This window comes from Solanum dulcamara, chromosome 10, assembly GCF_947179165.1.
Source record: "Solanum dulcamara chromosome 10, daSolDulc1.2, whole genome shotgun sequence".
Taxonomy (NCBI): Eukaryota; Viridiplantae; Streptophyta; class Magnoliopsida; order Solanales; family Solanaceae; genus Solanum; species Solanum dulcamara.
Genome location: NC_077246.1, coordinates 52,277,356 through 52,349,444, shown reverse-complemented (window position 1 = coordinate 52,349,444; position 72,089 = coordinate 52,277,356). Strand labels below are relative to the sequence as shown.

Here is a 72,089-nt window from a genome sequence, read left to right as displayed (position 1 = left end):
GAATAATCTCAAAACAAAACATTATCAAATATATATACAGATGGAAACCGAAATAGTACAAAACTTCAAGTGCTCACCTCCATCTCCGAATCAAACTGCTGCAAGGTCGAATCAATGCTGGCCGCTGGTGCTCAAACTTGCATCACAAAACTAGATGCAGAGTGTAGCATGAGTACCAAGACAACAGGTACCCAGTAGGAATCATAAGTTTATTGAGATTAAGAAGTAAAAGCAATATGGAAAGAAGGAATAGAATAGAACAAATAACAAGAGCGGAAGTATAAATTAGAGTAATGAAATACGTACAAGTGTAGAAAGACCCTAACTAAAGTAATGTACAAGCTAACTACACCTAACTGGAACCTAATAAGCCTGACAAGTACACATAATAACTATAACTACCAAGACTTGAACTTGAGAACCCAAGAACGGAGAATGTAAAACTAGATCCTCAAATCAAACTAGTAGAGTTAGACAGTACGGAGGGCAGACCTCTAATCGAATACTCACCAGAAGTATCAAGGTAACCGACCAGAAGTATCAATATAATCGAGGCTGAACCTCTAACCGAATGATTTTTATAATCATCAGAGTGGTCGAGGTCGGACCTCTAACCGTATTCTCTTTAAAAGTATCAATGTGGTCGAAGATAGAGCTTGAATTCAGATTCTTGACAAAGAATGATAATATACTTGTTGAAAGTTCTCCAAATGGTCTATAGTCAAAAATCTCCATGGAATTTTGTCCACACATAGTCAATCAATTAAACCATCTAAGCTGAACAAAAAATGTTACACCCTAGAAAATTCTGTGTTACTAAGGCTATAGTTGGTTTCATGTGAGCTGAGATGGAGACCACATGATGTGATTTTTATAAAAAGGACATATGATAGGTTATATGGATAGTATATATGAATTTAAACACAACTCAATAAGGACCCTTGGGCCAAATCCAAGTGTAAGCCCTCCAAAAAGATGTTTTTAAGTTATGTTATCGGGTGATCTGACTTGGGAAGACTATAACCCCATCATTGTTTGGGAATTTGGGAAAACTCCTAAACTAAAGTTTTCGATAATTTGATTATATTTCCAACCATAGGTCGTGGGAAGTTATTCGATATCGGGATCAAGAGATATGACTGTTTTACTGAACAAAGGCATTGTCCACAAGTAGAGAGCCGAACACGTGGTGGAGACGTGGAAGGACCACTCCACCACCCTTTATCACTATAAGTAGGCTCAAGACAAATCCTAAATAGTATGATAATTGTTATATTCTATAATTTTTCATATTGTACTAATCGTGAGCTAATGGACTGTTATATTCCATAATTTCATACGTCGAGTTAGTCGCAAGAGAATCGATTCAAGTTAAAGACGGGATCATTTTTGGATATGAAGTAGAAATCTTTAATTCCTAATTCTAATTAGAAGATATTAGTGAGATTATAAATTAATAAACCATCGTTGAATTATTAAGTGAGAATTTGAGATTTATTTAGATGAATTAAGCTAATAGTGGGATGAAAAGTGGTCCCCCACTGCCACATGGCCAATTCCTATTGGCCCACATTTTTGTAGAGGACAATTAGGCTCCTTGGGAAACATATTTGTGTGTATGTTGGTCAAAAATCTGCAGCAAACATTTGTCTCTAACTCTAGAAAGCTCTCCAAAGAAGAAAAAGACTTCCATCTTCATCAAGTGAAGATATAGAGAAGTAACGAGAGAGAGAGAAAGAGAGAGAGAGAGAGATGGCCAGCCATGGAAGCTCCACAAGCATGACCAGCTCCTCCATTTTCTATCACCATTAAATCCCTAAAGTGTTCTACATATTCATCATTAAGTTTTAATTAAAAAAGAAGCCACAAACATGCCAGGGAAGCTCTTGAAGATTCACGGCCATGACCATGGCAGCAACTCCAAGTTTGACATTTTTGTTCAAGGTCATGGTAGAAGGATGTTTAGGGCAATAAAAACATTGATGAACCAAGTCTCAAGTTCCAAGAAATTTATGTCACTATAACCTAAGGTAAGATTTCATATCTTTTTCCTCATCTTGGAGGCAATTTAAACTTTTATAAGTTGATGAACGTATGAAACTATGGGTGTTGATGTTGAGGTATTGTTGAGACATGTTAGGGGGATGTTTTTGTGTGAAAATGATGAATTGATTTTATTTAGTATTTCGTTTTTGTTATCATAGATTATGGGAGGAGGATGAAGGACTAAAATGGTTAAAGTTGAATGTTATGAATGTGGGCTGCCTTAACTTACCAATAATGTTATAATGAAGATATTCACTTCTATTAAATGGAATTGGAAGCAAGAAAACCCCATGATTAGTGTTGGTATTAAAATTAGAGTTTCTTGAATTAGATTGGGTTGATTGTTGTAGTTATTATTGTGGCCTAAAATATTAAGGGAGTTGCTGCCTAGACTTTTGTTTGGCAAACCCATTTTTGGGATGGGACTACTATTAGTAATTTTAGGATAACTCCTTGTGTAAAGCTCCATTTTGAGTGATTAAATATGTTCTGGAAATTTATTTCATAGATCTAAAACTTTCATTTAGTCTCTAACACCCAGTTTGTCTTTTATATACTCAAAAATGGTGATGAAGTTCAGGGGAGGTGCTGTCCAAATTTTCTGAAATAACCTATTAACGATAGAGTACATTTTATGCCTTTCCATAGCTTAACCATAGTGCTTAACATTTTGATATAGGTTGAGACAATATTGGAAAGCATACACGTATTGTGTGCAAGTAAACGCTAAAGGTACGTAAAGCCTATCCCTTCTTTCTTTTGGCATGATTCATATGAAATCAACGGACGACGAATGCATAAATTTCAAAGAACCTCGCATTCTTAGATACACTAGGATGGCTAATGTTCTTGATTTCCTAGAACTTATATCATTAGGACTTGATACATGTGTATGAATGCAACCATCCTAATTTGATATAATTCATATTTTGGTATACATCATGATTCTTATTAACTCCTCAATGTTAGAAATCTTACAATAATTGAGCTACTGCTTCTCATGTTTTTTTCTATACATTGGAAAGTAGTAAGCATGTAAAGCTAGCCCTTTCTTCTCCTTGGCATGATATTTATGAAATAAATATATGATTTTTATATGATTCCAAGGAAGTTCCTATTCTTAGAGCCACTTGGATGACCAATGTTCTAGATTTCCAGAAGTTCTCTTTTGATGCAATCCATAGTGACATTCAAAGGTACTTGATATGGCTATTGTCTTGATTTTTGAATGATAGCTCATTTTGATTATTCCATCGAGTCTCAATTATGATTTAACTTGCATATGGTTGCTCACTACTCTGCTCATTCATGCCTCAATATATCTTTCACCGAGTCTTGGGCCGGGTATATATTCGTACACAGTTTCACTGCATTGTTCACCGAGTCCCTCACTAGAGGGTCGGGTACGGTATATATATATATATATGATGATATGATATGATGACATGATGATGTAATGTTGGCGCCAGGACCCATGAAGGTCCAAATATGATACATGTATATAACAGATTCACCGAGTCCATAATGGGCCGAATATGATATATGATATAATCATGCATGATTTTATTTCATAAGGCACATGTACAGTGATTTCTTGAGTATCATACTTGTCTCATGAATCTCTACTTCAGGTGTGATCTCATTTATGATATGTTATGTTTTATATACTCAACACATATATCGTACGACCCTTTTTCTTTAGGGGGGAGAGAAAGGGGCTACATTTCATTCTCGCAGGTATAAATATTTATTTCGGGGATCCGCCAGCTTAGGATTTCCACTCAGCTATTTTGAAAGTGCTCCATTGTCCCAGAGCCTAGAATTTCACTAGAGATATTTTGATGTATATATTTATTTATCCATTGGTACGGCAGGGCCCTGTCTCATCGTATGTTACTATTGATATTCTTAGAGGTCTATAAACATGTGTGGGTTGTATATAGATATTGTCCGGTTGCACTAGTACGGCTTATACTTTGGGATGTTTTCATATGGAGTGGTAGCTTTGTCGGTTTGTGTATGTAAATATTTATTTTGGAATATGTTGTGGAAGCCTTGTCGGCTTGCGTTTATGTATATATATAGGGGGACGTTCCTACATGTAGTGACAGCCTTGTCAGCTCACATATTATGCTGTCCTATCTTTGAAAATTGTGACTTCCTAGGAGACAAGTGAATTCGATATATATATATATAAGTGATAGTTTTGAGATGAAGTGCTGTCCATATAAATCCCATATCATGTTTAGTTGCTGATTGATTATAGATAATAGGTGTGTATACGAGTGCCCAATTTAGATACTAGTCACATCCTACGGGGTTGAATCATGACAAAAGTGGTATCAGAGCAGTTGTTCCTCAGAATGTCTACAGACCGTGTCTAGTAAAGTCTAATTTATCGGTGTTTTATTTACCACATCTATAAATAGGAGGCTACAGAATATTTAGGATGCTACCTTTCTTTCATATCTAAGATCGTGTGATAGAGCTCAGCCATAGAAAATGAAATTCCTATTTTTCTAACCTTTGATTTCAGTTGAAGAATGACATCGACAGAAAAAAGCGACTGATGATATTGGAAGCTACACAGTATACAAATAAGTAATGGTATGAAAGAAGCATGCTGGATAAGGTAAGAATATTGAAATATGATTGAAATGTAAAGTTGAAAATTGAAAGGAAATGTAGACAGGAAAGTGTAACTGATGCAGTTCGAGTTGGACATACGAGGTAAGTCCATCATTTTCATACTGTTATTGATATTGGGCACCCTGTGTGGCTGTGATATGAATATATATATATATATATATATATATATATTAGCCTTGTGAGGCATTATTGGTATTTTCTGCATATAGGTTTTGAGATAGTAAGAAATATAGAGGAAACCCTGCCCAAATTTTCCCAGAAATAGAAAAAAAATAAAGAGAAAATGGGACACAAGTTTATAATATGTCTTGAAAGTTGATACCGATAGGGTAAATTTATTATGTTGGACTAAAGCTTTAAGAGATACCCTCCATATTATCCGTAAGGGGCACCATTCTTACTTGAAAAATGATATCTCAAAAAAAAAGCTTATATGAGCCATAAAGTTTAGAATTCATTTGAACGAACCAAGATATGTCCCAACCAAAAATTGCCTTAGAAAAAGTTCATGTTGAAGGGCAACATGTCTAGCGATTCATTTCACTTTTGTTGAAAAATACAAAGCATGCAGCAAACAATTGATGAATTAGATAATTCATTCATGACTCAGGAATAAACCTGGAGGTAAACCATGTGAATCAAGCACTAAGAAGTCCCGAGGTGCTTATCGAATTTTAGTTTCCTTCTGGTGGTGGTTGGAGAATGTCTTATGATAATATTTTATTAGTTCTTAACCAACTAATTGGAGATGAAATTTGTGAATGCAAAAGATAAACTTGTGGGCTATTCAGGATCATGTATTTCATATGTTGACCATGCAATTCTAGGATGATTCGGAAAAGCTTGTGATACTAAGGAATGATTTAGAAAAAGGTTAAGTACGCTTACTCCACCGAGTATAATTAACCCATAGTAAGAATCGTGAATAAGGTTAAAAAGTATTACACTATGAGATTGAATAAGAACAGGATATAATGTGAATATAATGAGAATCGTTATGAAAATAAGTAAAGTCTAGTGGGGAAGTGACTAAAGGATATGATGTGATTTGTGGGAAATAGAAAAACAAATAGAGAACAAATAAGAAAGACTTACAAAGTTTTATAGGGAAGGTTCAGAATAGAAATTCAAGTGGTAATGAAGGAGAAGGTGAGCAACAAGATAGAATGAATGCCAGAGATGACTGGTATGATAAGAACAAATAGAGATGAACAGAATATGTTTGTAGGCCAGAAAGGGGTTATGTAACATTAGTGGTTTTCGAAGCATATAAGGGTAGTATGAAATTCCTTGTGCACATAATAAAAGATGAACATAGACTAGAGAGATGAAAGGAATTCTGAAGAAAGCACTCAAGATAGACGTAATTTATTAAGTATGAGTATGGGAAAAAAGAGGAATAGATAGCTATGAACTGAGGGTGTAGTATGACGAAAAGGTGATAAGATAAAGCCACTATTAGAACAAATTTGATATGATTTTGAGTAAGATTATAAGTTAACATTGGATACATGACAAGGGTAAAAGTGCATGAAGCATAAAGGAAGAGTGTGTATACGTGACTTCACCTCAGAAAATAGTGAGATCCTTAAAGGACAAAGATTATAGATTTACGAAACAATAGATGCATTGTGAGTTTATTAAAGGAACAAGTTATATCTATTAGGATAAAGATAATGTTATGACAAAGCTTGACACACTTATCATTAGAATATAAGTGCTACCGAATGGAGAATTTAAAACAATTATAAGCATTAGCTAATTACTAATTGGAATGAATGGAATGTGGCTTTGAATGAATAGCTACATTAATTATATCATTCGAGTACCAATTATTAGATGAGATTTTGTACTATATATTGGGAATTCTCATAACCTTGTGATTTTGTTGAGGTTACATGGGTAATCTAAGTTATAGATGATATAAAGAAAGACATGGATTTGGTGCAGTATACCAAATATATTAGAAAAGAATCATATGAATTCGAAAATTAGAAATGGGGGCATAGAATAGAATATAAGTAGATAATGATATGGGTACACCCTAAAGGGAGGAAGCGGATGAGAGAAATACAAGTGTAAGCTGAAATCAACTGGCAATGCAACACTTTAAGGTGAACACCTAAACTTCATGTGAGATTCCATGCTGGAACAAGTTAGTAAAATTTGAAAGCCAGCAATAAATGGATAAAAGCCAAGATGATATTTGAGACGGTGCTGAGAATTATTTGTAAAGATCTTGAATAGTGTGACATCAGAAGATGGGTGCTGATAAAAAAGACGAATACGACAAGAGAATAGTAACAAGTGGCTTGAAGATATTATAAAGGATAGCAAGGCTATACTGGATTAGAGGTTGAGATATTGGCAACATAATTATCGACTAATAAGATTGGGATATATAAGTAGAAAAGGAGAGAAATCTCTCCTATGGTAGAATATGAGAAACTTTAGTAGTAAGTAAAGGAAGGGATGCAAGTATGACAAAATAGACAGCAAGTGAGTGTTAGTACAATAACAAATGTCGAGCAAAATAAGCCAAGAGAACGAAAGGCTATGATTAGAATTGAATGCACTTTGTACAAATTCTACAAGAATGGTTATGCAACCTATGAATATTGGCATGCTAAGGGTGAGAATAAGTGATTACTTGATAAGAAGAATAAGAATTTAGTAACAACAATGTGATTACAATATTTTGCATACATCAAAGAAAAGTATAAGATGGTTTGAGGCAAAACTACAGAGATATAATTAGTATTGAGGGAAAAAGTCATACTTGAGCCCTGATATCCACTAAAAGAGGTAAGAGAAAATATAGGGTCTGCATAAAGACTAATGTGGCGACGTTAAGGTATTTTTTGGGCTGATTTAAGCACCTACACATATTCATGTAAATATTGCAATAGTATTCGTGGTAAGTGAATTAAGAGCAAATTTGAGTAAAGGGGCAATAGAAAAGTTTGAGTTGAAAATAGAGAAATGACTCAAGATAATATGCCTAAAATATTACCGGTTAGGGTAAAGGAAATCACAAAATGACTTAATCGAGACAATTAGAACAAGAGGGTTACTGGTTACTGAAGGACGGTAAGGTCAGAATATGAAGGAACCCTAACATTAATTGATAACCAACCCAAAAGATCAAGATCAAGAGGAAAAAGTAAATGATAGTTAAAGACTTTTAGGTGAAAGTCATAAAGTTACACATGATGCCGAGGATTCTAGAATACGAACTATCACAGTAGAGTAAACAAAGAATATTAGAGTAAAAAATGTTACCCCTGGTGAAATTTCATTTTACTCGTAGAACCCAGAATGCGTTATAATGAACTAAAGCGAGTCGACAAATGGAGGAGATCTATGAAGGGCATAATTAACTAAGAAAACACTTGAGAAAATATTGGGAATTCAGAATCAATTCAATATTCGAGGATGAATGTTCAAAAGGGGGAAGGATGTTACACCCCAGAAAATTCTGTATTACTAAGGCTATAGTTGGTTTCATGTGAGCTGAGGTAGAGCCCACATGATATGATTTTTATAAAAAAAACATATGATAAGTTATATGGATAGTATATATGAATTTAAACACAACTCAACAAGGACCCTTGGGCCAAATCCAAGTGTAAGCCCTCCAAAAGGATGTTTTTAAGTTATGTTATCGAGTGATCTGACTTGGGGAGACTATAACCCCATCATTGTTTGGGAATTTGAAAAAACTTCTAAACTAAAGTTGTAGATAATTTGATTATCTTTCCAACCATAGGTTGTGAAAATTTATTTAATATCGGGATCAAGAGATATGACTGTTTTACTAAACAAAGGCATTAGCCGAAAATAGAGAGCTGGACACGTGGTGGAGACGTGGCAGGACCATTCCACCGCCCTTTATCACTAAAAGTAGGCTAAAAAATCATTAATAGTTTGATAATTGTGATATTCCATAATTTTGCACGTTGGACTATTCGTGAGCTAATGGACTGTTATATTCAGTAATTTCATACGTCGAGTTAGTCGCAAGAAAATTGACTCAAGTTAAAGACGGGATCATTTTTGAACATGAAGTAGAAATCTTTAATTCCTAATTCTAATTAGAAGATATTATTGAGATTAGGAATTAATTAACCATGGTTGAATTATTAAGTGGGAATTTAGGATTTATTTAGGTGAATTAAGCTAATAGTGGGATGAAAAGTGGTCCCCCCACTGCCACATGGCCAATTCCTATTGGTCCACATTTTTGTAGGGAACAATTAGGCTCCTTGGGCAACACATTTATCTATATTTTGGTCAAAAATCTGCAGCAAACATTTGTCTCTAATTCTAGAAAGTTCTCCAAAGAAGAAAAAGACTTTCATCTTCATCAAGTGAAGATAGAGAGAAGTAACGAGAGAGAGAGAGAGAAAGAGAGAGAGAGAGACATGGCTAGCCATGGAAGCTACACAATCAAGGCCAGTTCCTCCATTTTCTTACACCATTAAATCTCTAAAGTGTTCTACATATTCACCATTAAGTTTTAATTGAAAGAGAAGCCACAAACATGCCATGGAAGCTCTTGAAGGTTCACGGCCATGGTCATGGCAGCAACTCCAAGTGTGGCATTTTTCTTCAAGGTCATGGAAGCAAGATGAAGTCTTTAGGGCAACCAAAAAATTGATGAATCATGCCTCAAGTTCCACGAAAGTTGTGTCACTATAACCTAAGGTAAGATTTAATCTCTTTTTCCTCATCTTGGAGACAATTTAAACTTTTATTAGTTGATGAACGTATGAAACTATGGGTGTTGATGTTGAGGTGTTGTTGAGCCATGTTAGGGGGATGTTTTTGTGTGAAAATGATAAATTGATTTTATTTAGTATTTAGTTGTTGTTAACATAGATTATGGGAGGAGGATGAAGGACTCAAATGGTTAAAGTTGAATGTTATGAATGTGGGCTGCCTTAACTTACCAATAATGTTATAATAAAGATATTCACTTCTATTAAATGGAATTGGTAGCAAGAAAACCCCATGATTAGTGTTGGTATTAAAATTGGAGTTTCTTGAATTAGATTGGGTTGATTGTTGTAGTTATTATTGTGGCCTAAAATATTAAGGGAGTTGCTGCCTAGACCTTTGTTTGGCAAACCCATTTTTGGGATGGGACTACTGTTAGTAATTTTAGGATAACTCCTTGTGTAAAGATCTGTTTTGAGTGATTAAAGATGTTCTAAAAATCTATTTCATAGATGTAAAACTTTTATTTAGGCTCTAAAACCCAATTTTTCTTTTATATACTTGAAAAATGGCGATGAAGTTCAAGGGAGGTGCTGCCCAAATTTTCTGAAATAACCTATTAACGATAAAGTACATTTTATGCCTTTCCATATCTTAACCGTAGTGCTTACCATTTTAATATATTTTGAGACAATATTGGGAAGCATACACATATTGTGTGCAAGTAAATGCTAAAGGTATATAAATTCTATCCATTCTTTCTTTTGACATGATCCATATGAAATCAACGGACGACAAATGCATAAATTCCAAAGAACCTCATATTCTTAGATATACTAGGATGACTAATGTTCTTGATTTCCTAGAACTTATATCATTATTACTTGATACATGTGTATGACTCTAGCCATACTAATTTGGTATAATTCATATTTTGGTATACATCATGATTCTTATTAACTCCTTAATGTTAGAACTCTTACAATAATTAAGCTATTGCTTCTCAAGTTTTTTTCTATACATTGAGAAGTAGTAAGCATGTAAAGCTAGCCCTTTCTTCTCCTTGGAATGATCTTTATGAAATAAATATATGATTTTTGTATGATTCCAAGTAAGTTTCTATTCTTATAGCCACTTAGATGGTCAATGTTCTAGATTTCCAGAAGTTCTATTTTGATGTAATCCATAGTGACATTCAAAGGTACTTGATATGGCTATTGTCTTGATTTTTGAATGATAGCTCATTTTGATTAGTCAATCGAGTCTCAAATATGATTTAACTTGCATATGGTTTCTCACTACTCTGCTCGTTCATGCCTCAATATATCTTTCACTGAGTCCCAGGCCAGGTATGTATTCGTGCACAATTTCACTGCATTATTCACCGAGTCGCTCACTAGAGGGTCGAATACGGTATTTATATATATATATGATGACATGATGATGTGATTATGGCACCGGGTCCCATGATGGGCCAAATATGATACATGTATATGACAGATTCACCGAGTCTATAATGGGCCAGATATGATATATGATATAATCATGCATGATTTTATTTCATAAGGCATATGTACAGTGATTTCTTGAGTATCATACTTGTCTCCTGAATCTCTACTTCAGATGTGATCTCATTTATGATATGTTATGTTTTATATACTCAGTACATATATCGTACTGACCCCCTTTCTTCAAGAGGGGCTGCGTTTTATGCCCACAGGTTCAAATATGCATTTCGGGGATCCGCCAACTTACGATTTCTACTCAGCTATTTTGAAAGTGCTCCATTGTAATGGAGCCTAGAATTTCGGTAGAGATGTTTTGATGTATATATTTATTTATCCATGGGTATGGCGGGGTCCTGTCCCTTCGTATGTTACTATTGATATTTTTAGAGGTCTATAAATATGTGTGGGTTGTATATAGATGTTGTTCGGTCGCACTAGTATGGCTTATGCTTTGGAACATTTTCATATGGAGTGGCAGCCTTGTCGATTTGCGTATGTAAAGGTTTATTTTGGAATGTGTTGTGGCAGCCTCATCGGCTTGCGTTTATGTATATATATAGGAGGACGTTCCTACATGTAGTGATAGTCTTATCGGCTCACATATTCTGTTGTCCTATCTTTGAAAATTGTGACTCCCTAGGAGATAGGTGAATTCGGTATATATATAAGTGATAGTTTTGAGATGAAGTGCTGTCCATATAAATTCCATATCATGTTTAGTTGCCGACTGATTATAGATAATAGGTGTATATAAGAGTTCCCCATTCGGACACTAGTCATGGCCCACAGGGTTGGGTCGTGACAAAAAACCAATCTTAAATCGCAGAACCAAACTCAGCATCATTGTTGAAACTCGCAAAACTACAAAAATCGAGGAAGTAAGGATAGAATATCATCAAAGTAAGAGTGTCGCCTCGATAAGGCTCAACTACCAGACTCAAGTATGGATCACCAGTCTAAAGGGATCTAAGTTGGCTGAAGCAGTGTCAGTGCAAGATTAAGGCCCATCGGGTCTGAATCATGCATTTATATGGCAAGCACTAGTCAACCTAGACTAAGGAAAAACATGCTCCAAATAAACAAGAAGCCAAGTACTCAAATATACCAGAAAACATGGATGATCAATAATGGAAAATAACATGCTCACAAGTACCCAATAATTCCAAGAATAGGCCTAAAACATGATTTCTAAGAGCCTAAGCATGATTCAATATCTACTCAACCCAAATTCTAAATAATCAAAAAGCATTCACATTCTCGAGCTCTATCTAAAGAGAGAAAAATCGTAGCCTACCTGTAGGTCGATCACACTTTCTCCAAAATAAAAGAATCTGAGCTTTCCCCTTTTGAACGACATCCGAACAATACCATACTATCAAAAATAGGTAAACAACATCAATACGGTCATTTTAACCCTAAAATCATCAAAATCAGAGATGGATCAATTTTGAAGTAAAATAGGAAATGCGGGATCCGCTCCGATAAATCTAAAATTGAATTTTTTTTAAAAGGTCCCAAATACCTCCCAAAATTCATGCTTCAAAATGGAACACATATCAGGGCTTAGAACAACCCAAACATGTAATGAAAACCCAATTTTTATCTTAATCATCAACAATGGCAGCAACTAATATTGGGAATTTAACTCCAACAATGCTTTCCAACACTTTTTGAAGCTTCCCACACGTTCTCCTAGCAGTTCCTCACAATCCAGGCTTTGAATCACCCCAATCAGACTTAAATCGAAGGAGTTATGAACTTTTGAACTTTGGGAAATGATCTGATATTCGTCTTTAGTCTTTATACTAGGGATTTAACCTGCGTGAAAGCGGTTACAGTAGCCTACGAATGGGGAGGAGAAGATCCCAAGCCTTCTCAAATGTGAATGATCCTCAGCAAACACAGAAGGAAAGGCGACAGACCTTTGTGAACGTGAAGAGCTTCCTACAAAAGCGGAGACCAAATGGGCAAGCCACCGTGAATGCAGCTCAGGTCCCACGAACGTGGAGAGTAAGGTCATTAACTTTCATGATGGAAGCTTGAGGTCCACGAACACGAAGGCCAAATAGGCCCTGCACTAGCACTACTGCAACATGGGATTTTTGGCATAGCCCAAGTCTCCAATGGGTTGCTCGGGATTCATTCAAAATCCCATGCGCACAAATGAGATATGCTACATCACAAAATTTGATGTTTTGGACTCAATGGAGCATTTAAAATTTTTATACAAGGTCATTTTAATGAAAAGTGGGTCCCACTTCCAAATGTCATTTTTAGCCAAATTCCACAACGGGCCTCATGATTAGACCAGAAGCCCAGAGAAGCACACAAAAGGTTGTTCTAGATAAAACTCGACATTCAACAACTAAACGACCAGGTGGAAATTTTATCTAAGCACGTTTTCAAAAAGTGTTAGCCAAAGTTAACCTTAGGCCAAATTTCAAAGGCTAAAATGTCAATTGGCCACAAACTCATACTGAATGCTTTGATACTCATGCCAATCATGCTACCCACCTAATTTTGCTAATTTAGAGCTGATAGGATCGTTAGAATTCCATTTTAAGGCCATTTACCTATGTTATGACCAAAATCAACTTTTTAAGGTTTAAATGCTCCAAAATAAGGAAACATGCCTAAACCCTAAACGAACGACAAGGAAACTAGATAGTCAGTGCTAGCAAGTCATAAATGACTTAGGATTGCTATAGGAATGCTCTAAACAACAAAAAGAAGGCATTAAGGAAAAAATGACCTGTAGGGTCATTATAACATCCAATACTAAAAAGGTCTTTTATCTGCGAAAGTAAGAGTCAAGAAGTACCTGAAGGCTAAAATAAGTCGGGGAACTACTCTCCATCTCCTTTTTGGTCTCCTAGGTAGCCTCCTAGATTAGACGGTACCTCTAATGGACCTCAACAATAAGAATGGCTCTCAATCACAACTTTCTGACATCTCAGGCTAGAATGGCAACTGGCTCCTCTACAAGGGTCAGGCGATCATCCAACTCAACTAAATCATACTGGACAACATGAGCCTCCTTTGGAATATACCAACGCAACATCGATACATGAAAAACTTAGTTGATAGCTTATAGTATTGGAGGTAGGGATAACTCATAGGCAACATCTCCAACTATCCTCAAAATTTCAAATGGCCTTATGTACCTAGGGCTAAGCTTGTACTGCCTCCCAAATATCATAATGCCCTTCATGAGCGATACTTAAAGATATACCCGGTCACCGACTGAAAACATCAATGGTTGACTCCTATGATCCACATAACTCTGATGTCTACTCTAGGCTGTCCGGAGCCTATCCTTAATCACCCTCACCTAATCTAAGGGCTCCTAAAGCAACTCTGTACCATGTAGCCTAGGCCCTATAGACCCAAACCAACCAACTAGAGAGAGACAACGCCTACCATACAATGCCTCAAACTAGGCCATTTGAATATTAGAGTAGTAGTTGTTATTGTACGCAAACTCTACCAAAGGCAAGAGCTAGTCCTACTGACCTCTAAAATCCATAACAAAGACTCGCAACATGTTCTTAAAGACCTGAATAGTATGCTCTAAATGGCAATCAGTCTATGAGTGAAATATTGTGCTAAGGTGGACATGGACTCCTCCTGAAAAGCCTTTAAAAGATGGAGGTAAATTGTGAACCCTGGTCTAAAATGATACATACAGGCACACCATAAAGTCGAATCACCTCTCGGATGTAGATACAAGCAAATCTCTCAGCACTTAAGGAAGTATGAATAGAAAAGAAGTTTGTTGACTTGGTCAATCAATCCACGATAACCCAAATATTGTGAACACGTCTAGAATTCTGAGGAAAACCCATAAAGAAGTCAGAAATTTGCTTCCACTTCTACTCCAGAATGGGTAATCTCTAAAACTCACCACTAGGCCTCAAATGATTAGCCTTCACCTGCTGGCAATACAAATAACAAGACATATAGTTTGAGATGTCTCTCCTCATATCACTTTACTAGTAGTGTTGCCTCAAATCACAATACATCTTAGATGTGCCTGAGTGGATGGAATATTTGGAATCATGGGTGTCACTAATGATCAACCAAATCAAACCCTCAACTCTCAGAATATACAATCAATTGGCAAATCTAAAAACCCCATCTAAATTAAAGTAGTTTTCCCAGCATAACTTGCCAAAACCCTATCTTTTAGTGTCACTGTAGAATTATCCTCGAACTGATAACCATGGATCGATCTAGTAAAGATGATTGAATTCCCATATAGGCTAAAACATATTTGGAGTCTGAAATATCAAGTCAAATAATATGATTGGCTGAGAAATAGATGTCCAAAGCCAAAGGTCACTCTAAAAAGGAAAGAAAGGCTAGACTACCCATATTCACCACATTTCGGATCAAGGCATCTACTATTATATTTGCCTTGCCCAAATGGTAGAGAATCGAGAGGTCCTAGTCCTTCAGGAGCTCAATCTATATATGCTGGCTCAAATTAAGGTCCACATGGCTTATAATGTACTAAAGGCTCTTGTGATCAGTGTATATCTCACAACGAACTCCATATAGATAGTTCCTCCAAATCATAAGTGTAGAAACTACTGTAGCCAACTCCAAGTCATGGGTAGGATAGTTTTGCTCATGCAGCTTAAGCTACCTCAAAGTATAAGTTATTAACTACCCTCACTGCATCATTACACAACCCAAACCAACTCTGGATAAGTCACAATATATGGTGAAGCCCTTACCATCAACTGGAAGAGTCAAAATATGAGTGGGGGTAAGCAACTCCTTGAGCCTCCAAAAGCTCATCTCACACTCCAACCACATAAAAGAATTATCCTGGTGAGTCAATTGAGTTAATAGGGCTTTAATAGTATAAAATCCCTCCATATATCGGTTAAAGTTCATATCCTACACCAAGGTAAGGAAGAGGTATAAAGTTCTCATGATGATATTTTGATGCATTGACCAATTATTATGAAGTTTTAAGATTTACATGGTTTTACTCAGGTATTAAGATATAGGTCTTGCATCTCATAATTCATATTGATTATGTACTATATTTATTATTCCTGCATATTTCTCACAAAGTTAGTGCATTACATATACTAACACATACTTTTTACCTACATTGTATCATAATGTAGGATCCGATGATTAAGCTCATCCTCTCATTCGTGGCTAGAGCTTATTATGTTTGTACTTGTGATGAGTCCTCATATTTTAGGACAAGACATTCTATTTTGTTTACGTCATATGAATCTTCTCTATTATATTGGGTGAGCTAGGACTTTGTCCTAAGCCCTCGTCTAATTAGTAGAGGCATGTTGGATGTTATGGAGTATATGTTATCATTCATTTGAGTTAGAGACTTATGTCCTTTAATTGAGACTTTACTTCTGCTTCTATGTCTTAACTTGTTGCTTTATTTACCTTATGTATGCTCATGTTTGATATGCTAAAAGGCTTAATTAGGGTCCTTCTGGATTTTAATCACCGTGTCGCATGTAGGGTTTAGCCTGGTATCATGAAAAATGTGATATCAGAGCATAAGGTTTAAAGTGTCCTAGGGAATCTAACATATCGCATCAAGTAGTCTTATTCATTGGTGTGAAGTACACCACATCTATGAATAGGAGCCTATGAGGTATTTTAGGAAAAGCTTCACTTTTTTCATGATCCCAATATACTATTGAGTTTAACTCTAAGGTTTCCTCCACTAGCGCTTTCTCTTTACAATTTCAGAATCATGCCTCCACTAATATACCCCATCTGAATAAATGTTGAGGAGTAATAAAATCCAAATGACCCTTTGAATGAATAAGTGTCTTATGTGGAGTTTCGAGCCGCTTTTCAAGTTCTTGCTCAAGCCATGGCGCCTCAAGTAAATTGAGAGGTGGTAGCTCCCATGAACCCAAATATGGGTATGATAGCTAGCTGAGTTCGTGATTTCACCCGTATGAACCCTCTCGAGTTTTATAGTTCTAATATGGAGGAGGATCCATAGGATTTCATAGAGGGTATTGGCAAGATTGTTGACATCATGGGTATTAGATCGAGGGAGAAAGTGGACTTAGAAATGTATCAACTCAAAGAGGTTTCTTAAGTGTGCTATAATCAATGGAAATAGAAAAGAGGTAAAGATGATGGTCCCGTTGATTGGGAAGAATTCAAGGGTGCTTTTTTGATCGATTCTTTCCATTGGAGTTAAGGTTTACTAAGGTGGAAGAGTTTGATAATTTGCGCCAAGGTAACATGAGTGTGACGGAGTATGCCCTCAAGTTCACAAACTTGTCAAAATATTCGACTTGCATGGTCGTCGATCCAAGGGTTCGTATGATCAAGTTTATTTCAAGTGTGTCTAATTTGGTGGCCAAAGAATATAGAACTTCCATGCTTATCAAAGACATGTATATTTCAAGACTTATGAAACACTCCAAATAAATTAAGGAGAAAAAGTTGAAGGAGAGATCTAGAAAAGAGTCCAAGAGGGATCAAACCGATGGTGGAAATTTCTCTCATGGTAAGACTGAAAATGATGGTCGTCCTTAGATTCATCAAAAGAATTCCGGCCAAGTTTCATCAAACACTCTGTCTCCAAAATTTGATAAAAATAAGGTGCATAATCCTAAGTCATAAGGAGGAGCTCTGAGTGTTCAAGACATCCCTCCATGGAAGAAATATGGGAGAAACCACAAAGGATAATTCTTAGCAGGATCAGATGTGTTCTATAGATTTTGAAATCTTTGTCATCATGCGAAGTAGTGTAGGAGTGGTGATAGATCCCAAACTCAAACTCAGGCTACCGGTCGTCTGAATCAGTGTACTACTACTTCGGGTGGTGGGCAGCGCCAAAATAATTTTATGCCCTCCTGACTCATCAAGAGTTAGAGGATTCTCCTGATGTTGTAATAGGTATTTTGAAAATCTTTGACTTTGATACTTATGCATTGTAAGATCCGGATTCTACTCTATCATTTGTTACTCCTTACCTTACTATGAAATTTATTGTTAGTCCCAAGATCTTATTAGAGCCTTTGTCGGTCTATACTCCTGTTGGTGATTCAGTTGTGGCTAAAAGAGTCAACAGAAATTTCCAAGTTTCAGCTTTTCATAAAATCACCTTAGTTGATCTTGTAGAGCTTGATATGACTGATTTCGATGTTATTCTCGGTACGGATTGGATTCAAGCATGTTATGCTTCTATATGTTCTAGGACCCATGTGGTCAAGTTTTAATTTCCAAATGAGCCAGTCCTAGAATGGAAAGGTAGTAATTTCTTATTTAAGGGTCTATTCATCTTGTACCTTAAAGTTCGGACAATGATCTCCAAAGGTTGCATTTATCATCTAGTCCGGGTTAGAGATACAACTTCCGAAGCTCCTACCCTTGAGTTAGTTTCAGTTGTTAATGAGTTTTTGAAAGTTTTCCCCAATGATCTCCCTGGTGTTCCTCCCAAAAGGAAAATAGACTTTGGTATCTATCTCCTTCCTAATACCCAACCTATCTCTATTCCTTCTTATCGAATGGCCTCGGCAAAATTGAAAAAGTTAAAGGATCAGTTGAAGGATTTGTTGGATAAGGGTTTCATTAGACCGAGTATCTCTTCAAGGTCATAATTAAGAATAAGTATCATATTTCAATAATGAATGACTTATTTTATCAACTTCAAGTAGCAAGCTATTTTTTAAAGATTGATCTTCGATCAGGTTATCATCAACTCTAAGTAAGAGAATATGACATTTTGAAGAGAACCTTTAAAACTTGGTATGGTCACTTTGATTCTTGGTCATGTCTTTTGGACTAATGAATGCTCCTGCAGCTTATATGGATTCGATGAATAAGGTGTTCAAGCAATATTTGGATATATTTGTAATTGTGTTCATTGATAATATTTTCATCTATTTTGGAATGAGGAAGAGCATGTCGATCATTGGAGGATTGTCTTGCAAATTCTCAAGGACCGTCAATTATTTGTTAAGTTTAGCAAATGTGATTTTTTTTTGAGGTTAGATGCTTTCCTTGGCCATATTATCTCAAATGAGTATTATGATTGTTCCTAAGAAAAGCGGTTAAGAATTGGCTTAGACCGTTGTCTCCTTATGATATTTGAAGTTTTTTAGACTTAGTTGGTTATTATAGATGGTTTGTGGAAGTTTTTCTTTAATTTCATCGCCCTTGACTCTTTGACTCAAAAGAAGGCAAAATTTCAATGGTCTGAGGCATATGAGAAGAGTTTTCAAGAGTTGAAGGATAGGCTTACTTCCACTCTAGTGTTGACTTTGTCGGAAGGTTTCGATGGGTTTGTTGTATATTGAAATGCTTTGCGATTTGTTCTTAGTTGTGTGCTAATTCTAAATATTAAGGTGATAGCCTATGCTTCTAGGCAACTCAAGGTGTATGAGAAGAACTACCCGACCCATGACTTGGAGTTCATGGTAGTGGTATTTTATTTGAAGTTGTGGAGACACTATATATATGGTGTCTATGTTGATATATCCATCGATCAAAATAAGTTGCAATATGTGTTCACTCAAAAGAATTTAAATCTTTGACAAAGGAGATGGCTTAAATTATTGAAGGATTATGACATGGCTGTGTTATACCATCCTTGAAAGGCAAATGTGGTTGCCGATGCTCCTAGTAGATTGTACATGAAGAGTGTTTCCTATATTGAGGATGAGATAACAGAGTTTGTTCGGGATGTTTATAGACTATCCCATTTGGGTATTAGTAAGGTTGATTCTAAGGATGGTGGTATGATTGTTCAAAATGGTTCTTAATCATATCTTGTGGAGGATAAAGTCAAGCAAGATAATGATCCTATTTTGGTTGAATTGAAGAAAGCGACTACCAAAAAAGCCATTAAGGCTTTCTCCCAAGATAGAAATAGTGTTTTGAGGTATCAAAGTCGATCGTGTGTTCCCAATGTAGATGGTTTGAAGGAAATGATATTGGTTGTGGCTTATAGTTCGTGATATTCTATTATATGTGTTCCACAAAGATGTATCGTGATTTGAGGGAAGTGTATTGGTGGAATGGAATGAAGAGGGACATTATGGAGTTTGTGGCTAAATTTCTGAGTTATCAACAAGTGAAAGTTGAGCATCAAAAACTAGGAGGTTGGGCCCAAGATATTGAGATTCCTACTTGGAAGTGGGAAGCCTTAAATATGGACTTCATTACAGGTTTGCCTCTTACCCTATAAGCAACATGATTCAATTTAGGTAGTCATTGACCGAATGACTAAGTCGACTTATTTTCTTCTTGTTAAGACTTCATATTCAATCAAGGATTATTCTATATTGTATATCCTCGAGTTGGTTAAACTTCATGGTTTTTCTTTATCTATAAGTACAAATCAAGGTACTCAGTTTACATCTCAGTGTTGGAGATTTTTCCAAAAGGGTCTTGGTACTCAAGTGAAGCTTAGTACAGCTTTTCACCCTTAGACAAATGGTCAGGCCAAGCGTACTATTCAAACCTTAGAGGACTTGTTGAGAGACTTTGTCATTGATTTTAAAGGTAATTGGGATGGTCATTTTCTATTGATAGAGTTTGCCTACAATAACAGTTATAATTCAAGCATTCAGATGGCTCCATTTGAAGTCTTATATGGTGGAGGTGCAAATCTCCTATAGATTGGTTCAAAGTTGGCGAAGTTTCCTTGATAGGACCCGAGTTGGTGCATGAGGATATGGAGAAGGTGAAATTGATTAGAGAAATATTGAAGACTGCCTAGAGTAGACAAAAGTCCTATTTGGATGTGAGAAAAGGGGAACTTGAATTTGAGGTCAATGATTGGGTTTATTTCAAAATCTCACCCATAAAGGGTGTGATGCATTTTGTCAAGAAAATAAAGCTTAGTACCCGCTATGTAGGCCCAAATCATATTTTGAGAAGGATTGGCAAGGTGTTTACCTTCGGATTTGTCATTGGTGCATCTGGTATTCCATGTGTCCTTGTTGAGAGAGTTTATTGGTGATCCTAGCTCTATTGTTCCTTTGGACAACATGGATGTAAAGGAAAGTCTTTCATATGAGGAGGTTCCGGTTGATATACTAGACCGACAAGTTAAAAAGTTGAGAAACAAAGAAGTAGCTTCAATTAAAGTTCTACATGGGAAGCCGAAGCAAATATGATGTCACAATATCCTATCTCTTTCCTTCCATTCCTAGTTGAGGTATTAAGTTCCTTCATGATCTACTTAGCCCATGCCATGCATTTTGGTCATTCTTATTTTTCATATACATTCATGTTCATGAAATGAGTTTTATAGTCGTGTTTTAGCTTGAGATTGAATATTCTGTGTTCTTATGCATTTTCTAGATGTTTTGCATTCATGTTGAGATGTTATGTCTCCTTCCCATATGACTCATGTTAGTTTGACTCCCATTCGAAGATGAATATTCCCAAGAGGGAGATATTGTAAGACCCCGTAAGTTAGAAAGTCGGAGAACGAGGTTCAAAGGAAGTTTTTTAGGAAAATGTAGGTTTTTGGCACTAGGTGACCTTCACGGAGCCCATCACAGGCCGTGAAAGAGACCAAAAGCCATAAACATCCCTTGTGGTCCATCTTGGTGAAATAATGGATCATGAGTGAGGACCACGTGAGGCACGACGGGTGTTGGTGGGAACCATAAGCCATGGTGGTCTCTATGGTGGGCACCCTACTCATACCCTAGTCAACCTCCACTCTATGCCCCTCACCACAAGTCGTGGAGCTCTTTACGGGCCGTTAGGTGGTTCATAGAGGGTGAACCCCCTAAGGTCAGGAACCCTCCCCCCTTCCGTTCATGATACCCTTCGCAGACCATGTGTTACACCCCACACTTTTAAACTCAGAATGTCTCATAAGTTCGTTAGATATTATCATGTGAGACGGGATACACTACGACACTATCAAACGACTCTAAGGAAGGGAGAATGTGATACCCCATAGTAGAGAAGGTTGGAAATGGAGTCATAAGAATCCAGAAGGAATTGGAGGCTAAGTAATGAGTCGTTGGACTCGATTTACCTATGTAAGATACTAACTTGGAAGTACTACATACTTAAGATATTGGAGTATGTACCAAGCTTGTGTAGCATGCATTACATAGGCTCTTAAGACAAGACGAGATTACGAACCCACGGGGGAGAGGAGAAGATGACATATGGCAGGAAAAGGAGGTGCCACGTGGCAGCCTAGGGAAGTGCCATGTGGCAGAAGGTGACCCACCTGCTTGGGGTCAAGTAGGTGACCCACCTACTTGGGGGTGGGCCCTACCAAGGGCACGTGGCAACCTTGGAGGCTAGGTATGGATCTGTGGCCCAATAAAGGCTTGAGATGTGTCACCCTTAGGGGCTGACATGTGTCACTTCCTAAGGAACCATATATATGTATGTTAATGACTCTTAAGTCATTATGTATCCAAAAATCAGCCAAAACATAGAGACAAAATGTGAGAGAAAGAGAGTACCTACGGCAGCTATGGTTTGGAAGAATTAAGGGTGAGTTCTTCACTTTTCCTCCGTAAATTAATTATCTACGGTGTTCCCTAAGTACATGGATATGTATATATGTAATTTAAGAGGTTTATAGAACCAAAACTTCAGCTTTACAATTGGAAACATGGAAGAAAGGAGAAGAGAAAAACGTAGAGGGGCAAGGGAGGGAGCTACGGGTTTGCTCCAAGAAAGAGGTAAGGCCCGATTTCGTTTTATGAATTAATTATTCAGGGTATACCACGGATACATAATAGTTTGTAATGGAATAAAATTCCAATTTGGGGCAGCGGAGAAGTAACACGAACAGCCCGCTCAATTTCAGCGCATTTGAAGAAGTTCCGAGTTGCGATTTGACAATTTTGGACAAATTTGGGTAAGGTGAGGTTTTTCCTTTCAAATTGAACTTTATGGTGTTGTTATGGAGTGTATTATACACCTTGTGTGTGGATGGAAGCGTAAAAATGGTATAGGAATGCTTGGCGTTGGAGACAACCCAAATTGTAGTCATTATAGTTCAATTGTCGTTGAAGTAAAGTATTGTTCTTGTGAGTTGTTGCTGCAGGGGTGTGGTGTGTTGTTGCAGGGCCTAACATAAAGATGAGCAAGACGACCCTAAGGTAAATCTTAGGCCAAGTTGAGTACCCCATACCATATGGCAAGGATTACAATGAAACATGACACGAAAACTTCCCAAGGAGGTCACCCATCCTAGTATTGCTTTCGCTCAAGCACGCTTAACTTCAAAATGCTAATGGAATTTTGTGCGTTAGTGTTATTATAAGCGCACAAGATACCAAAATCTGAACTGGCGGCAGAAGAGCGACATGAGACTATATACCTAGAGTATTATAAGTTACGTTAAGGAAGCGATAAAAAGAGCTTGAGCAAAACAAGCAAGATTGACTAATCACTAATTGATAACACTCTAGTATGCTATAATTCTTTAACGTAACACCAGTTACTGATAGGCAAACCACGGAATGGCCATGCGGGCCGATGGATAAGGAAATCATGAAACGGTTTAACTAGGAGGGACGAAACTAATTGGTTATCATAGGATAGCAAACTTATATGTCAGGTTCCTTCGGAATTATGTCAGGTAATGATACACGGGGCAACTCTAAGGATGGAAAAGCAAAAGCCCCAAAAGATAGAGTGTCAGTTAAAGTTCTGAAAAGAGTCGAGAGGGGCCATATGAGACTGATTAATGTCATTACGAACCTATTTTATACTCTGTAAGAGTAGGGTGCTGTATGGGTTATTGTGAGTAGGCTAATGAATCAGCCCATTTGCTTCCAATCAAGAGCATCTATGCAGCTGAAATTAGGTGGAGTTATAGAACATGAAGATAGTAAGGTTCCGTGAGGTTTCCCCAGCTAATATCTTAGATAGAAGGACTTCAAAAATGATTAACATTTGGACATCAATCCAAGAAGAGATCGGGAACACAAGTAGATCTTAGTACCCCAGTTTGTCCCTCGAGCTGCTGAACAGACTGAGCATACTATCAAACGTTAGAAGATATATTGCGGGCTTATATGGTTGGCTTTAAGAGTAACTGAGACGATTGTCCACCACTTATTGAGCTTACCTACGAGAAGGACTACCATTTTAGTATCTAGATGACCCCCTACAAGATGTTGTAAGGCAGAGTGTATAAGTCCCCCTGTTGGGGAAAAGACTAAGCTTGTAAGCCAAACAGGATTAAGCAAACTATTGACTAACAACCTAGGGTCGGCAGAAATGATATACAGATAATCGACATCGACATTCAGAGTTCAAAGGGATGATTGGATGTTCATAACGGAGTCACCCAGAAAAGAGAACTTAACCCAAAATATATTAGACTGTATCAAGTTGCTATAAGGTGGGCAACATGGCTGGTAAGTTGAGCTTACCACCTTATTTGGAAACTATGCGCCCAGTCTATCAGATAGGAATGCTTCGCAACGGTACTGACGAGTCACCCAGGATATATTCCATAGATGATGTCCAGGAGATGGAATCCTGTGAGAAAAAAAAACCTGTCGCCATCTTAGACCGGTAAACTGGAAGATTGTAGACTAAAGACATGCCTTCCATCAAGATACGGTGGAAAAACCAAAACCAGAAAGAGAATGACCGGGGAAACTAAAGAGTACATGAAACATAGATATTCACACCTATTCCCGACGTCATCAGGTAACCCCAACTCCTGAAATTCATATATTAAGTACTTGGATAGAAGTAGGTGTTATGGAAACAATAAAGAATCTCCCTACGATTTGTATAAGGTGCTAAGAGAAGTTTTGTCTAATATTCGGGGATGAATGTTCTAAAGGGAGGAAGGATGTTACACCCCACACTTTTAAACTCAGAATGTCTCATAAGTTCCTTAGACATTATCATGTGAGCCGGATACGCTACGACACTATCAAATGACTCTAAGGAAGGTAGAATGTGATACCACATAGTAGAGAAGGTTGGAAATGGAGTCATAAGAATTCGGAATGAATTGGAGGCTAAGTAATGAGTCGTTGGACTCGATTTACCTACATAAGATACTAACTTGGAAGTCCTACATACTTAAGCTATTGGAGTACGTACCAAGCTTACATAGCATGCATTACATAGGCTCTTAAGACAAGACGAGATTACAAACCCACGGGGGAGAGGAGAAGATAACACATGGCAGCAAAAGGAGGTGCCATGTGGCAGCCTAGGGAAGTGTCATGAGGAAAAAGGTGACCCACCTTCTTGGGGTCAAGTAGGTGACCCACCTACTTGGGGGTAGGCCCCACAAAGGGCATGTGGCAACCTTGGAGGCTAGGTGTGGATCCGTAGCCCAATAAGGGCTTGATACGTGTCACCCTTAGGGGCTGACACGTGTCACTTACTAAGGAATCATATATATGTATGTTAATGACTCTTAAGTCATTATGTATCCAAAAATAAGCCAAAACATAGAGAGAGAATATGAGATAAAGAGAGTACCTACGGCAGCTATGGTTTGGAAGAATTAAGGGTGAGTTCTTCAGTTTTCCTCCATGAATTAATTATCTACGGTGTTACCTAAGCACTTGTATATGTATATATATATTTTAAGAGGTTTACGGAACCAAAACTTCAGCTTTACAATTGGAAACTTGGAAGAAAGGAGAAGAGAAAAACGTAGAGAGGCAAGGGAGGGAGCTACGGGTTTGCTCCAAGAAAGAGGTAAGGCCGATTTCATTTTATGAATTAATTATTCAGGGTATACCATGGCTAAATAATAGTTTTTAATGGCATAAAATTCCAATTTGTGTCAGCGGAGAAGTAACACGAACAGCCCACTCAATTTCAGCGCGTTTGAAGAAGTTCCGAGTTGCGATTTGACAATTTTGGACAAATTCGGGTAAGGTAAGGTTTTTCCTTTCAAATTGAACTTTATGGTGTTTTTATGGAGTGTATTATACACCTTGTGTGTGGATGGAAACGTGAAAATGGTATAGTAATGCTTGGCGTTGGAGACAACCTAAATTGTAGTTATTATAGTTGAATTATCGTCGAAGTAAAGTGTTGTTCTTGTGAGTTGTTGCTGCAGGGGTGTGGTGTGTTGTTGCAAGGCCTAAATATGTTCTAAATAGGGTTAAGGTTCTGCTGGTGGAAACCACATGACCCCTCATTTCGTATAATTAAAGGTGTTACAAAATAAAGGCTAGACACCCTATTTTGGATATCATATTTTTGAGCAAGTCGTTTAGAGTTTATATTGTCTATTGTTGGTGTGAATAGCTTAAAAATATGCCGCAGGTTGTTGTTGTTGGTTGGCTGTAGTTTTTAGGGATCTAATTAGAAATTTGTATAGGGCACATTATAGGGGAGGTGCTGCCCAATTTTCGTTAATGCCTTAACTAATTAAAGAACTAGTTAAGGGGAGGAACAAGAAAATAGGTTCCATGAATGCTAAGGTACAACTTAAGATGTTGGAAAGTTAAAAGTTGTTGATATTTGTATTACTTCCATGTTGAATAGGTTCAAAGGGCAACGAGGCGAGCAGGATAAAGGAGTAACTTAGACAAGGTATGTAAAGCTTTCTCTTGGCATGTTTTGGTATAAGTATGTACAACTATCTTTCTTTCCTTCTAGAAAGTCTTAGACTTACGTGAATTGTATGTAGAATGTGAGGATAATTCCATTCACATAACTCCAGGTACGCCTCATAATCCCTAACTACAGTTAGGTGTTGACACCCCTATAAGAATTGAGCATTGCCTGTTAAGGCTTCTACGTGCTAAAGAGTAGTGTGTGGGAAACTATATTCCCTTTCTCTAAATATGTACTTGGTATGAAAATGAGATTATGATGTCACAGTTGTTCACCGAGCCCCAGAATGGGCCGGGTACGAGATATGTATATAATGACCACCTGAAGAAAAGTACATACTATGTAAAGTTTACTCTCTTTCTTTTCTGGCATGTCTTAGTTGTAAGTTAAATATGATGTGAGCTCCAGAGTAACTCCATTCTTAACATCGCCTATTTACTTTTGAATGTCGAACTCTGATAGTAATTGAACTATTTCCCTGGAAACTTCTATATGGTAAAGAGGTACCAAATGTACAGGCTCCAAGTCTTAAGGACTATACGAGAATAAGTGTTTTTGATTCCATAAATGATTTGACCCTATGTTAATACATGTCTAGGGTCCCCGAGATTACTTTTGAGACAGCCCATAATGGAAATTAGAGGACACTCGAGATGACTACACCGTTACTCGGGTCCTCAAACAAAAGATTAACTTTCTTATTTTGTCGAGACTCTGATGATGATTTAAATTGTATATAATTACTCACTACTCTACTCGTGTATACTGTAACCCTTCTTTCACCGAGTCCCGGGCTGAGTACATTATCGTGAACAATTCACTACATTATCCACTGAGCCCATCACTAGAGGGTCGGGTACGTATGTATATATATGTAGTGACGTGGTGTGATAATGAGATGATGGCACCGGGCCCAATGATGGTCCTACAGATATGATTCACCAAATCCCCGAAGGGGCCAGCTATACGATATGATATGTGTATGCATGCTTTTGTAATTCACAGAATACAAGTACAGGCTTCTAATTTGATAATTTGTTCCCCTACTTCTTTATTTCGAATATACTTCCAGTTGTGTTATGTTATATTTTACATACTCAGTACATATATCGTACTGACCCCCTTTTTTGGGGGGGCTGCGTTCATGCCCGCAGGTACAGATATAGGTTTTGAGAGTTCGTCAGCTTAGGATTCCATGCAGCTCAGCTGGAAGAGGCTCCATTATATCGGGGCCTAGTTTTTGATACTGTCTACTGATGTATAAAATTATTTTGTCCATTCAGGGGTACGATGGGGTCCCTGTCTTGCCATATGTTGTCGTTAATATTTTTAGAGGTCTGCAGATATGTGTGTGTGGGTTGTGTGTATCAGTTTGATTCAGCTGGGTCTACGTGATGTACGGTACATGTTATTATGTTATGGCAGCCTTGTCGGCTCGCATGCCCTTTTATGTTGTGACACAAACGAAAAGGGCTACAGGTTTATGAAAATGTTATCGCCCAATGGGGCTCTTTACATGATATTGATTTATTTGCGGTTTAGTTGACCACAGTTGATAGTTGGGTGTACGGGGGGTCCAGGTCGGACCCCAGTCGCGGCCTACGGGGTTGGGTCGTGACACCATGAAGGGGTGCACGGTTTGTGAGACCCCTTTCATGCATGTTCCCGAAATCAGTTTAACTTAGAGGTATTTTGGTCTTTTCCTATATTTTCATCAATGAATGTGGACGGTTTTTGAGGTTTATAATAACTATTAACTACCTAAGCCCTCCTAAGCCTCTCATTATCACCCAAACACTCAAAAAAATCAAATCATCTCTCAAAAGGTGTTCTCTCAAGAGTCTTCTTCTTCCTCAAGAAATTGAAAGGATTTGTTCAATATCAAAGCTTCAATTCTCTGCAATTTAGGGCTCCTAAGATCAAAAGTATGTGAGAATTTATCCATGGGCCCTTTCACCCATGAAATTCTAAGCTTTCTTTCCAAAATCTCTCATGAATTTTTCTTCTAAAAGCCTTAATTTCATTAATTACATTGGATCTTCTTAATTATGATATATTTCATTTTTATTAGACTAATTATGTATAATCCACATCATATTGCATGATTTCAAGATGAATTTCAAAGACCTATGCTATATATTAGTTTCAAGTATGTTTTCAATAAACTATGATCATGAATTTCAAGTGATTTCAATGAAAGCATTATTAATGATTACCAAAGTTTATGAATGACTCATGAAATATTATGAATGATGTTTCAATAATACTTTAAGCAAAAAGGTATGGTGTGATAAGGTAGTTCTCACACAATCAGTTAAAGAGGTGATAAGGGCAATTCTCACCAACTCATGGATTCTATGAATCATTCATGTTCATGATCTATTGCTATGATTTTCTTATGATGAGGATTGATATCTATTATTATCTTTCCTATATGATGTTGATGACTATGTTTGTATGAATTTCCGTTGGGATAATTACTAAGCATTGAGAGGACTTCAAGGTGGGGTTTGGTTCGGTAGCCATTGTGGCTACCCAAGAGAATCCTAGTAGCAACCTTTAGTCCCTAACTACACTGTCCGCATAGATTTAAAGTGCCAATAGCATAGATAGTTGATCCACATATAGCACAAAGTTAGAGAAAGTACCATCAAGAAGTCTACCCCTGGTAAGGTAGCCTTCTCCTTCTCGATGTAGGGATTATTGGATTCCATGTTATAGCTCGTATGGTCTTATATATCGGTTAAAGTTTCTATCCCACACCAAGGTAAATAAAAGGTATAAAATTCTCATAATGATGTTTTGATGCATTGACCAATGATTATGATATTTTAAGATTTTCATGGTTTTACTCATGTTTTAAGATATTGGTCTTGCATCCCATGATTCATATTGATTATGTCCTATGTTTATTGTTCATTCATATTTCTCACATACTTTAGTGCATTCCATATACTAGCGCATACTTTTTGCCTACATTGTATCATATGTAGGGACTGACGATCACGTTCATCCCTTTCGGCTAGAGCTTATTACATTTGTACTTATGGTAAGTCATCATATTTCGAGGACAAGACATTCTATTTTCTTTACGTTATATGACTCTTTTATCTTTTATATTAGATGGAATATGATCTTTTCCTAAGCCCCTGTCCAGTTAGTAGAGGCATGTTGGATGTTATGGAGTCTATATTGTCGTTCATTCAAGTTTTAGACATATCCATTTATTGAGACTACTTCTGCTTCTATGCCTTAACTTATCGCTTTATTTTCCTTATGTATGCTTATGTATGATATACTAAAAGGGTGTGTTGGGGTCCTCTGGGATTCTAATCACTGTGTCGCACCTAAGGTCTAGCCTGGTCGTGAAACATAACTAAGTTTGACTCTATTCAGAAATACATTTTCTTTTATGAGAAATATCAATGTTATTTAGTTCGAATTGTTGTAGCATATTATTGGAGACTTCAAACACAAACATATTATGAATTTTGGGAGTAGTATGGATGAAATGATTATGATACTTAATAACAGCAAAGTTATTAGCAAAGCAAACATTAAAACTAACATCCATTATTTTTTATACTAATAGAAAATTCCTTCTTATCGAAGGTACATATCGGACATCCTTTAAAACATGAACTCGAGTACTACTGAATGAAATAGAAATGTTTCCTACAGCTAGGGTTGGTACTGGGTCCCCATTTGCTTGAAAAATGCATATTTCATTCTCATTTAGGCATCACATTTCCTAAAACCCCTGCAAAGAAGTACAGCCATGGTCAGTGATTCCCGAATCTACAATGTATAATTGGGTAGAAACAACTGCCAGGTTTCAATGACATTTAAATAAGAGTTACCTTTGTTCTTCATCTGTCACAACCCAAAATCGAGATCATGATGAGACACATCCTAAACCCCATCTCGATATGTAATCCTAAAAGTAAAACCATATGAGACTCCCAAAGGAAAGTTAGACCACAATTAAACACAACAAACGGACAACAATGAAATTATTCCAAAACCTGGTGTCATAAGTATAAAAAGCATCTAATACAAGGTTCGAGTCTGAAGATACAACATAAGTCTTTAAATAATACAAAAGAATGAGAAAATAAAGATAGACTAGTGATGATATGGATCCCGAGACCTCACCACTAATTTGGGAATACAAAATCCACTAGAATATCAGCTGGCACGTGAGGTACCCTGACTGGTATCTGCATCAAAAGGGACACAAAAGTCGGGGTGAGTACAATCCATATGTACTAAGTAGGTTTTAGCCGACTGAATATATGGAATTAATCAAACCTATGAAATAAACTAAGGAACGCTTCTACTTACACACCGAAAAGTTCCACTCTGGCATCGGTGCCGGCAATTAATATATAATAGCGCAAATAAATTAAACCCATAATAACAATTCATAATCACAATTAACCAAATAAGTCAAGTAGTACAGATATCAATGCAATGCAATGCAATATAATGATGCAATGATGTGGTGATACGGTGGAATCAAGACTGTCGCACAGCCTGTCGTATACACCTGCTTAGCTATGCTACCAAGCAAGACCCATGGGGATCTCGCAGACCATATACCTCATTCACAATATCTCATCATTCTTGCCACCTCCTTGTGGTCAAGGGATCACAATGTATCCACTATCCTGTTGTAAAACTGCCTTGGTCAGGGACTCAAGATACAAAGGTTTAAAGATGTTTCATTTTCTTTCTCAAAAAGAATTTCCATATTTCTCAACTTTCCATATCTCATGTATGATGAATGAGAATGAATGCATCAAAACACATATGGATGGAAGTAATAATCAGCTCAACATGTAGTATAAGGTTCAAAGTTCTCAAAACTTAACTACATATGATATTCACCCTCAATAAATAGCAATGGAAAGAAAATATTTTAATTTTAATACTCAGGCATGCTCAAAACCCCAACTCAACCCCTCAGGCGGGCATCACAAGTCAAATAATATCCTCAAGCCTCTCTCATAGGCAAATCGTGAATCATATGCTCTAAAAGTAAATAAGATAACAAATAAGACCCCCACATGGGCTATGTAATACAAATAAGCTCCCACACGGCAACACATTAATAAATAACCTCCCACAAAGGCATCACAATATATATAACATTCTAAACTCGTATTACAACCCTATCCCAAAGTCTATAACATATGAATGACTAATTACCCCATCTAAGTCTCAAAGAAGGATAGTCAAATCTATCTCAATTGCTAAAACTACACTCGAACACTCCTACCAAATGATCAACCCTCGAATTCAATGACCGAATCGACAACCCACTATCAAGTATGAAACATACACATCACAAGGAGTCTAATGACACCTATATTGCAAGGATTTGGAACTGGGGGTAAATTGGTCCAAAATTAACTAATTTTGATCTAAGGGTAAATCTAGAATTTTATTTTAAAATTATGTTCCTACACATTGAGGAGAGTTCGTGGCTAAAAAATCCATTAAAATCGAGCAAGAATCGAGTTATAAATCATGAAAATATAATTTTCCAACTTGAAAGAAAATCTCATAACCCACCTTTAAAATCTTGATTTAAAGATATTTTGGAAGATAATAATTATAGAAACTGGTAAAGGATAATCTCACCAAGACGTTCCTTACAGAAAAAGTCACAATTTAGATCCAAGAATCATTAAAAAGAGAGCTAAGATGACCAAGTAACAATGCTCCGAAATTCATTAAAATTCCAACTCAAAATAATAAATGCAATGGCTAGATTAGAGAATTTACCTCACACAAAACTCCTAATCAAGTTTTTGATCTCACCAATGGATTCTCCATACAATTTCCTTGAACTTAGACCCTTGAATCACCAAAATCGGGTTTAAATAGACCAAAAAATAAATTCTCAAAGCTCCTCAAACATTCACTCCAAAAATGGACATTGCAGCAACTAGAATCAATATTTTACCTTAATCTAATTCTCATCTCAAGATTTCGAGCTGACCAACGGATTTCTCACGAAAATCTCTTGAAGATAGACTCTTGAATCACTATATTTGGACTAAAAAGCTCAAAAAATGAGGGTTCAAATTTGTAAGAAAAATCTGAAAAATATGCACTTTTGCACCATATTTTTTTGATTTTTTCCTTATTTAAAGTCTCCAAACGGGCCCTCAGAATTCGTTCGAAATCCAATAAAAATAAATCATATATGCTACCCTACTAAATTTGACGTTCCGGACTCAATGGCATATTCAAAATTATCATACGATGTCATTTTAATAAAAAGTGGGTCTCACATTCAAGTGTCATTTTAAGTCAAATTTCATAATGAGCCTCGGGATTAGACCGGAAGCCTTAGGAAGAAAACGAAGGGTCGTTCTAGATCAAAATTGACATTCCGGAACTAACCGAGCTGTCAAAAATTTCATCCGATCATGTTTTCCAAGAATATTGATCAAAGTCAACTATAGGCTAACTTTCAAAGTCAAAAGCGTCAAATGGCCCAAACTCGTATCGATTACCTCGATAGTCATGAAGAGAATGCTACTAGTCTAATTTGACCATTCTAGAGCTGATTGAATTATCATAATTCAAATTCAAGGTCTCCTTGATCCGAAATTCAGAAAGTCACAACTAAACCAACTTAGCCTTTCAAAATACTAAAATGGGCTCGGGACTTCTAAAAATTCAACAAGCACTTCTTCTAAACCAAAAATCATTCTCCAAATCCAACAGAGTCATCTGAATTCCATTTCGAGCATCGAAACTCCAAAAGTTGACCAAAATCAAACCTTGGCCTAAAATTCTTCAAATTCCCAACTCAAGACCTCAAATCTTCGTTAACCCTCTCCAACTAATTCCATAAACTCTCCTAGACCAATTTTCACATTATGGAGCTACTAGAATTGATGGAATTCTGTTTCAAGATCCGTAGCTTCGGCTGGTACCAAAATTCACTTTTTCACCTCTTAAATCTATAAAACTCAAGAATTTGCACAATTTACAAACCATTAAGATTTTGATACTTTCAACTACACAAACTGGTCAAATAATATTCTGAGACACTAACGATAGAGGTAAAATGATAATTTCACATAATATTTTAAAAAATGATCCTCAAGGTCATTACATCATCTTGGCTTGATAATCGGAGCATTCCTTCTTGTGGTGCTCAGGCTGCTTGCAGTGGAAGAACTTGCCTTTAGGCTTAGCCACACCACCTATAGCACCTCCGGGTTCCACAACTTTATGGAGCTTCTTCTTCTTCTTTTGGACTTTCATCAATTTAGAAGAGGAAGCGGTAGGTTTATCCACCATGAATGCCACAGAAGGAGCTTTCTTCTTGATTATAGATTATGCCATTGTAAGTTCATTCATAGTTTTGCAAGAGATAAATCCATTTTGTTCATATTATAATTTAAGCGAAATTGTTGATAACTGTCCAACAGAATCTGCAGGACCATCTCCACCTGAGATTCCTTATCAATGGAAGTACGAAGTATCTACAGCTTATTCAGAAAACTCATCATCTTTAGCAGATGTTCCTTGACAGAAGATCCTTCACCCATTTTTGTTGGTTAAAAGGGCTTTCATGGCAGTTTGATTTGCAACACGATTCTGCTCTCAGAATATCTCTTTGAAAGATTCGAGCATATCGAAAACTGTTGTCATGGTTTGATGTTGACGCTGTAAGACATTCGACATAGAGGCAAGAATGTAGCACCTTGCCTTCTCATCATCCTTGACCCACTTTTCATAGGCTTGGATCTCTTCATTAGTAACATCTGTTGGTTTAATGGGACATTCCTTAACCAAAACATACTTATATCCCTTCGAAGTAAGAACAATATCAAAGTTTTATTTCCAGTCCATATAATTAGGACCTTCCAGTTTATTTTGGTTCAAGATAGAGGACAGGGGATTGAAGTGAGACATATTTAATCTGAGATATAGTTGAAATAGATCATTAGGCATGCAATCTTAAAAAAAATAGTAACACGGGATACATACAATCATGCTTTTGAACAGTTAGAGCCGTTGGGGAAACTTAACTATTTTAGCAAATACACGATCATGTAAGGATATATAGCCACTTAAACAAAACAAAACCAACTCAGTTAGAGAGTAATCTTTTAGTTAAGGCAGGTTTATATATAGTCTCTTGTTCATTGATTCAATATGCAACTTAGTTGGAAAGTTTAAAACAAGTCATCAAAACAAAAAACAATTGCAGTATCAAAATATACAAGTTTATACGATAGGGAAGAGGACCTTTGATAACATGTAAACTCAAATTTTAACTGTGAAAAATATTTATAATCATTAAGGGTAAATACTTGAACTACTGGATAATCAAAAATAATGTTTTTTGAATTTTTTAAATTTTCAGAAAAAAGAAAAATGGCCAAAAACCCATCAAAACGACTTTGAATGGCCTAAAAGGTCCTTGGTCATAGCAAAGTTGTTTGTATTGCTCAGTGGGTCACTTTCAATCAACCAGCCAAAAATTGAGTCAATCGGAGTTCATCAATTTTTTTAAAAATCCAACGCCGATTAAATTAGGCATGTCAGCCAAGGCCAAGCGTGCATGCCATGCCAAGGCAGTGCCAAAGTCATGCCAAGGCATGGTCAGGGCAAGTCCAAGGAAAGAAAAAGGAAAGGCAAAGGCATGGCAAAGGCAAGCCGTACAAACACATGCTAGCAGACCACTTTCCAAGGCACATGCCATCAGGCCGCTTGCCAAGGCACATGCCATTAGGCAAGGTCGATAAGCAGGGCCATCAGGCAAGGCCAAGAGGTGATGCCATCAAGCGCAACATAGTCTCTGTGGATATATTTTTTTCGAGTTATTCAATAATTATTTAGAATCCAGACAATATTTTGAAAAACTTAAAAAATTCTCATAAGAAACTTTAAAATTAGTAATTCAATTAAGTTAAAAACGTGAATCATGAATTTCGATTTAACAAATATGATTTATAAAGTTCATATATTAATCATGAACAATAATCAACAGTATATGAAATATTGAATTCAAATTCGAATTATAAACAGTCATGAATTTCAATCTCAATATTGAACAGTACATCAAACCATGAATTCATAAATGGAAATTTAGCCATTTATGAAACAAAGAATTCATACATAAACAATGACGCATCATAATATATAAATTTTACAGTAAAATTATATCAGTCATGAATTATCTTATTACATTATTTAGTATATGTAAGAAAGCTCATGATACTAATTGTTAGAATATGCACAACAAAAGCTATATTCATGATCACAAATCTTACATATAAGCTAAAACAATATGTAAGAAGAAGACTAACCTATTGAAGCTTCTACAAAACTGTCCAGAAGCCAAGGATTCAGGGCTACGATTTTCTCTTATTTCCCAACTAATTGCTACTACCAAGTTATTTGTGTGGGCAGGTATTGCTTTAGAAAGGATGATTTCACCTCTTCCATCTCTAGCCCTTTTATACTTGTTCTTCCACTCAAGGATGAAGAGGAAAAATCAAAAACGGATTTAGGCATAATGAGCAATGAATAGAGGCAGACAATTGGAGGAATAAATTGTCATTAAGCCAAAAAAAACGTTTTCATCCATTTAGTGCAAAACAAATTTGTTCTTAATTAATAATTGAATTTCAAAAATTCAATTCATTTAAGAAGATCAATAAAATAATTATTTCTCCTTTTATTATTCCTCTTCTTTTCTATATTCGGTCAATTAATCAGGCATAGTAGAAACCATAGATATATTTAACTGAGGCTTTCAATTACAATAATAATTATCAAATGAATGAATTAACCACATCGCAACAAATTACAAATTATTTCACTAAAAATCTGTAATTGCACTCATCGATTTAATTTTGAAATTCATCATTACATCTTACTTAACTCCCCATGTTAGAATTACCGACACCAATCAATTAAATCAATTTTTTTTGAAAAATTTAATTCATTGACTAAATTAATCCTTTATTATTATACTTAACTTATTTCATGTGTCGAATAAAATCCATGTGCAGGGTTTCACATGAAAACCTATAAGCAACCATAAATGGATGTCTTTTATCTCAATACAGAGACACGGTTCGACCAACTAATTATTATTTCACTAATGTGATTTGTTATTATCCAATCTATTAGTAATTTATTGACGTATTAAAAGAGTTTCACCTTTTAATAAATTAAAATAATAAATTAAATTAATAGATCATAATAATTATATCAAGATTAAGAGCATAAGTACATCTAATGGACTAGAGATATTATTTATTAAAATTCAGAACCTAAACAAATATCTCAATTTGGTCCGTTCAAATACATACTAAATGTACTAGCACAAGAATTTGGAATTTTATCATTCTCCAAAATTAAGATCAAATTATATTTAATCTTGTACTACAATTATCAAGATGTATGTCCAACTTCATCTTTTATTGTGAACATTTAATTTATGACTTATATGAAACAATAATTTTAATCTTCTATGTATGAGTTAAATAACTCTATACATAAAATTGTCTACTATATAAGCAATGGACTCGCATATAAACATAATGATCTATTCAAATAAATACTTTATTATAATAAATAAATAAATAAATAAAATAAATTATCTTTACAAGAGATTAAATAAAATAATATGACTCAACTACATGGTTAATAGTATATCCCAACACCCTATTCTTTTCAAAATTACCAAAAATTCCTTAAATTTTATGGATTTCGGATACATCACTAGACTATCGAATACATCAGCAAACATTCGAATACATAGGAGAGGGATGTATCCGATGGGGGAGGGATATAGAGATGTATCAGAGATGGGAAGGGTGTATATTAGAGGGGGATACGGATGTATCAACGAGAGGGAAGTAATATATTTGAGAGAAGATTTTTGAAATTTTTTTAAATGATAGAAAATTTTAGAGATTATAATAAAATAAAATGTGTGTTGAAGTAATTTTTTCATTAATTTTTTATTTCTTTCTCAGTGCAGTCGTCATCCTAAAAGACATATGACGCAAAAAGAGGTCGAAGCAAAACTTAAATAAGCTTTCAGACTCTGAAAGAAATTAATCTCTTGCTTTATTTCATTAACATAATAAGTATATATACACCTAATACAAACGTCTAATACAAGGAAACTAACTATCTATATATGGAAACTAAATATATACAATTTGTTACAAATCTGTCAGAATATATTACCATATATTCTAATACACCCCCGAAGTCGAAGCGGGAGGTCACCGAACGCTAAGACTGTCCCGAAAGTCTTCAAATAACAACAACGGAAGGCCTTTGGTGAAGATATCTGCAATCTAATAACGAGAGGGGACATGTAGTACCCTAACCTGGCCACGAGCCACCTTCTCCCGAACAAAATGTATATCCATCTCAATGTGCTTAGTGCGTTGATGCTGAACAAAATTACCATCCAGATATATGGCACTAACATTATCACAATAAACCAAAGTAGCCCGTGGAATATGACAATGAAGTTCCAAAAGCAAATTTCGTAACCAACAGGACTCAGAAACCACATTGGTAACTCCTCGATATTCTACCTCGGCACTCAAACGGGACAAAGTAGCCTGATGTTTGGCAGACCATGAGATCAAGTTATCACCCATAAAAACACAATAACCCAACATCGAACGCCGTGTGTCGGGGCACCCACCCCAATCAGCATTAGTATACGAGACAAGGTTGGTTGTGGAAGAGGGATACAGGTGAAGACCATACTCCAACGTACCTTGTAGGTAGCGCACGATGCGCTTGAGAGCGTGCATGTGCTCATCTCGTGGATCATACATAAACAAGCACACCTGATGCACAGCATAGGTAATATCGGGTCTTGTGAATGTTAGGTATTGCAGTGCCCCGGCAAGACTCCGATAAAGTGAAGGGTCCGCAAATGGTGTGCTGGTAGTAGCCCTAAGCTTCGGCTTTGTATCAACTGGAGTAAGAGATGGCTTACACGAGGACATGCCATCACGGTCAATAATCTCAGCTGCATACTTCTTTTGAGATAAAAATAAAGCGGTTGTATGACGAGTGACAGCAATGCCCAAGAAATAGCTCAACAAGCCCAAATCCTTCATAGCAAATTCGAAGCTAAGAAGTGATATGATAGACTGGCGAAGCTCATCAGAGGAAGCAGTTAAAATAATATCATCGACATATAATAAAAGATACGCCATAGAAGAACCTCGACGATAAACAAACAAGGAATGATCGGTCTTACTGTGAGAAAACCCAAGAGTATGGACATAGTTAGCAAACCGTTTATACCAAGTCCGCGGAGCCTGTTTCAGTCCATATAAAGATTTCTACAGCAAACAGATATGATTAGGCCGATTAGGATCCCGATAACCCAAAGGTTGATACATGTACACAGTCTTCTTGAGTTCGCCGTGTAAGAAAGTATTTTTGACATCAAGTTGGTGAATCGGTCATGCCTTGGAGAGAGCCAGACTAAGAACCATACGAATAGTCGTCGGTTTGACAACTGGTCTAAATATCTCACCACAATCTACGCCAACCTGTTGGGTTTTACCATCACCTACAAGACGAGCTTTATGTCGCTCAAACGAACCATCAGATTTTTCTTTATGAGCAAAAATTCACATACACCGAATAATATTAACATTAGGAGGATGGGGCACCAACACCCACATCTTATTTTTAATAAGAGCATTATATTTATCATCCATAGCCAATTTCCAATTCGGGTCACGAAGAGCAGACACAGGGTTACAGGGTAAAGGGGACTTCGAGACGGATGTAAGAAGGTTAAAAGACCTCTTAGGCTTGTAGATCCCATGCTTACTCCTAGTAACAGGACCGGTGGGTAGACTAGAGGAAGAGAAGGGAGTGGGTCGAGGAGAAGAGAGAGGAGGAAGAATGGAAGACGGGGCGGACTGCCCAGGCAGCGAGGAAGGAAGCTGCCCAGGCAAGGGAGCAGACTCGCCCGCTGGACACGGCGGGGCTGGAAGCAGTGCGGCAGGAAGGGGTAGAGTCGGTGGGTTCGTAGGGTTAGCGAGATGATGAGTCATATATGGAGAGGGTCCATCATCTAGAAATTGGTATGTGTGATTTTGATGGGTATGTATCTTGGCAAAAGGAAATTGCGTCTCATCAAAGAGTACGTGACGGCTAAGGATGATTTTTTGAGAGGACAAATCGTAGCATTTATACACACGATGATGTGATGGATATCCCAAAAAAATACATGGGGTTGACCGGGGTTAAAGTTTATTTATTAGTGTTGAGGGAAAGAGAGGATAACATAAACACTCAAAGACACGAAGATGGAAATAAGAGGGATCCTTCCGATAAAGAATGCTAAGAGGAGAGTGATAGTTTAACAGTTTATGAGGAAGAATGTTGAGAAGGTATGTTGCCATTTGTAAAGCATGATGCCAAAAGGAAGGAGGAAGGGAAGCATGAACTAATAAGGTACGAACAATGTTATTAATCGTACGAATTTGTCTTTCGGCTTTGCCATTTTGAGGGGACGTGTGAGGACAAGAAAAACGAAACGACAGACCATTGATTTTACAGAAGTCCCAAAAAGGGCCATTATCAAATTCCTTGTCATTATCACATTGTATATTCTTAATATCCCATTCAAAGTGAGTTCGAATAAATGTCTTGAAATTTAAAAATGTAGAAAAGGTTTGTGATTTGTGTGATAAAGGAAATGTCCACAAGAATTTAGAATAATCATCCATAAATAAGACATAATATCGATGACTGGAGGAACTCAAAATGGGTGACGTCCAAAGATCACTATGTATAATATCAAACGGCATAAGAGTGCAAGAAGTGGACGCATAAAAGGGAAACTTAACATGTTTTCCAAGAGGACACGAATGCCAAATACGAACATCACTACTTTGAGTACAATCAATTAATTTATTCTTCTTAAGGGAATTCAACACAGGTGCGTCCGGATGACCCAAACGATCATGCCAAAGAGAAGGTGCCAAAGCCGCAAAAGTAGATGGTAAAGTGACTGGATTGGTGATTGGATAAAGCTCTCCCCGACTGTTACACCTCATTACCAGCCTCCCCATCTGAAAATCCTTCATAAAAAACCCAAAGGGATCAAAATTCACAGAAACAGAGTTATTAGTGGTAAATTTGCAGACGAACACCAAATTTTTAACTAGATGAGGTGCATGGAGGACATTTTTTAAGTGCAAGGGAGGACCCAGGGAAGACAAAGTTGTGTGACCATAGCCGTGAATTAGAATAGAGTGACCATTACCAACCATAATACCACGATTAATGCTCTTATTAAAATAGGATGTGAGGTTACCTTGATTGGATGTCATGTGAGAAGTGGCACCGGTGTCCATGTACCAATTTGTATCCGGAGAAGTGATCCCAAGAGTATGCATTGCGGCCTCAATGTCCGTAGGCATAGGGGCTGCGGTGTATGCCTGTTGGGGTCGGGGGCCAAGAACACCCGCTCTTGGTGGCTGCTGTTGTCCATAAGTGGGTCGGGACCAAGTGGTTGACGAATATGGACATGGTGGGACAGCCCAAGGACCCCAAGAGGCCAGTCATGGCCATTGTTGTTCGCCAGACCAAGGAGAAAATTGTGGAAAGTGTTGTGCCGTTGAATGTTGCCCAGTGCTGCCGCGACTACTGCTGCCACCACGGCCAGCAGGACTGCCGCTACTGCCAGCTCCTCTACCGGCACCACGACTACCATGGCTTCCACGAGATCTGCCTCCATTATTATTGCGGTTGTGGTGCCTCTTTCCACCACTATTATGGCGGTGGGAAGAGGAATTATTAGGAACATCAGTGGGACCTTCGGACGAGCGAGCAACTAATGCAGCGGAGGAACTTTGGGTTGCTTTCTTATCACGGCCTGCTTCTTCAAGAGTGAGCATCGAACGGGCTTGATAAAATTGTGGCAAAGGGTCGCGTTGGCGAATAAGAGTCGCCACACCTTGGTAGGGCTCGGTAAGGCCCAAGACCAATTGAAGAACTAGACGATCGTTACCCACTGGAGAGCCAACATTCTTGAGTTGATCCACCAGAGATTTGAGATGTTGACAATAGACAGAGACATTGGGAAAGTCGGCCATGTCGACATGAGTGAAGTTGTACTCAAGGGTGACAGCACGAGAGTGTTTGTTATCCTGGAAGATATCACGCAAGCGATTCCAAGCCTCCATCGCCGTGGTGTCAGGTTCTAGAATTGTATGCAACAGATCATGAGAGATAGTAGCGTAGAGCCATTGGAGAACGGTGGCATCAAGGGTGGACCACAGTTCTTTGTCCTCCTCCTGTTGAGGCCGTTTCTCCGTTCCTGCTGCCGGAGGAATAATATGATCAATTACCCGATGGGATCATGCATGAATCTTAAATAGTTCCGCCCAAGTGGAATATTAGACATTCTCCATCTCAAGAGTGATGGGAACATGGTTCTTGATGTTGGAGACAGCAAGAGCAGGATGAAAGGAAGATTTGGAGGTAGACATGGTGAAAAAGCAAGGACAAGGAAGGCGAGGGGGGCTGCGGCGACGGGAGACCTAGAAGAAGAAGGAGAGAATTTGCCTAGACAGTTGATACCATGAAAGAAATTAATCTCTTGCTTTATTTCATTAACATAATAAGTATATATACACCTAATACAAGCGTCTAATACAAGAAAACTAACTATCTATATATGGAAACTAAATATATACAATTTGTTACAAATCTGTCAAAATATATTACCATATATTACTAACAGACTCCAAGGGGGATTAGGTGCTAGCTACTTATCAAGCATGAGTATGTCGCTCTCACAGATTTTCTACCTCTACATGCATGTGTACCTCATCACGTCCTATAGATTTGACAACCTCAATAAGTTCGACCTCAACATGTCCACTCCGCCCTCTCAAGCCAGTCCCTCCATCTTCTCATTTTATGATGCTCCTGCATTCCTATTCATGATGTCATTGATTGAAATATTGTGTACTAGGATGTTTCTAGCACATAGGGAGAGTACTGTGAAGCAACGAAATGCGTAGGCTATATATAGAGAGAGAGACGATTAAGCTTCAGTAGTGCAGACTATTTCGTAGATTATCTAGCTGATACGCAGATTAGTCTTTAATAACTTAAATATGTGTATTACTTAATACAAAATATTTTATTATATTTTAGAAATTTACATATGTTATTAGGATCTGTCAAGTCGTCAGCTGCAGACACTTTCAAACCATCCGGGAGTGTAGTGGATCTCCCTTGGGACCTCGTTGAGACGTAGGTTAGACCTTTAATAATATGTAATTTACGCTCAATATTAGTTATAAATGTATTATTTTTGTTTTAAACTTAAGTTTTGTATCTTCCTTTGACGCATGCGAAGAAGTCTGTAGATTTTAATACCCACCAAGCGAAGCTATCTAGGAGTTCGGTCGCCGAGGACCCTGCTCAACACCCCTTCAAGGTACATGCTAAACTTTTTAATAATATTAATTCATTCAATATCTATTCTATTGTATGTTGGGGATGGTATGACCCTCAGGCCAACAAATAGGCTGAAGACATAAGGGTTGTGGTACTTTAATGGTTTTGTATTATATCAAACAAATTTGTGTATTTTAAAAAAAAAAAACTTGTTTCGTGATGAACATTATCGGAAGGAAAAGGAGTCTGATATACCCCTCAATTTTGTCATTTAGAGTTGATATACCCTCGTTATGAAAGTGGCTCATATATATATTCATACTGTTACACAAATGACACACATATACCCTTTTCTTCTAACGGAAGTGAAAAAATTAATTTTAAATTAATTTTTGAAAGTTTTTTATTTAAAATAATACGAAAAAAGGGCAAAAAATACCCCTATAGCAAAAGGTTTAAAAATACATTCCATCAACCTTTTAGTCTAAAAATATCCTTCTACTCATCTATTTGGTTTAAAAATACTCTTTCATCCACCTTTTTTGCTAACTATAACCTTGAAACTACAACCCTCTTTTTATTTTTTATTTTTTAAAAGTATTTATCATGTGTCATTTTCTTATTGGATGAAATAAAAATTCCACCTCCACTAATTTTTTTCATAATTTATCTAAGCCAAAAAAAATATACCTCTTCAAGACCCCAATTTTTTCTTTAAAAAAATCTAGCAGTAGCTTTTTCTCCTTATTTTTTTATAAAGTTTGTTTTCGGATCATGAAGAGGGATATTGTTTTGATTTGGATAATTATAGGAAAAACTATTTTTAAAATATTTTTTTTATTTGCTATAGTTTTTTTTTTAATTTAGTTTTTTATGGTCATCAAGCATGTATATTGTTTTGGTTTGGATAAATTATGGAAAAAAATTGAAAAACATATTTAAAAAATCAATTAGTTATACGTATTATTACAAGATAGTTTTACATTAACTATCTTGTAATAGAAAAAAATATTTATTTATTTTTAACTATCTTGTAATAACTAATTTAGTTTTTTTTAAAAAAAATTATGTTGCAATAACTAAATAATAATTTAGTTATACGTTAACTAAATTTTTTTAGTTATTTTATTTATACGTATTGTTAAAAAATCAGTATTATTAAACAGTAAAGAAAAATCAAGCCAAGAACTAAAAAAAATCTAGTTTTTTTCCTGGTTAATCGGATAAAAAAATCCTAGTCTTATTTAAAATGTAGTTTTAAAAAAAAAATTGGAGGGGGGCGGGGGAAGTCTTGAAAAGGTGTATTGTTTTTGGATTAGATAAATTATGGAAAACAAATAGTGGATGTGAGATTTTTATTTCATCCAATAAGAAAATGACACATGATAAATACTTTTAAAAATAAAAAAATAAAAAGAGGGTTGTTAGTTTAAATGGTTAAAGTTAGCCAAAAAGGTGGATGGAGGGGTATTTTTAGACCAAAAAGATGAGTAGAAGGATATTTTTATACCAAAAGGTGGATGAAGGATATTTTTTAATTTTTTCCTATAGTTCAGGGGTAATACATATAGGGGTATATTTGATCATTCTCACACATAATTTATTTTTTTTAACTTTTTTTATTCAACAGCTAGTTTGAATTTATTATTTTGATGGCTAAATTTATTTTTCTCACTACTTTTATTGTAAAATTTATTATACACACCCTAAAAATTTTTTATAGATACAAAAACTAAATTACAATATAGCAGCAGAAAAATTAGTTTTAAATTACAATATAGTTGCATTAAAAAAAGTTTTAAATTTTTTTTTCTCTTTCATTCACATTTTATTTATTTCTCTTATATTTACACCAAAGAATGAAAATATAAAATAAAATAAGAATTAGAAACTCAAATAATAATAATCAAAGAAGTCAAAAAATAATTCTTGCTTGAAAAAGATTATATATGCCCCTAAACTTTGCTATAGACAAAATTCACATGTATGAGTATATATACTTTTTATTATTTTTTTACTCTCGCGAAAAAAAATATTATACCCCATACATGATTTTTTTTTAAAAAAAATAAAAATCAAAAAATTATTTTTTTCACTTTCTTAAGATGAAAAGCGTATATGTGGACTATTTTTGTAACGGTGGGGTATATGTGAGCAACTTTTGTAATGGTGGAGTATATGTGAGTCATATATGAGTCATTTTCATAATGAAAATATATCAGCTCTAAATGACAAAGTTGAGGGGTATATCAAGACCTTTTTCCTTATCTGAATAACATTATCACATATAAAATTAAGGGAAAAGGGTCAAAATGCCCTTAAGCTATTTGAAATGAACAAAAATGTCCCCCGTTTATAATTTGGTTCAAAAATGCCCTTGCCGTCAATACTTTAGTCCAAAAATGCCCTTGCCGTCAATACTTTAGTCCAAAAATGCCCTTATTGTTATTTAATGGGTCAAAAATGCCCTTTTTCATATAAATATATTATTTATTTTCTTTTTAACACATTTTTTTCCTAATAATATTTTTTATTAGCAATTGTTTATTCTACTTCAATTAGAAAAAAATAAAAACTAATTTTTTATTTTATTATAATTATTTTTTATCGTTATTTGAATAAAAATTAATGATGGATTTATTATGATCTTATATATATGACATATATTGCCCGTTAAAACTTAGAGTACATGAAATTATTCTATTTTAATTGATAAAAATGAGATTAAAACGAAAAAAAATAATTCCTACATTTATATTACTTAAAGTGGTTTTAAAAGAAAGAAAACTAGAATAGAGTTCCTTAAAAGTAATATTTTTATAAGTAACAAGATTTGTTTTTTAAAAAAAAAATATTTATTCGGAAAATGGCTTTTTAACTCATTTTGAACAATAGGGGCATTTTTGATCCATTAAATAACAATAAGGATATTTTTAGATTAAAGTATTGATGGAAAGAGCATTTTTTGACCAAACTATAAATGGGGGACATTTTTATTCATTTCAAATAATTTAAAGACATTTTTGACCCTTTTCCCTAAAATTAATACTGAATAATAACACTCATTACATATTCAAAGCGGACAAACGCCAACCAGTGCACGTAAAATACAAGATAACATGACTTGAAGTTAAAATATGTGTTGTACACTTTCTTAGAAAAAGAGGCTAACGGTGATTAATTTGGGACGCTCGACAAGTTCACAACTACCTATCTAAATTAACTAACAATTAATAAATAATCAATTAACAAGAATAAAATATAAAAGAAATAATAAAAAGAATAACAGGCAATGAAGGGGAAAAAATGCAAGGAGAAAACGAAAATAAAATTTTAAAAATCAACCAAGGGCTGGGGGTTAACGTTTGGGATGTCAGTCAAACACCCTACATGCGCCATAGCCACTTAAGTCTTCTTTTTTTCTTACACATTATTAAGGTACTTGTGAAACAAAAAGAACCTCACTTTGTTACAAACGAGCAGATTTCACAATGACATTTCTTACTTGCATGCTATGAAGAATTCAACTGATGCATTTTATACATCTTTGTCGGGAGCTTCTATTTAGATATAACCCAAGTAAAATGAACCAAATTCTCATATTAAAGAGTCATGTATATGTACAAGTTATCAGTGCCTGTTAATCATTCAGAGCAGGCACAATGACTACTGATGAACTGTACTTAAAGAAAGAACTCTAGCCCTGATGATACTTTCTATACCAAAGTAGTCTGCATCCTTGAAAACCTCAAGCCACGAAACCAGCATAACTTGGGAAATGTCCAAGCCTTGAATCCAGCCATTCATCATATTTAAGTTAAGATTTGAGGATGGAACTCATTCCTCGTCTGTCATGGAAATATCTCAAAAACATAACCATGTACACGAAGCAACATCTTGTTTGCCCACTCAAATAACAGAACCAAAGGCGACCTGGAATTGAGCAGTATCGATTGGCTTTGGATTAGAAGCATTAGCAAGGCCTCCAAGCAGTCTAAGAACATCAGCAGTATCATCGAGGTAATACTTGGCTTTGCTTGGCTTTTGCCCAACAGTGCAGGCAAAGATATCAGGGGCAGCAGTGACCGACGGACTGGATACAGTGCTTAATATGCTCTCAAACATGTCCTCATCCGACCTGTCATCTCCAATGCACATCACAAAATCAGGAGGTTTCCCACTATCAACCATCATCGAGAGAACTTTCGCCGCAACTAATCCTTTGGTAACACCCTGCAAGTCACATAAAGAATTTAAAACTTTTGAACAGAATTATGCAACATGCTTCTGCTGCATTAATTAAGCGCACACACAGAAGAGGAAGGTTTACTTGCGGCTTGACTTCAACAATGTGTTGACCCCTCTTAACAACTGCAGGTTCATTTGCAAGTACACTTTCCAAATGATCCAACAATTCCTTTGCCTGACAGGAGCCGAAGTCAGGGTCTGCATCATAATGGTGCCACACCAATGCACTCTCTTTAGGCTCTATATATGATCCATCAGTTGCTTCCGTGTAAAGTTGCATCACAGGTTCCGCAATTTCTTTCCATTCAAGATTAGAATCTAAATAATCCCATTCAGAGGTTTTATTACCCCTGCAACAAGAGAAAACAATAGAGACCATGTTGTAGATTATGTGTAAAAAATAAAAATAAAATAAAACCTAAACACAAGCTCCAATTGAGAAACTATAGTTCAACGGCAAAAACAAAAAGAGGACTATCTGATCAAAAGTATCAAAGCAACCCTAAAAATACAAGATTCATAGCTCTGTACCTTATGAAGTACCCATGTTCAGCAGCTATTCCGAGCCTTTCGCATGGTGCAAGCCACTCACATAATGAAGTCCTTCCTCTGCCACTAACAATATACACAGTGTTTTTAGGTTCATTACTTAGAGCGTTCAACAGAGAAATAACTTCGGCACTTGGAGCTTTAACCATAGATGACTGAGGTACAACAGTACCGTCATAGTCCAAAAATATAGCCCTTCTCTGTGTCCTCCTGTACGAGGAAACAATGTGATCTATGGACAACTTTCTAAAGCTTGGTGAAAGCGCAATAACTCTGAAACCTAGGCCCAGGCCAATGCCCCAGCAACGCTTACTATAATGATGTTGGCATGCTCTCTCCAAATCCTGCATGAAGCTACGAGCCCAATAAGCTACATCGTGAGAGCTCACATAGCGGAAGTGCTTCTCATGACGAAGTTCTTTCTCAGAATTAGACATTGTAATGGCCACATTTAAAGCCTCAGCCACAGCTTCAATATCCCATGGATTTACCCTAATTGCCCCACTCAATGATGGTGAACAACCAATAAATTCAGACACAACAAGCATGCTAGTTCTAGGTGAATCAGTTTCGATACCCATTGCCTCATCCATACCAGGAGAGCCTTGCCTACAGACAATATAGTTGTAAGGCACTAAATTCATCCCATCCCTCACTGCATTGACTATGCAACATTCAGCAACAGCATAGTATGCAGTCTTCTCAAATCGAGCAACTGGACGATCTATCAACATTACAGGCTCATAATTAGATCTTCCATGAACTTGGTTGATCCTCTCGGCAGTCAAATACGTCTCCCTCTTTGCTTCCTGAACATCCTTTCCAGAGCTACGAGCAGGATTTACTATTTGGACAAGAACAAGTTTACCCAGCAAATCTTCTTGTTGCTGTAGTAGGTGTTCAAAAGCTAGTAATTTCAAACTAATACCTTTAAAAATGTCCATATCATCCACACCAAGAATGACTTTCTTCCCTTTGAACTGCTCTTGAACTTCTTTAGCTTTAGCAAATGTAGAAGAAAGATTCAAAACAGAGTCAAGTCGACCCATATGTATGCCTACTGGAAGAATTTTTATGTAAACTGTACGACCAAAGTAATCAAGTCCGATGTGTCCACGCTTAGATTCATAATCTAGACCTAGCATTCTACTGCAGCATGACAGAAAATGACGTGCATAATCAAAAGTATGAAAGCCAATCAGGTCACAATTTAATAATCCTTTTAGAATTTCATCCCTAACTGGGAGAGTTCGGTAAATTTCTGATGATGGGAATGGGCTATGAAGAAAGAATCCAAGCTTCACTCGATGGTACCGCTTTCTTAAGAATGTCGGAAGAACCATAAGGTGGTAATCTTGAACCCAGATATAATCATCCTCGGGATTAACCACTTCCATAACCTTATCAGCAAATAGCTTGTTTGCTGAGACATACGCTTGCCACAGCTGACGGTCAAAACGATCTGCATGGTCTGGGCACATCGGGAGCATGTAGTGAAAAAGAGGCCACAGTTGTTGCTTACAGAAGCCATGATAAAAATTTTCCTGGATGTCACGAGGTACAAAGGTAGGCACACACTTGAACTCCTCAAGTAGTCGCTGTGTAACTTCCTCCTGTTCACTGGGCTCCACATCTACCTTGAGAGAGCCCACATAGATAACCTCAGTTTCAGGTGAAAACCCATCCTTCAGTTGTAATAAAAGAGAATCCTCGTCCAAACTGAAGAACCACTTTTCAGCTGTTGTATCCCTTTGAGCATGCAAAGGCAACATGTTTGCAACAATAATTTTTCGCTCATGACAAGCAGATGACATACTATCTGAATCCCCATCATTGCTGCCATAACCATCAGAAATTATCCCAGGAACAGTCATCATACGTGGAAGAGCTCTAGGAGTCGGAGGTATATCCAGTATGTCCCCAGATGCCAAGTCGAAAAAGTTTGCACTAGATCTTGATGCCATGACTCTGAAGTAGAACTTAGCTTTACGTTATCATAAAAGTTCTGCTGAAATATGTGGTACCACAGAAAAGTGTACCCCAGTAATTGCTGAATCAACGTTTTCCAGCAGTCTACAAATCCCAAAAAAGAGGGGACATATCAATCAGTTTTTTTGGTCATAAGTTCATCATAGGACTTGCACATTTAAGTTCACATAATTCCAGAGAATGATGTCAAACATGCTAAAAACAAAAGGCTAATAGAATTGTTGCGCAAGAAATAATCTTGTAATAATTTTTATAGGATTGTGAAAACATTGTGAAAGAGGAGAAATTCAATTCCTAATTACCCTATTCCAAGGGTTCATCCCCAATTAGACAATTGAGATGAAATGAAATATAATCCTCGGTACTCAACAGTAATAATGCCATTATATTGAATACTCCAAGTTGACAAGTACAACATATAGAAGGTACAAATACAATCCATTTTTTACAGGTAGCAGTGGTGGGTTAAGCATAGGTACATACAGGTTGAACAAACATTTTCGGATGTGATAGCATCAGGGGTTTACGACAAGCACATGGCTTTAACAAACCATGGCCACCCAGTAGCAATGATGGTAGTTCTTGAGCTGAAAAGCAAAGCAGTAGCACTAAAGAGTTCAGTTCTAGAAGGAATAATCAATTTCAGTTCTATTATTTCATGTATCGGAAACACTGGACGGAAGGTTTCAAAGGGGTTTGGGAACGATAAACAGTAAGGAAGCCACTTGAAAACCAGATGACAGGCGAGTTCAGGTGCATTATTTATTGCCTTTAACTTTTCAGATTAAAAGAAATGATAAACATTCCAAAGCTGCTTCAAAACAATGACAACTTTTCTTCTTCCTTTTTTCCCTTTATTTATTTATTTTTTAAAATAAAATTGGGGGTAGGGGAAGGGATTACAAGGTGCGGTATCATACCCTCACCAACAAGGTGGGAGTTTAGTAGCCAACCAACTGAGCTACTAAGATTCCCCGACAACTTTTCTTCTATCTCCTTAGTATATAATTAAAAGTAGAGACCTAAACTTAAACCCCAAGGGTGCCATGCAGCAATCAATGAAATTGGATGAAAATTATAGAAGACTAGAGCTCAAATGCTAGCCAAGGCGATATAGAGAATTTTTTACATCTGCCCAAACTTTGGTGGATAGAGTTACCCAGTATATATGTTGGTGTGAGGTAGCAGGTACATGGTGAAACAGTCCAGGTGCGCGAACTGTTTCGGATACCACCATTATAAAAAAGAAATGATTTTCCAACTAACAGCTATCTCCCGTTTACTTTCCAGAATAGATCGTCCAAAATCTGGTTGATGAAGAATATCAAGAGAAGGATTTTACATTGGTGACCAACAATAAAAAGATAACCTAACAACACCTATCAAGAAAAGAAAGTACATAAAAGATGGCCTAACACCAATTGTTATTACGTAATGGGCCTTTCTATTCCAATACTATATCCAAAAATTGTCAATGACAAGTGGAACTGTTTGACTCAAGTAGATATTATATGACCAGCCCCCAAGGACTTCATTGCAGAAAAGACTACTAATTGCATAATACAACACTAATAATATCAATGACTTTTTACTCTCTGAGCTTCCAAATGGTACTTGGGATTTCCCCCAAATAGCAGAAGAATCCATCTTTTGGATAAATCAGATAGTTATATAGTCAAAGCATAAAGATTTCATTTCACAAGACAATCTGTAAACATCAGACTAGTCTTGATTATTTATGGACTTCCTCTCTCAGCTCTCAAATTGTTCTCAAGAGTTTTCTCCAATTATCATAAATCCCAATTTCAGTTCCCTAGGTGTTATCATGGTTTTGTCTAATTAGCACATTTACCCATACTGACGTGGAAATAACTACTATACAAAATGAAACTCAATCTTCAATTAACCTTCAAAGCAGTCCATTGAATCTCACAAACTAGTCAACAATGACTTGACACTAGAAAAAATAAAAAAAGCACCATGCTAAGATGGTTCTCTCTTATTAGATCAAACTGTGTCACATTGTCCACCAAATATGATGTAGCGCTTATATCAAGTAGTAGAAACATATTATTAAAGTTTTACTGCCTTTTATATCTAAATAACAATAAAATCATAAAACAGCCAGTAGGTACAACACACTGAACTTGAGAACGAGTTGGCAGTGGTTTTGCACGGAGATAGTGGTGCAAGTCTGTCTTTCCTTTCTCTTTCTTTCTTAGCAAAGGTAGTTCAAAGCACACTATTGGCTTACTAAAACTAGGCTAGAGGAGAACAGTGACCTAACCACAAATTTATGCAAGGGAAGGGAGCATTAGCAAAGTGAACCATATAATTAGGTTTGGAACCAGTTGCTAGTCTGTACGAGTACGACAGGCAACAACTACCAAATGAACCAGTTCCAATGATCGCTCTCTCTCTAACATCTCACTAGAAAAAAAGCTCTCAAAGAAGACTAGTTTTAAGCTTATGGCTACCAGGGAACCGGATCCACCTCCGGACCTCCAAAAATTTCGTTCAAAAGACAGAATCGTAGGTATCGATGAGACGAATCCAACACAACAGGAATCGTCCCAATCGGACATTCGAAGCTTCGGGAATGTTGAAAAAACAGCAGCGATCACTGTTCAACATTCTGCCACTGATCAAGGAACCAATTCTAAGTCAACTTCTGTAATTTGTATTGAAAAACCATCAATTGGGGATGTTAGAACAGCATCCCAGCCACATCATATCAAAAATCCAAGGGATTTCACCGTGGAAATTAAGAGAAATCCAGGCGCGACAGTGGGACGAAACTCCGGCGAAACGCCGGCCACTCGAACTACAAATTCGACGGCCTCCGATGTTATTCGAGGTGGCGCACCACCTGGGGTTGGTAGTGCACCCCCAGGCGCACCTCATACTAAAAGCCCAGCTCCAATGGGTGACGGCGTCGCCGGCGACACACTGTTGAACTCCGACGTTGACGTTCCGGCGACATTCGAGAGTCAAGACCAATGCCATCTTGTAGAGGAGAACAATACGAATACAACCATCCAAAAATCGCCGCCATATACAAAGCCAAACTCGTCGAATATCAATTTGAAGAATTCCGGCGGTGAAGTGATTTCCGAAAGTGGCGGCGTCGCCGCGTCTGGTGGCGAAAATACAAATTGTTCTGGGGGTTTGGTAGACGATCTTACAAGGAACACAATGAACCAAAAAGCCCCATCAGCAACAACACCTATCTCCTCCAATTTGGAAATTAGGGTTCCAATCCAAACTGCCGGAGGCGGCGCAGCGGCAAAGCTCCAATTCCAAAATTGGCAATGTCAACCTATTCATCTTGAAGAGAGGAGTCCAGAAACACAAAAAGCCCCTTCAGGTATGGTCCCTATCAATTCGAATTTATCAATTAGGGTTGCCAATTTGAGTACTAACACTGGCAGCGGCGACACCGGAACTCCGGCGATCGGAAAAAATGTTTCTAGTTTGAATAATAATACGCACCAATATAGTATCCATCAAAAAAATTTAAATTCAAAAAATGACTATCCTAACACACCAAATGCCAATACTAGAATTGAACCTAACGTAAAAATCACCGAAAACACTCATCCGGTGAACGCCCAAAGAAATTCTCAAGGTATTACTAACCCCCATATCAGTACGAACGTTTTAAACCAAGCGCCACAATTTTTAGACACCTCTAACTCAAATTCCAAATTTCCATCTTGTGATAATAGAGTCGAAAACAGTCTTTTAGTGCCCAAAAATGTTTCCCCAGATAATCCTAGCACCTTAACTAATCCTAAAAGTACCAAATACCCTCCCAGTTCAAACTTCCCTCCAATATCTTCTAATTTCCAAAAATACGACCCATAAAACTCTAGAAATCCGGTAGTGACCCTAACCCCCAGTGCGCTACCTCCAAAGACCAAGCCCCCTATCAACCAACCGGTCACCACAAATCACCCTCCGCCCCCTATAGCAAAACAATCCATGGCCACACGGCTGAGAGCTACACAAACTGAGAATACTACCAAAATTGACCTTACAACCCCAAAAAGAGTAATGAAACAAGGCTGTCCTGCTATTATGTTTAAGAGAGAGGACTACATGATTAAAATGGCAGAATCATGTAAGTACACCCTCATAGGCAAGTTCTATAGCCCAATGCCCAAGATGGAGGTCATTCGAAAGAAATTCATTGCCCAAACAGAACTCCGAGGCAAGGTCAAGATTACGCATTTTAACTCTAGACATATATATATTGACCTGGATAACGAACACGATAGAGCTACTGTCTTAGATAGCAAGCGCATGTACATTGAAGGTGTCTTTATGAGATTTCAAGTTTGGACTCCTACCTTTGATCCAAACTATGAAACCCCCATTCTCCCTGTATGGGTCATACTCCCGGAGCTCCCATGGCATTGTTTCCACAAAGAATTTGTTACGATTTTGCTGGAGGACGTGGGACAAGTATTGCACTTAGACATGGCCTTCATGCAAAAGACGAGGGGTAGCGTAGCGAAAGTAAAAGTCCAAATGGACATCACCAAGCCTAGAATCCAAAGTGTGTGGATTGGCTTTGATGAAAATGATGACCCAAATGGGGAAGGTAGATGGCAGGATATCGAATATGAAGATATACCACTTTATTGTACTTATTGTAAACACCAGGGTCATACTCCTCTAGCCTGCCCAGTCAGCAGAAGAGATGCAAAACGCAATAAGGCCAAAAACAAGGAAGAAGAGCCAAAGAAAGATGAGTCGACAAAAAACACAGGTATGATCTCTTCTCCAACTGTTTTAACTAATGTTGTAAGTGTCAGACAACAGGTACCGATACAAGAAACAACCACCACAACTCAAGGAGGAAGAAACAAAATACAGGAACACTCAAATAATCAGAACAGGAATCAAGTCCCAAACAACCAATGGCAAACCCAAAAGAGAAGAAAATTCAAAGGGAAGACCCAAACCGTACAAAACACCCAAAAGATACAAGGTAACACTCAACAGGTATATAAACCCACTCAACTCAGAACTACAGGTATTGATGGTAATACTGTCACTACGACCAGCGCAATTCAAACCGTACAAAGCGAGCATCGATCAGGTATTGACTCAATGCTCCCAATCCCCCATGGCTCCCCCTGTAGTCTTAATGTATTGAATGTTTTAACTGTTGCTGCTGAAGTAGTTAATGGAGGTGAGGATGGTGGGTTTCAGGAGAAGCCAACTAACTTGCAGGAAGGGGTACCCAGAGGGGGGGTTATGTCTCATGTTTTGCATGAGAACAGTATGGTTGACCCTAGGAGTGACTCTAGAGCTCCTGCTACCACTTCATATATTTTTTCCGCTGCTAAAATAAACGAAAAGAATGTGCAAAATAGGGCAACAGAGTTGCATGAACTGGGACCTGCAGTTTCTCCCATTTTCAATCTAGAAATGGGCAACATTACAACTCCTACTCAGCCTACAAATCTGCAAATCTTGGAAGAAGTTGCACCTGTTAACTCAAAGGAATCCTTGGAGGAAAGAGCAGATATTAGCTTGAAGGACAATGCAATGCATGTTGACAGAAGGGATGTTGATATGCAGCAGCAACAGGGGAGCTGTCAGGTCCCAACTCAAATGCACATGCTGCATTTTCAGGGAGAAGACTCAACCCCTGCAATTCATAACATAAATTTACCTACAATTAATCAGCCTAATGACCACACAAATAGGAATATTGACACTACCAGTCATAATACTCAGCTGGGATCTATGGCCAAGGATTTAGGGTCTGTAGCAAGCACTAGTGTCACAGGGTCTAATGAAAAAAAGAATAAACTGAGCAAAAGGAGAAGGGATGCATTAAAAAAAAGAGTAGAAGAAAGGAATTTGTCTCACGAGGAACAAATTCCTCTGGTAGTAGACAATGTGAAAGAACAACATCGTAACCTTGGATGCCAACAATTTGTGCTGGAGGATGACCAAGGGGGGATGGATATTACACCCTTGCAAACTCAGTACAACCACACACCTCCTCAACATCCTGCAAGCAGAACTGCAGAACAACACACACAATCTCTCCCCAAATGCACCCTCAATACTAATACTAATACTAATATAGAAGTCCCTCCTGACCTGGATGAATATGCAGTTATTGAGTCTGAAGATGAGGGTGACTATGAGGACCAACCCTTGAAGGATCTAGATGAGGAGGATGCTGCCAGTGAACACTTAAACAGACCCTTAGGTACATCTTACACAAATGAGTATGATGATGAGATTCAACGAATAGCTAACTCCCAAGGTTTGTCCCCTAGAGGAATTCATAGAACCAGTCACAGTAATAAACCCATCAGTCCAACTATTTCTGCTCGCACAAGCAGACCTCACACTAGGCTGTTCACTTCCAAAAACTCTCAATGATTAGTACACTATGCTGGAATGTGAGGGGTATTAATACCCAAGGAGCCATGGAAAGACTTAAATCTCTTAAGAGTATCCATCAAATTCCCATTATTGCCATCCTAGAGCCTTTTTCTGATAGCATTCAGATTCAGTACTTCAGAAATCAACTCAACATGGACCATGCTATTAGTAATCCAAATGGTAAGATTTGGCTTTTTTGGAACAAGGATGTAGACTGCAGGATATTGGAAAATGAGGAGCAGTTGATTACTTGTGAATTTAATCATGTAATGAATCCAAATCAGTTCATAGTTACCTTTGTATATGCAAAATGCAAAGATCATCTCAGAAGACCTCTGTGGGATAGCATGCTACAACAGTCAGCCACCTCCCTTCCATGGTGCACATTAGGTGATTTCAATGTTATCACAGACCCTCAAGAAAAGTTGGGAGGTGTCACTTACAATATGAAAAAGAGCCTTGAGTTCATCAGCATCATAGAAGCCTGTGGACTACAAGATCTTGGGTTTTGTGGTCAGAGATACACTTGGTCTAATCTAAGGGGTATAATGTTCAGAATCTGGAAGAGACTTGACAGAGGAATGGTCAACGATAAGTGGCTAGAGATGATGCCTCAGACTACCATTACTCATCTACCCTCTGTGGGTTCAGATCACTGCCCCTTACTGCTGGAGATGACTGATCAAAACCAACAACACACCAAATATTTCAAATTCCTTAACTGCTGGACAGAACAACCATCTTTCTTGGATACTGTTAGTAATTGCTGGAACAGGACCATGGAGGGTAATCCAATGTGGTGTTTCCATCAGAAAATGAAGAGGTTGGCAGCCACTCTTAGTACTTGGTCCAGATTGCAATTTGGTGATATATATGCCAAAGTTAAAGAATATGAAGACAAGACTAGACATGCAGAGGAAGAGCTAATCTCTAGTAATTCTGAAGAGAACAGAACAAAGCTCCATGCCATCAATGCAGAGTATATAAAATACCTGAAACTGGAGGAATCCATGCTAAAGCAAAAAACTCAGTTGCATTGGTTCAAAGAGGGTGATGTGAATTCCAAGTATTTTCATGCCTTGATAAGAGGAAGGAGGAGGAAATTATACATCCATAAGATCCAGAATGAGGATGATAATTGGGTACAAGGTGAAGAAAACATAGCCAAAGCTGCATGTGAACACTTCCAAGCCATTTTCACTGGTGAGGAGACACAAATTCAGGAGCATACCCTCCAATGTATTCCCAGGATGGTCACTGATGAGCATAACAGAAACCTGAAAGCTATCCCTACAATGGAGGAGTTGAGAACTGTAGTGTTTTTAATGAATCCCAATTCAGCTGCTGGACCTGATGGAATGAATGGCAAGTTCTTCCAAGCATGTTGGAACATCATAAAAGAGGACCTCCTTAAAGTGATTCTATCTTTCTTCTGTGGACAAGCTATGCCTAAATACTTTACTCACTCTTGTTTGGTGCTGCTCCCAAAAGTACACCATCCTAACAAGCTCTCTGAGTATAGACCAATTAGCCTTAGCAACTTCACAAACAAAATCATCTCCAAACTCATTTCCCTTAGACTGGCACCTATCCTACCCAACCTCATTTCCCTTAACCAATCTGGATTTGTCAAAGGCAGGAACATTTCTGAAAATATTATGCTAGCCCAAGAGATTATACACCAGATCAAGAAGCCAAATGTAGGAGGCAATGTAGTTATCAAACTTGACATGGCTAAAGCCTATGATAGGGTATCTTGGTCCTATACTTGTCTAGTTTTGAGGAAAATGGGATTTGAAGAAGGTTTCATTGATATGGTATGGAGAATTATGGCTGATAATTGGTATTCCATCAATATTAATGGTTCAAGGCATGGATTCTTTCATTCCACAAGAGGCCTTAAGCAAGGGGATCCATTATCACCAGCTTTGTTTATCATAGGTGCTGAAGTCCTCTCCAGGCTCATGAACAACCTTCATCAACACCCCCAATATCATGGTTTCCTGATGGCTAAAAAGGGCCCTCAAATTAATCATCTCAGTTTTGCAGATGACATCATCATATTCTCATCTGGAAGATCTCATACCTTGAAGCTTATCATGGAGACACTACATACCTATGAGCATGCTTCAGGCCAATTGATCAACAGAGACAAGAGTAACTTCATGGTACCCTCAAATGCCTTCAACTCTACTGTTAGAAGAATCAAGAAAGTTACAGGCTTCAAGCAAAAGAACAGCCCTATCACATATCTGGGGTGTCCTCTTTACATTGGTAGACAGAGGACCATCTATTATTCTGAGCTTATAGCTAAAGTTGTGGCTAGGATAGCTGGATGGCAGGCAAAATTAATTAGTTATGGAGGAAGAGTTACTTTGATTAAGCATGTCATCCAAGCACTTCCTATTCACTTGTTATCTGCTAGTTCCCCTCCTGCAACCACTATCAAGCAAATTCAAAGCATCACAGCCAATTTCTTCTGGGGGTGGAAGAATGAAAGGAGGAAATATCATTGGTCTTCTTGGAAGAATCTGAGTTATCCCTATGAAGAGGGTGGTATTGGAGTGAGACTAATATCAGATGTTGCCAAGTCTTTCCAATACAAACAATGGTGGATATTCAGAACTAAGAATTCCTTATGGAGTGAGTTCCTCAAAGCTAAGTACTGTCAGAGGTCAAATCCTATAACCAAAAAATGGCACACAGGACAGTCTCTGATATGGAAGCACCTCATGAAGAACAAGCACAATGTTGAGCCTCATATCCAATGGCAGATACAGTCTGGTTCTTGCCTCTTTTGGTGGGATAATTGGTTGGGAGTTGGCCCCTTAGCTAATTTCAGGTCAGCCAGTAGTAGACAGAACAATACTAAGGTGTCTTCTTTCATGATTAATGGTCAATGGAATGCAGAACTGGTCTCTCAGAAAGCACCTCCTCAGTTTGTACCTAGCATCCTGGCAAGTAACATCAACTATCAGCCCCACAAACTTGATCAGGCCTCTTGGAAGCCTAATAGCAGTGGGGAATTTAGTTGTTCTTCTGCCTGGGAACTTATCAGGGACAAAAGGAGTAAGACAAGAATTAACTCTCAAACATGGCACAAACACATTCCTTTTAAGTGTTCCTTCCTACTCTGGAGAGCACTTAGAGGGAAACTACCTACTAATGAAAAACTTATCAGCTTTGGAGAAGCCCCAGCCCAATGTTACTGTTGCCATAGAGCTGGTTTGGATACCATTGACCATATATTTGTTTCTGGAAACTTTGCCAGGAAGGTTTGGAGTGTATTTTCTGATTCTTTGGGTATTAGTAAAGAATACACACCCCTTAGAAACCTGATGATGAGGTGGTGGTCCAGTAATTACAGTAATGAGGTCCATAAACTTATCCTACAAGCAACTCCAATCTTCATATGTTGGAACCTATGGAAAAATAGATGTGCCATCAAATATGGAGGGAAGCAGTCCAATATTACAAGAGTGATCTACTCAGTCTTCAAGGATAACTTCAACCTTCTAAGCACTACCTACTCCTATATCAGCTGGCCAAATAGATGGAAGGAACTGGTCCTTCTTGTGGAAAAATGTACTAATGAAGTTAATGTTAGTACTGTCTACTGGAGGAAACCTTCAGCTCACATGGTGAAGCTGAACACTGATGGTAGTGCACTTCACAACCCTGGAAAAATAGGAGGGGGAGGATTGCTAAGGAACAATCAAGGAGATCTTCTCTTTGCTTTCTCAACCCCTTTTGGAGAAGGTACAAACAACCAATCTGAAATATTGGCAGCCATCTTTGGTTTGACTTGGTGTCTCCAATTAGGATATACTAAAGTGATCCTTGAAGTGGACTCTGAGCTAGTAATCAGATGGATAAAACACCTAGCTCAACCACCATGGACTGTCAGAACACAACTCCAACAACTGCAGGACATCAGTCATCAATTCCAGGTTTTCAAATGCAGCCACACTTACAGAGAAGCCAATTTTACAGCTGATGTTTTGTCCAAACATAGCCACAAATGCACTACTCCACAGATATATCTCAATAAACAAGAGCTTCCCAAAGAGGCAAGAGCTTACTTTGAGCTTGACAAACTGGAAATGGCCAACTTCAGAAGAAGAAGGCTTAAGAGAATCAAGAAGCCACCATGACCTTGTCAGCCTCCTTGGTCCAACTTACTATTCAAATTACTTATTGCTATGCATAGTAATAATCAATTTGAAGGTTCTATAGTTAGGACCATGGTAAAAGGGAACACCTCCCTTGGCTTATGCCTTCTTAAAATAACCAATCTTATTTTACAGGTTAGGATTAGAATAGAACCTTTCTTCTTTGTCTTTCTCCTTTTTGGCCTTGTAGGTATAAATACACAGGCACCATATCATCCAACTAGTGGAGGGCCAGTCAGGTGTATACTGGAAATTTACCACAGCTGTTCCAAGATTGGACTTGCCTTAGAGACTCAGCAGTCATACAACACCTGCACAAACAAGCAATTCAACAACAACAACAAAGGTCAGGCACTCAGAATTCCTGCACATGCCACAACTGCAACAACAAACAAAAGCACCATGCAACATCAAAAGGAATCCATATTGCACAGGATCACAGCAAATATAATAGGGGCAAAGCCCAAGAAGTCTCAGCTCAAACGGATAATTGGAGACGTTAGTCGAGCGACCTTGAAAAAGTCAACCGACTTAAGTCCCCAAATGGAGCACTTCACAACTTGGAGCTTCCAACTTGTCCAAATGACCTCCAAACTTTGCAGGGATACAGAAAATACTATATTTGCACAACCAAAGAAGTTTCATCTCCAACGGATAATTGGAGACGTTAGTCGAGCGACCTTGAAAATGTTAGTCGACTTAAGCCTCCCAATGGTGCACTTCACAATTTGGAGCTTCTATCTTGTCCAAAAGACCTCCAAATGTTGCAGGAACACAGCAAATATGGTAATTGCAAAGCCTAAGAATTTTCACCTCAATCGGATAATTGGAGACGTTAGTCGAGCGACTTTGAAAAAATTAACCGATTTAAAGCTAACTAGCTCCAAAGAACTGTTTGAGGTCTTTTCTTTTCTTTGCTTTGTCTTTGTTTTTGTATGTAGGTGCAGGTACCCTAAGGAGCTGATCATGAGTAATGATCTCCTCCTGAAGATAGCTTGCAACAACATACAACTGAACAATTCCACTAGCTGGCTACAGGTTTGCAGCAGCCTATATTTCCCCCACATTTGTGTGGGTCTTTGGCTACTTGTTTGTACAGGTCCACAGATATCCAAACAAAGGGAGACAAATGCTAGACATGCAAGAGACTCACCAGCCCCCAACAACAATTCAAACATGCCAGATTCCACCCTTTATTACTTGCATCAGCCCAATTATATCCAAGATACTTGGAATTCCTTGTGTGGTTATTTCTTGGTGTGCAGGCACATAATACATCAGAAATGGAACATTCCAAACTGCAAGGCACCATCTCTTAAACACCAGAGCTACATCCCCTACAGCAATATACAACAGAACATGGTGATAACCAAGAACCTACAGCAGACTATGACCAAAATACAGCAGGGTCAGATGTGCAGGGTGTTTTGCAACCTGAGGACCTACACCAAGGCATCCAAACTTTGTGGGAGTGCAGTATATATTATTTTGACAAGGTCCAAGAAGTTTCAACACAAACGGACAATTGGAGACGTTAGGCGAGCGACCTTGAAAAAGTCAGCTGCCTTAGGCCTAAAGAGGGTGCCTTTTTTCCAGCTTGTGCAAAAAGCTTCCAAATCTTGCAGAACTAAAGAAAGGGCTGTTTGTGTATACCCCAAGAAGTTTCAACTCAATCGGATAATTGGAGACGTTAGTCGAGCGACGTTGAAACCCAAAGCTCTCTTGGAGGTCCTTTCCTATTTGCTAACTGGTGCAAGTTCCTTTTTGCCTTTGGTTGTTTGTTGTATTGTTGCAGGTTGCTGGATTGACTCATCAACATGCACTAACAACAACTACAGAAAAGACAACACAGATACAACCATCAAATCAAATAGAAAGCCCCCTGCACAAGGCCCCTGTCTGGTTGGATATTTGTCTTTCTGTGATGTTTTTTGTGCAGGTACAACAACTGCTGGGGAACCTGGGCAAATGAAATGCATCAACATAGAGACTACAGCATTCCAAGAGAGGACCTCACCAACACACCAGCCCTACACCCATACATATTCCATCCCTGCAACACCTGCAGCAGCCCCATTGCATCCCAAAAATCTTGAACCTCCTTGCTTTCTTAATTGTTATGTGCAGGCACATAAGATACCTTCAAAGGAGCTGCTCATCTCTCCATTGGAGGCAACAAGAAGCAGCCTACAAGTTTGCAACAACCCCCACTACTATCACACTTGTTTGGTTCTTTGTTTGCTTGTCTATGCAGGTAAACAAAGTCACAGACAAAGGGACATAACAGCCACTACTGCAAGGGCCTTTCCTAATCCCACCAACTATCCATGCATACCTGCTGTATTCATCCAACACCTGCAGCAGCCCCCTTTCATCCAAGTCCTTTGGGACTCCTTGACTGCTCACATTGATGAGAAGACAAGAAGATGGAGCTCCAACAAACACAACTCTCTGTTTGTTTACTTGCTGCTATGCAGGCACATTGAACAGCAACAATGGCCCCTTCCAAAGTCCAAGGCACCTTCAGTCAAACATCTAAGCCAAGGCTGCATTAGAACTCTTGCTTGGCTTATTTGTGGATATGCAGGTACCCCCCGGATCAGTAGACAACACTGGAACCATCCAACCAGCTGTTCAAGTCAGGGCTGCACCACATACAAAATGCATATTACACCTATTCTGTCCCTCAGCTTCCTTAACTACAATCCCAAGCAAGCTGGCTACTATGGCTACATTTACTTCCTATCATTTCATCCCCCTTAGCTACGATTGTTGTTGCTGCAACTTTCCTTGGACCTACTTGGTACGACATGCCTAAAAAGAGCAAAGATGAAAAGAATTTCCCCAACCCATGCGAGATAGAAGGTTCGTATACTTGTTCTTTCTCAATGTAGCTATGCCTGAGTCGTAGCATAATTGAATAGGACTAGTGTAGGCTACTTTCTTGTATTCTCATGGAAGGGGAGAGTCTCCCTCATTTATGCTTTCTTAGTTGATTTGTACCGAGAGGAGTCCTCTCACAGGTTTAATGCTTTCTAGTTATAGTTAGTCTCTTTTTTGTATCGGGGATGAGTTAGCCGACCTTAATAGGTTAGCCGACTTATGAACCACCATAGGATCGGAGGTAAGGTTTATGTCCCCCTCCTTGTATTTTATTTTGATTATTTATGTTAAGGCTTGGGGGTGTTGCTCAACCCCTGACTGTGCACGAGAGGTGGGAGCCTCGTGTAGGGTCTGTTCCCATAAAAAAAAAAAAAAAAAAAGGAATGAACACCATAAGTACACAAAAATGCCATGGCCTAGAGTAAAGAGTGGCCAAGACTATAACCATGAGTGGACGTTATAAATCCTGATAAACCAAACAAAGAATATATTTTAAACATCCTCACATCCAGATCTTCCCATTTTAGAAGTCTAAATAGCATGCTGGTTCATGCTAGGCTGGCCTCGCCTTTTCTCATGCATCAACTGCACTTTTTGCAGCATTAATTGCAACCAAAGAAAATCTCTGGATGAAAAAACACAGATAGTAGTGTCTAATTCCATAAAACAAGATTCTTTATGTGTGATCGCCATGAATGTTTTAAATCTCAACTGGATATTACTAAAAATATGTATATTAAATTCTGCTGAATATTAGCTAAAATGTAATTAAATGCCTGATCATACTTTTCCTGGACTATCCAATTTGATATTTGTCGCATTATGATTAGTATTAATTTTACTTTTAAGGTGTTGCATTCTATCATAGTTTGATAAAAGGTATTCAGCTTTGTCAGATCAATGCATACAAACTACTAAAGATTAGGTTTGTCTGGTCGACGCACACAAACTACTAAAAATTAGGTTTGTCTGGTCGAAGCATACAAACTACTTAAAATTACGTTACTAAAAACTTTAACGGCTACCAACAGATCAATCTGCTATGACATGCATGTTGTTTTGCATTTATATGTCTACCTCAAAACTTTTGAAGGTTTCCAAATCGGAGAAGTCCTTTTATTTAACTCATTAATGAATTTCTTCACATGCATTATTGTGCGGAAATTTCTCCATCGTAACATGTGGAACTTTTATTAGACAATACCACTTTCTTCAACTATTAAGGTATGTTGGTTTACGTGCATGAGTGTGCATGATTCAAACCCTAGAAGTATAATAAAGTACTCCATTGCTTACTCTCTAGGTACTTCTCTGTTCCCTTTTTACTCTTATCCTAATTTTTGCAATGCATATACTAACATATGGATGGCATACTTCTACATAATTATTTTCATGAAGATACAAATAAATGTGTCAGTGTGTCTATGTTATGTCAGGTATGCATGTCATTTGTGTCCGTTATGCCAGATATGCTCCTTAGTGCTTGTAGGTCACGGTTTCTAATTGTAAAAATATCCTCTTTGCAGAAATGCAACGGGGAGCTATCTACAACAAATGCCCACTTTCCACCTACACTGCACTAGCAGGGTAGCACTTTGTGCATGGCATGAACACTAGGGGGTCGTTTGGTGGAAGGTATTAGAGAAAATAGTGCAGGTATTAGTTTTGGTATTACTAATTCCTTGTTTGGTACAATTTTTCAACCTACGTATAACTGATACAAGCATTAGTTATCCACCCTTTATGGTATCATCCCATGTATAAGTTATAACAAATACATAGCAAACCATGGTATTAGCAATACAAGGATTTTAATACATTCATAAACATGTATAAAGACACAATTGCCCATGAAAGTGTACAAAGCTAAGAACCTAAAAGTGTACAAAGCTAAATAACGTGGAGGGTATTTTTGTAAGTAAATAATGTTTTTAGAAATAACGCAATTCATGTTATTATTTTTAATACATCAAACTAAACGGTGGATAAAAAATAATGTCAGCATTACTAATCCACCGTATTCAACACTATTCTTATAGTGTCTGCCAAACGATCCTACGTCAATAGTTTTCATTTAAATCATATTGACATTTATTTACTTCCACGACTCATACACAATTTTTCATTAGCATATTCTTAGTAGTACAACTCAATGTCATGATGTGGGGGAAAATAAGAGGGAGAAGGCATGTAAATTCTTTTTTCACAAACCTGATCTGATTCGAAATATAACCCCAGCACATATCTCAAGGTTATGTAAAATAACCGTTTAATGCTGACAGCTTCATATCCAGGGAAAACATTTTAGCTCCTCTTTGAGTTTTGAGTAAGAGAAGCAAGGAATCAAGAAATGGGAAAACTAAAACCAGTTGCAAATTTGAACAAAAAACGAAAGAAAGAAAGAAAGAAAGGAAGGAACAAAGAAGTTAAAGTACTATCACTAAAACACCCCATTAATAAAAAAACACAAATAATTTATTTTTTTCCCCAAATGACAGAACAAGAACCAAATTAATTGATTTTATCAAGTCGAGATACAGATAAAACCATGTAAATTAATGAATAAACGAAGAAAACATTATGCTGAAAAATAAAGCCTCACCTTTAATTTCAATTAGGTCAAATTAGAAATCTTCAAAAGGAGAATCAAAGTAAATCAGCTCGAACAAAATGATTACTTCCAGTGAACGCTCTTCAATGTACACACAACTAGAAATCAATCTTCTGGTTTGTCGTTAAACTCACCAAAAAATTAAAAAAGGATTTAATTTTAAAAAAAATAAAAATGACAACCTGAACTCAATCTCAATTTCCCTCAGCTTTTTTTTTCAGCAAATAATAAGTTAAAAAAGGAAATAAAAAAGGAAAAAAGCATATCAAAGGAGAGGAAGGTCCATACATAAATGACTTCCGATTCCGGTGACCGGAAAACTAATGCTGACGTCAAAAAACCGATGAATTCCGAGGCGGTAAGGGCTATCACATACATAAAATTTACAGGTAAAACCAAAAGAACCGACGAGTTTTGTTTGAACTTTGAACAGAAGAAATAGTGAGAGATCAGAGGAATAGTATTTTTTTAGAGAGAGGAAAATGGATAGTGATAAAGCCAAATGAGGATTTATTAGTAGTATTTGTCAAGAAATAGTACAAGTGTCGTTTCACAAAGTACCATGTGTATATGTTTACGTGTAACAGGAGAAAACATAGTTTCTACTCTCTACTAACCAGCTTTACCTTAGTTATAACTAACCCTGGGTTTTTTTTATTGGATAATATTTTGAAAAATATTCGAACTTTGACGAAATTCGTTGTTACGATATCAAACTTTGGACAGGCTATATTGCCTCTGAACTATTTAATAGAATATTTTAAAAGTATATTCGTGGTTGAGTTAAGTTTGGAAGTATTGTTGTTTAGATCAAAATAATCAGTTGAAGCATTTTCTTGTGTTGATGTAAGTTTAAACGTGTTTATGTTTGCTAGTTTGTATTGTTGAAATCAATGAATTTGATTTTGTATTGAATGTAATATTCTTGAAGTCAATGAAAAATTTAAAATTTTGACTTCAAAATTAACACTAATGTCAATAGTTATCAAACCCACAAAATTTGGATTAACTCAACCAAGAATATGTTTTTAAAATGCACTATTAAATAGTTCAGATGGGTAATAGGGCATGTCCAAAGTTTGGTATCGTAACAATAAATTTCGTTAAAGTTCGGATATTTTTTGGATTATTATCCCTTTTTTATCATAGAATTTCCAGTCTTTTATTCTTCCCACAAATTGCCACTGTATTACCATAATATTACGACTATGCCCCACCAACTTAGTATTTATTTTTTTTGTTTCTTTTTATTTGGGTTTGGAAGTAATGCTTTAGGCAGGGCGGAGCTAACAAGGACCCCGGAATTCAAATCTCTTTTGATAAAAAATTATATATATATTGAATCTTTGATCTCTTCATGTGTTTGCTTTTTGTATTTCAAATTCATTTAATAAAAATGCCGACTCTACCACTAAAGGCACTGAGGATAAGCTTCTAGGGAGTAGTTCGATTCGGTTTGGTTTTTATGTTTTTCCATTATATGAACTTGCAAACGATATCATCAAATGAAATAAGTTAAATTTGATTAGGTTTTAATAGTTCAATTTTGGATTGATCAGATTGATTATGTCAGATTTTTTTATTTGAGTTTATAAGTTAGGTTTCTTCTTCTTATCAAAAGAGTTAAGACTTGATTTTCTTGTTCAAATTTTTATATAAGCATTATTCTCAAATAAATGATTTGATAAACATTAGTTCAATATAATGTAACGTAACAATGTCATCCTGTATTAGTTATACATATCTTAATATCGAATAGAGCATACATTAATTATACATAGATTGAAAAAATATATTAAAAATATACTAATAATACACAAAATAAATACATACATTATTTTTTCTTTATACTCTATCAAACGACCTCTTAATTCATGACCACAAGACTGCAAATAAATTCTCAAAAATGGTGAAATTGTTGTGTAGAAGAATCATTAATATTTATATCCCTTTTGTGTGACTCAAAAAAACACATTGAGTTAGATGTAGAATTCAGTGAAAATACAACAAACATTCCAATAGAAGTCCTGGAGCAACTTGATTAATGCTAATAATAAGGAGAAAATCCAACATAAAAGAATGATAGTGATTTGTTGTGTTTATGCATACGGAAGAAAACTTTAATGGAATATCACAATATTGTTGAATGCAGAAGGATGAAATTTTGGGTTTCTGAAGTTTTAAACCATGAACTAATCTATAGCTCGTAGTCCATTCTACAACCTATATTGATTTTTCATAAAAGTCAAGTTGGGGTTTGAGTTTCTTAGGTTTCAGGACTTTGATTTATGAGTCTCATCTACGATCCGTAAAAATGTCCATGATCTATAAATCTCACTCGTCCTGTTCAAGATAAATTTCCAAATTTCTGAAGTTGATCTATGAATTCTATCTACGACCCATAAAAAGATTTATAATCGTAGACCTGGCTCGTAAATCACAAACCCTTTTTCTTGTTTCTGAAGTCCCATCTACAGATCTCATCTATGGTCCATAGTTCCATTTACGATCCATAAATAGTGTCCGTAAATGATAAAAATTTGTAGACTTAAAATTTTTTTGCACTGACCAACCTGATCTATACTTAGGCCCTTCTAAGGTGTTACAATATCACCCCTAGAACATTCGTCCTCGAATGGAGTCTAATTAGGCTGAAAAGAGTAGGGAAAAATCTGCAACCTAATACTAAAAAAACTAAACATTGAAAACTGATGGAATGACTGACCCCGAATTAAAACATGAAGACTAAACTGATTTCATGAACATTCATGCATACTGAAACATAAGAATAACTGAAAGACATGAATTGACTGGGAGGCATGATTTTGGAAGAGTATTAAGGAGGAATTATTACCTCACACTAGAACTGAAGTGGAAGGAAAGAGGTGGGAGTACTTGGCCATCAAGTAACTCCCTTAACTAACTGATTCATCCAAAGGACTTTCACTGAAGAGACTTTCCTGTTTCTCAACTTACGAACCTAACGGTCAAGAATCTCAACTAGGACCTCTTCATAAGAGAGATTACACCAATATTTTATGAAGGCACAACTGAAGTCAGATCACTAGTGCACTTCTTCAACAAGGACACATGAAACACTAGTGCACTGATTCTAGCTCTGCGGGCAAATCCAATTATAGGCCACCTTCCCCAAACGCCTTAGAATCTAGTAAGAACCAACATATCGGGGACTGAGCTTTCCTTACTTACCAAATCTCACCACCCCCTTCATGGAGAGATTTTCAGATAAACCCAATCATCTACTACAAACTCAAGCTCTCTTCTCCTCACATCTGCGTAGGATTTTTTGCTTTCTCTAGGTGTCCTCAATCTCTCTCTAATGATTCAAACTTTCCCCATAGACTCATGAACTAACTCAGACCCTATCAAATCCACTTCACCAACCTCAAATCACCCTATAAGATACCTACACCTCCTACCATAAAGTGCCTCAAATGGAACCATATGAATACTAGAGTGGTAATTGTTATTATAATAAAACTCAATCAAAGGAAAATGATCATCCCAGTTATCATTAAAGTCTATTACACAAGCTCTCGACATATCTTTCAGGGTCTAAATAGTCCATTCTACCTGGCCATTCGTCTATGAATGAAAAGTTGTGCTAAACATTACCTGAGTGTTATGACCCTTCTAAAGCAATCTCCAAAACTAAGAGGTGAACTGAGTACCCCTATTTAAGATGATGGATAATGGAACTCTATGCAATCTAACCAACTCTCGAATGTAAAGTCCAGCATAATCCTAGGCTAAATAGTAAGTCTTAACTAGAAGGAAATATGATGCCTTAGTCATTAGTCTACAACTACCTATATAGAATCATACTGTCGACGTGTGCGAGGTAAACCTGTGATGAAATTCATATTCAAATCTTTCCACTTCCAAGTAGGAATACTGATATCTTGAGTCATACCTCCTAATTCTTGATGCTCAACCTTAACTTGTTGGCAATTTGGACACATAGCCACATATTCTGTAATATTCTTCTTCATTCCATTCCACTAATAGACTTCTCGCAAATCACGATACATCTTAGTGGCTCTTGGGTGAATAGAATATCAAGAACATGAGCTTCTGACAGTATCTATTAACTCAAACCATACACATCTAGAACACACAATTGATCTCGATAACGAAGCACACCATTTCCCCTTTGGAAAAAGCCTCAACATCCTTTTTGAGAACAACTTTCTTCAACTCAACCAAGTTTAGATTATCATTTTTCTTTTCCTTAAGATCCATCAAAAGAGACAATTATGAACAATAATTCCACCATCTTCTGAATCTATAAGACAAACTCCCCAAAGGGCAAGCTTGTGCACATCACAAATTGACTCATTCTTCTCATTCTGAATATGACCTACACTGTTCATAGATAACTTGCTAAAAGCATCTGCTACTATATTGTCTTTATCGGGATGGTAGAACATTCATGTCATAATTCTTCAATAACTCAAGTCATCTCCTCTAGCGAAGATTCAAGTCTTTCTGATTAAACACATATTGTAGGCTCTTATAATCTGTGAACACATCCACATGAACACCATAGAGGTAGTGCATCCAAATCTTCAAGGCAAACACTACTAATGCTAACTCAAGATCATAAGTTAGGTAGTTCTTCTCATGAACTTTAAATTATCTGAAAGCATAAATTATGACCTTACCACGCTATGACCTTACAATATTGCATAATACACAACCTAGGCCAATTCTGAAGGCATTACAATACCAAAAAACCATCTGAACCCTCTAGTAGAGTCAAAACTAGAGTCATTGTAAGTCAAGTCTTCAACTCCTAAAAACTCTTATCTCAAGCTTCTGACCACTAGAACTTGGCTTTCATATGAGTCAATCTGGATAGAGATGCAATAAAGGAAATTCCTTCCATAAACTATCTGTAATAACCAGCTAAACCTAAAAACTCTTATCTCAAGCTTCTGACCACTAGAACTTGGCTTTCATATGAGTCAATCTGGATAGAGATGCAATAAAGGAAATTCCTTCCATAAACTATCTGTAATAACCAGCTAAACCTAAGAAACTCCTGAGATATGCGGGAGAAAGAGGTCTTGGCCAGTTCTTAACTGTCTTGATCTTTTGAGGATCAACCTGAATGCCCTCTCTAGAAATTATATGGCCAACGAATGCTACTGACCTTAACAAAATTCACACTTACTGAACTTAGGAAACAACTGACGATCCTTAAGAATCTGCAAGATAATCCTCATATGGCCTTCATGCTCATCTTTGCTCCAAGAATAAATCAAAATGTCATCAATGAAGACAATGACAAATATATCCAACTACTATTTGAACACCCCGTTCATTAAATCTATAAAAGTTGTCAGGGTATTCGTTAGTCCAAAAGACAACCACAAATTCTTAATGATCATACTGAGTCCTAAAGTCCATCTTTAGAATATCACATTCTCTAACTCTGAAATGATGATAGCCTGGTATGAGGTCTATTATAAAGAAGAAACTAGCACCCTGAAGTTTCTCAAATAAGTAATCAATCTTGGAGATGGGATACTTATTCTTGATTGTGACTTTATTTAATTGGAGGTAATCCATATACATTCTAAGAGAACTATCTTTCTTAGACACAAAGAAAACTGGAGCATCCCATAGAGATGGTACCTGATGAAACCTTTATCTAGAAGGTCCTTTAACTAATCTTTCAACTCCTTAAGCTCAGATTAATCCATTACAAGTAGGAATGAAGATAGGCTACATATATGAAAAAAGGTCTATGCCAAAGTCGATTTCTCTTTCTGGAGGGACTCCAAAATGATCTTCAGGAAATATGTCACGCCTCAAGAGGGTATCATAGGCGTGACCGACACTCAGAAATTATCTCTAGCCTCCAAGAGAACCACTTGGTCTCATCACTCATTCGTTCATCAGTGGAAGACTTAAGTGAAAATAAAAATATTTATGTGGGCTCACCATCATCAACATCAAATGAAAGAAATAATCCTTAGAAGAAGTAGTTTCAAAGGAGAACTACTCCAATTACATCATCAAACTCTATCTATGAAGCCTCTAACACTATCAGAAGGTGCCAATGACATATCCATGGCTTTCTCAAAAGAAACATAATACTCAACAATAATAAAAGGATAAAGAGTTCCTCCGAATACAAGAAGGACGCACCAAATAGCTGGAAAGTAATGATCTTCAATGATGCGCCTGCTGAGGATCTCTAACACCTGTATCTGCATCATAAAATGATGTAGGTCGAATGACGTCAGTACATGGAATATACGAGTATGTAAA

General features: G+C 37.1%; 3 protein-coding genes across 9 annotated transcripts; 1 reads left to right on the top strand and 2 right to left on the bottom strand.

Moving 5' to 3' along the window:
- Positions 1 to 41,074: 41,074 nt before the first annotated feature.
- On the bottom strand, positions 41,075 to 41,698 carry LOC129869797 (uncharacterized). The gene has a single exon (XM_055944407.1). The coding sequence runs from the start codon at positions 41,696 to 41,698 to the stop codon at positions 41,075 to 41,077; it is 624 nt and encodes a 207-aa protein (XP_055800382.1).
- Positions 41,699 to 46,503: 4,805 nt separating this feature from the next.
- On the bottom strand, positions 46,504 to 66,267 carry LOC129871709 (probable alpha,alpha-trehalose-phosphate synthase [UDP-forming] 9). 7 transcript variants are annotated; one of them, XM_055946676.1, is made up of 5 exons: positions 66,078 to 66,267; positions 65,390 to 65,491; positions 47,703 to 49,793; positions 47,254 to 47,521; positions 46,504 to 47,156 (listed from the first exon to the last, which is right to left on the bottom strand). In XM_055946676.1, exons 3-5 carry the CDS (start codon positions 49,682 to 49,684, stop codon positions 46,833 to 46,835), a joined length of 2,574 nt encoding a protein of 857 aa, XP_055802651.1. In that variant the 5' UTR covers positions 49,685 to 49,793; positions 65,390 to 65,491; positions 66,078 to 66,267; the 3' UTR covers positions 46,504 to 46,832. The 7 variants fall into 7 exon arrangements, with proteins under 7 accessions (XP_055802651.1, XP_055802654.1, XP_055802656.1 ...); XM_055946679.1 differs by having other exon boundaries at positions 65,390 to 65,460; XM_055946681.1 differs by lacking the exon at positions 65,390 to 65,491 and adding an exon at positions 60,450 to 60,606.
- LOC129869796 (uncharacterized) lies at positions 56,168 to 60,277 on the top strand. Its single transcript, XM_055944406.1, has 2 exons — positions 56,168 to 57,488; positions 57,927 to 60,277. The coding sequence occupies exons 1-2, from the start codon at positions 56,168 to 56,170 to the stop codon at positions 60,275 to 60,277; spliced, it is 3,672 nt and encodes a 1,223-aa protein (XP_055800381.1).
- Positions 66,268 to 72,089: the final 5,822 nt, after the last annotated feature.

Excerpts from the sequence above, each read along its gene's own strand:
- LOC129869797 (XM_055944407.1), bottom strand. The coding sequence starts at position 41,698 with ATGGAGGCTTGGAATCGCTTGCGTGATATCTTCCAGGATAACAAACAC.
- LOC129871709 (XM_055946676.1), bottom strand. The coding sequence starts at position 49,684 with ATGGCATCAAGATCTAGTGCAAACTTTTTCGACTTGGCATCTGGGGAC. Across the intron at positions 47,522-47,702 it reads GAACATGGGTACTTCATAAG|GGGTAATAAAACCTCTGAAT; the intron begins GTACAGAGCTAT and ends CTCTTGTTGCAG. Across the intron at positions 47,157-47,253 it reads TTGTTGAAGTCAAGCCGCAA|GGTGTTACCAAAGGATTAGT; the intron begins GTAAACCTTCCT and ends TGTGACTTGCAG.
- LOC129869796 (XM_055944406.1), top strand. The coding sequence starts at position 56,168 with ATGGAAAGACTTAAATCTCTTAAGAGTATCCATCAAATTCCCATTATT. Across the intron at positions 57,489-57,926 it reads TGGACCTGATGGAATGAATG|GTTTCATTGATATGGTATGG; the intron begins GCAAGTTCTTCC and ends GATTTGAAGAAG.